Source organism: Psittacula echo (assembly GCF_963264785.1).
Source record: "Psittacula echo genome assembly, chromosome: 4".
NCBI classification, from domain to species: domain Eukaryota; kingdom Metazoa; phylum Chordata; class Aves; order Psittaciformes; family Psittacidae; genus Psittacula; species Psittacula echo.
This window is the reverse complement of record NC_137738.1, coordinates 98,716,215-98,787,998: the sequence shown is the minus strand read 5'-3', so window position 1 is coordinate 98,787,998 and position 71,784 is coordinate 98,716,215. Positions and strand designations below refer to the sequence as shown.

At 42.2% G+C, this 71,784-nt stretch overlaps 2 protein-coding genes across 2 annotated transcripts; both read left to right on the top strand.

Moving 5' to 3' along the window:
* Positions 1-42,059: 42,059 nt before the first annotated feature.
* Positions 42,060-55,751, top strand: LAPTM4A (lysosomal protein transmembrane 4 alpha). Its single transcript, XM_080615488.1, has 7 exons — positions 42,060-42,257; positions 50,008-50,128; positions 51,645-51,721; positions 51,841-51,963; positions 53,171-53,266; positions 54,369-54,467; positions 54,980-55,751. Exons 1-7 carry the CDS (start codon positions 42,159-42,161, stop codon positions 55,052-55,054), a joined length of 690 nt encoding a protein of 229 aa, XP_080471614.1. The 5' UTR covers positions 42,060-42,158; the 3' UTR covers positions 55,055-55,751.
* A 2,188-nt stretch (positions 55,752-57,939) lies between these two features.
* Positions 57,940-71,447, top strand: MATN3 (matrilin 3; the record flags this gene model as incomplete). The annotated part of the gene is made up of 7 exons (XM_080615933.1): positions 57,940-58,142; positions 59,601-60,170; positions 63,572-63,694; positions 64,481-64,603; positions 65,658-65,780; positions 66,594-66,716; positions 71,320-71,447. The coding sequence occupies exons 1-7, from the start codon at positions 57,998-58,000 to the stop codon at positions 71,445-71,447; spliced, it is 1,335 nt and encodes a 444-aa protein (XP_080472059.1). The 5' UTR covers positions 57,940-57,997.
* Positions 71,448-71,784: the final 337 nt, after the last annotated feature.

The window sequence follows — 71,784 nt, the reverse complement described above, 5'->3', positions numbered from 1 at the left end:
TTTCTCAGGAAGAACACAGCAGCTACGAGAAGGATATCTCTGTCAGAGAAAAACACCAAAATCAGTGGTGGGAAACTGAAAAGAGATAACATTAATTAAGCAACAAGATGTATTTTTTTCACGTGGAGGATGACTAAACATGAGAAGAAACCATTAAGGATATGGTGGATGCAGAAACATTTTCCAGACCTTCATGTCTCCAGATCAAAGTGAAAGATTGTCTTCAGACACAGAGCTGTGTGAGCATACATAGGGAAAACTCTGTGGCCTTTGAAACCTAGATCGCATGAGAATATGATATTGTCTGAACGCTGTAGCATAAGCCACGCTTATGGATACTTATACATTTTTGACAGTAAAGCCTCCCTGAGGGTAACGATCGCTTCCCTCGTGTGTGTCAGCTGCATCTTTCTGAGTGTTGTTTTCCATAGCAATAAACAGTGTGTCATCAGTAATCTAGTCTGTGTTCGCTGGGTCATGTGCCAGTCTGGAATAAAGCAAGAACAGACACTTATGTTCATTTTAGAAGACTTCCTTGTAGTCAACATTATCTTCAAAAAACGCACATGTGCTGCCAATCTCTGATGAAGAGACCTAGAAAGTTTTTAAAGCAAGAGCTTGAACTGCCTGTCAAAAGAAACAGAGAATCACCAGCTGATTTCACAGACAGATGGATCAGAGACACGGGCTGAACAACACTGAGAGCAAATATGCATGTAAGGAACATAGTAACAGTTCTGTGTTCTACTGCTAGACAAATCCATTTTTTAAATTGTATTAAATATTTATAATAGTGTGTTGTAGTTGCACTCAGCTTTTTCATAGAGGGGAAGGGAATAAACTCTCCTGCCAGATTCCCAGATCTCCACGGCTGGTGGGATGTGCAGAAAACCTACCAGTGCTGCTGTACATTCATGCAGCTCTGCACAGGGGAGGTGGATGCTAAGGGTGCAAGAGTGACCTGAGGCACTTAACAGCTTGTTTCTGAATTGTTTGTCAGGGATGCAAAACTCTTCTCCTTCAGGAAAGCCAACTATGCATATTTTTATGTCTGCTTCTGCTTTGCTTTCAAAGCCTTTGATTTTATCTTTAAACCAGTAGTGTTTACAGTTCTCAAGATGATCGTGTTCTGCTAAACAAGTTCCTTTGTCCCATGCTGTTGCTGACAAATCTGCTAGTGAAACAACTTTATTATTCAGTAACTTCAGTTTTGCCTCCAACTTTTTCGCTGTACTCATTGAACTGACATTGTTGCATTAATGCCTGCTATGGCTTTGTCTACCATGCATGTCATTGCTACAGCCAATTAAAAGCAGTTGCAGCCATGCTTAGTGCTGGCTTCCTCCTTCCTTTTGAAGCAGTTTTCTTTGTCTGGTCTTAATTAACGCATAAGCTGGGAAAGTGCCTTCTTTCCTCCTTTCCAGATGTTTTTGTTTCTTTGTTCTAATTTCACATTTTTGGCTGAATAGATGTTTCCAGTATGTTCTTTATGAAAATGAAAGGGAAATTGAAGCTTACACAACTTTTTATTAGTGAAAGAAACTCAGTCCATGGTTCTTATTTGACTGCATTACCATTGTGTGCTTATTTGACTCCATTTCTTCTCCCTATTCAGAAAAGCCAAGTAACATGATTAAAGTCCTTTTCCAACTCAAAGACTTTGACAGCAAACAAAGATGGATCACTTACCAGCCGAATGAATCATGTACAGGAAACCGAAGCAAGTGTTAAACATACTTACTAGGGGAATCAGTTAAGAATGGTATGCTGAAGATCTGCAGTTCATTAACACCAGTTCCATGTACTGAAACAAGAGATTGAAAAGCTATTAGATAATTAGTAAAAATCTATAAAGCTGCATTCCTCAAATCAGCCACAGATGCTGAAAGGAAATGCCAGACTGCCAGGCCAGACATCAACTTGTCAAGGAATTAATCATCTTGTTTAATGGCAAATACCTGGCCACGTGGGCAGCCGTGCAAAGAGCTGAATAGCCTGAACAGATGGAACACTCCTCTCTCATTACTGGTTGCTGTCATGCTTTGCCAGGCATGCAGCTATCATGCTTCTCAGTTTCCTCAACGACAGGCAAAGCAAGATCAGAAGTTTATCAGCTTCACGTGTGTTCACAGGAGGTAACTAATGCAAGAGGGACTCAGACAGGAGGAAAAATGGGAAAGGTTTGTGAATTACACAAATACGTTATGAATACATCTCCTGTACATCAGCAGATGAACATTGGGATTTGGAGCAAATGTCCCTTCAAGCCTATAAGTAACTAAGCCACAGGTTGCAAGATCATCTCAGCCTGTAAATTAGCTTCAGTACAGCTGAGCAAGAGGGTTGCAGCCAGAAGCAGGGCCTTGTGTCAGGACTCGGTATCTGGGGAACATGTCCTGGCTCTGCATTTCATTAGCCATGAATGCCTGAAATGGAGACCTGTGCTTTCATCTCTGCCCCATTGAACATTCTCTCACCTGCATCTGCACAATGCTCACCAGAAACAGCTCCAACAGAGAACTCAGAAACCAGCTAAAGAAAGAAGAGCTGCTCTATGTTGCTTAAACCAATGCAAAACCCCATTATTTTCTGTATACTTACCCGAAATTCCCATAGTCTCAGAGAGGGGAGGACACAGCCTTATAATGTTAAGAGCAGGGTCTGCTCTGAACAACGTGGTAAGCACCAATTTTTCCTAGCAGGGAAGACACAGCTCATTCTCTCCCCTTACTTGATACTGTCTGAGCAGCTGATAGAAACACAACTCATCTGCCTTGTTTCAGCTACAGTATTCTGAACTCCAGTTGAAGGAAGATGATTAAGGAGTATTAAATACTGCCAAGAGGTCTTCTCGCTGCCCTTCAAACATACTTTTGCTGAGGCAGTTTAAAAGTTTCCTCTTTACATCTCTGACTTGTTTGAACTCACTGTTTTTTCTATCACATCTGTTGCTGCTGATTAAACACGAGCAGTGTTGGTGTAAGGTACTTCCCTTAGCTTCCACGGGTGAATCCTTAAGTATACTGCTAATACATCAGGTCAAGAACTTACAATTTCTGTGAAATGCTATTAAAACAACTATTTTGTTGCTTACTTTCTTTTTCAGAAAACTTCAATTTTTCATAATTCAATACAAAAATAAAATGAAAGTTTATATTTTAATTTCAGCTAGAAAACTCTGGTTTGCTTCTACCATGAAAACAACCCAAAATGAGATTTTTGCCTCTTTTTTAAAAATCATGATCTCTTTTTGTCAAAATCAAACTGTTTTAATGAAACATTTAAACATTAATAAGACTGGATCTTGATCTATAACAAATAGATGGTTTCAATTCCTGGTTATTGGACTTTCTTCCTGAGTTCGAATGGAGAACAATTCCCATCAGACATCTGCAGTAAGTTTGTGTCACACATAAATAGAAAAATGTCTTCTCAATCTTGCAGTAAAATTTCAAGCTTTCCATGTAACGTCATCATGAAAATCCATGCTATTTTCATAGACCAACGCTGTAAGGGGTATGTAAGGAGTATGCTGTTAAATAAGCCCGTATTAACACTAGAAAAAGGTGTAATATGGTGATGGTTTTCTTCAAAAATAAATGCCATTACAGGTCAGCCACAGTAACTGCCTTTATTTTGTGGAGGAAAATAAAAAGAAATAGAAAGGAATGGTGCGAAGCAGTGATCTCATAGTCAATTAAGCAACACTGACTACTGAAATGTCTTTCAGCTTATGTTTCCCTGGGAAAAAGAAAAGCAAACTAATTTTGATGAGCTGAAAGTAGTGATATTTATTTATGATCCAAGGTATAGATTGCTTGTTTTTTAACAGCTCAGAGATGTATCTGCATTTTATGAGCCAAAAAATCAAGACAGGGAAAAAAAACTGTCAAATTGTTGTAAAACTAATCACATAACTGCCATTTTTTAACTTCAGAGGAAGCCTCCCATCTCTGATATTTGCACATAACTACCCAGGTATCAGCTTACGGCTCCAGATAGGTACAAGGCAGAGATATTCTCATAAGGAATCAGTATCAGGGCTAGGCACAGAAACACTGAAAATCCTGAGGTTTTAGAGCACAGGATTAGTCAGTGCTGAACTTTAGAAGATAGGCAGGACAAGATAGACAGAAAACAGATAATTTGTGGGATCCATGTTTAAAAGGAAGCTTACCATCCCAACAACAGCATTCAAAGTACCACCGTATCCCCATGGCCCTCTCCTGATTGTTAAAGACTTTTCACTCCCTCCACAAAACCTTCTCCCCATAAAGCCAATCAGCACATCATTTTATTAACAATCCTCCTGTATTTTGTCTGGAAATGTCTCAAGTGCTATGACACCTTATTGTCCTTTCAAAACCTAGACTTGTTCAGAATGAATTGGAATTAGGCCCAGGAATGATTAATCTTTCATTCCTGAAGAGGTGGTAATCCAGTGGAAGGATGGATAACAAGCCTTCCTCATTGCTGTCTCTGGCAAGGGTGTGTTTGGATTTGAGCTCCAGCGTCTGGATCCATGCCTGGAAGAAGAGTGGTCCCCACTGGGTGTGAAATAAAGCCAAGACAGATAAACACCATTTCCTTACCAACCCCTTCTTTGCACTGGGTTTACTACAAACATGTAGGCTTATTCTTTTTGTTCATAGTTTTATCAATTTTATGCTGTTGTGTTTAAATAAGCTTTACTTACTATCTTTGTAGTAATGCCCTGCTCACACCTGAGTTTGTGCCAGATATGAGCCATGACCACACTGACAGACACTTCTGCAAGAGGGGCTCCTTCCTTCCTTTCACTGCTATTCACTGCTTATTTCTCAGAGGTCTCCCCTCCAGACTGGCCAAGATGAAATACAACTTGTCATTTTACAATTAATTAATAAGTGACTTTGAAAAAATGCTTCGTGAGAGCATCACCTGCACTTATTCATCAGGTGGGTAGAGAAATTTTCCATCCAGCAAAGCCAAGAGGTCTGTGATTTGAGGCACTCTGCCTAGCGTTCTGCTAACGGTGACGAACGGTTATTTCTCCAAGGATCAGCGCTAGATGAGAACGCATCACACACTGCATTACATCGGCAGTTCCTGTAATCATCACAAGGATGCTGCTCGATGATGGCACGTTTGTAACGGCGCCTGAGATGTGCATTCCTAAAAACTCCTCTGTCTAGACTGGTGAATTTTGCGAAAATGCATCACTCGTGACCGCCCCTGTGCATCCCGACCCTCGGGACCTCCTCCCAAATGAACGCTGATGCCTGCGGCTCCGCTGCTTTGAACCGCATCGCCTTCGCGATTGCTTCTCCGCGTTCACTCGCCCATAGCAGAGATTCATCCCGAGCGCTCGCCCCCTCCTCCACTCCCCTCGGGCTCTGTCCCCCCCTCCCGCACCGCGCAACCGCCCTCACGGCCAAACCCTTCGCATCGAGACTCCCGTGAGCACAGCCTTGTCCGCGCCTCCGGTACCCCTCCTTCCGCCGCCGCACGCCGCGACCAGCGCAGCTCCAGCACCAACTTTCCTTGCGCGGCGGAGCGGAGCCCAGCATCCATTCCCCTCCCCAGCCCGGGGAGGGGCGGCCCGGGGTCGGCCATGCTGGGCCCGGCGGTGCGGCTGGCGCTGGGCGCGGGGGAGCTGGGGCTGCCGGCCCGGCTGCCGGCCCTGCTATGGCCCGCGGTACTGCTGGGGGCGGCGGCGGCCGCGCTCATCGTCCTGCGGGGGCTGCGACTGGGCCGAGCCGCGACGGGGCCCCGCCGCCTCCGCCGGGACAACGGGGGGGCGCGGGGGCAGGAGGATGAGGACGAGAATGGCTCCCGCCGGGGAGCCGGGGAGCTACCGGCGCGGCAGCCGGAGGAACAAAGGCACACGGCGCAGGTAAGAGCGGCTAGGGAGCTGCCGGACCGGAGGTGTCCCCGGGACGAGCATCCTTCCCTCTCTCCTCCCCAGCGTCTCCTCCTCCTGCCTGCCCTGCCCGCCACAGCACCGCCGGGCAGACAGGCGTGCGTCCCCTGCTCCCAGGGGCTACAGCTCGGGCAGCTGGTCCTGCCTAGAGATGCAGAGTCCCAAACTTCTTCGGGTGCTTTAGGGATAAGGGGACTAAGGGGGATAAGGGGGCTCAGCTTTCATCTCTGAGCCCTGTGGTGGTATCAGGGTTATAGTGTAAGGCAGCAGGTTGCTGGAGCACCTGGCCTGGCATTGCTGGAACTGGCTTTTCTTCCACCACTTTCTCTAGCACAGTAACTCCATATGGGCTTGATACTCTCTGCAGAGAATTAAGAAAACTCTGGTTAATGACCATCATGTTAAGGAGGATGAGAGTATAGTATCTTTGCTGTGGTGTTAATACAATGTGTTAATAATGTGTATTTACTCTGAATCAAAGCTTTGTTATTATTGCATTAATGTGATCTAGTAGCTGTGTGCCGATCACCATGGCCACCTTGTTGAATCTATGTTGTGAGTTTGATGTGATGCACACCAATGGAATTTCCATATGACATTGTCATGACTGTGTCACTTTGACTTTCTGTAAGCTGTCTGTAGTGGCAAATCTCAGTGCACAAAACAATTTCACCAAGGTATTGCAATATGGAAACAGGAGAACACACCGAATATAAGTATGTGCTTAATATTAATGCATCAAGCATTTCTGAACAATGTTGTTACTAGTATCTCCCAGGTCTCACTTCTGAGAAAGACATACAAAATGGATTTCTAGGTGGGCTATAAAATAAGCAGGTTTGTTCTTCATGAACACAAATGTATCAGGCTTTCCATCCTGACACTAGCTTTCAAGGGTTTATTATTTTGTCATGGAAGTTTTAAATTTTAGTTGAATTATAGTTATATTTTAATAAGGTATTCCATTTTAGGGTATTTTGTCTTTCATCAGTAAGAGCAGAATCTTGGCCTGACAGCATAGGTATCCCTGAATTAGTAAAAAACAATTAAATAAAACAGCAATCCAAACAGAATGGCCCATGCCAAGGAATGAAGAGGGATTTCAGTAACAATTCTATTATATCTTTATAATCATCAATACTAGATGACTTGATTTGGCTGCATGAGTTAGTCTTGCAGAGCCACCAGTCATTGGAGGCAGTGCAGGACAGAATGGGATGGACACCCCCACTGCTGTCAGAGACAGGCCTGGTGCTGTAACGGTGGCGGGGTTATTAGTTCAAGCTGAAGACATTGATTTGAACAGATATTTTCTGGTCAGAGATGCTGTAACTCACAGGCCTGAATAACAGAAACTAAAGAAAAGGAGGAAGAGAAAAACAGAAGGGATAAATTTGTTTACAGTTGTCCACAGCTTCTATCATTAATGTTGCTTGTCGTGGCACTGAGTGATTCCTATTCTTTAGGGGCCACATTTACACAGAGTGGCATCATCCTCTATATGAGACCTACTTATTATTCTGTAAGCGCAGAGGAGGCAAAATAATGGTCCTAAGGAGGTAGAGAATGAGAAGATGATGATCAAGAAAAATAACTTTAAAGATCCTAAAGAAAGATAACCTGGGGAAAACATCTTACATGCTGGAATGAAAAAATCAGGCTTGTCTTCCCATGGCAGTATCCTGCCCCTTCTCTTTTCTATTTGTCTCTTTTGTTTTTTTTTCCCTACCCCCTTCTCCACTGCTCCTTGTCATTTCCCATCATGTTATCTCTGTCTTTGGAACATCACATCCTTGAGGCAAAACCTTTATCTCCTTATGTAAGTGTAAAATGATGCATGCTACTTTGGCACTTAGCTGATGCAAGGATGCCAGAACAGCAGAATAACTTTAAAAAATTTGCATATGAAAATCTCTACCAAGGCAGCATCAGGGATGTAGAAAGTCTTACATCCATAGACGCAGCCAATGCTGTAAGCTGGGCTACGCAGTTATTACAGGGTGGGAGCCCCTCTTTGCTGTCTCTTGAGGTATGAGGCCAAGAGACGAATCGCCTCCAGTGCTCAGGTGTGTTGATACATCCCAGTAGCCAAACATCTGCATATCCTGGAGTGATGGATAAGTCAAGATCTTAATTAAAAGAAACTAGGCAGTTAATTATTTTTTCAGTTTGGGAATGCATGTTTGCCGGTGATTCCCAGCTGCTGCCCCATGGGTGGGCTGTGAGACTCCCGGGAATCTGCTCCTACAGGGCTGCAGTTCCTCTAATGTAGGACCGATCTCATTTCTTCTACCTGCCCCTATTCCTCTTAGCTATGTGCAGCCAGTGCCTGCTCAGGGTGCATTCACTGGAGGGTGCAGCTGACCTCAGCTCTCGGAGCTTCTTCCGAGGCTGAAGATCACAGCCACAGCCCAGCCCTGCCAGCCACCTCCATCCAATCCTGCCCAGGTCCAAGTCACTAAATGCAGCAATGCACAGCTATGTCAGTCTCTCCCAGTGCCAATGCTGCCAGCAGGCTTTCAAGCTTTTAATCTCACTACATGTTAACTTAATGCACATCTGCATATAGCTGACTAAGAGGATGATTACTCGTCTCAGAGCAGGCCGTTAAGACCCAGTCAGAATTGCTTTCACAGCCTATGTCAAAGAAGTCTGTTGAACAAACTGTTTAAATGGATGCACACAATAATAGAAGCACATTTTGAATGTGACCTTATGTGCACCAGACATAACAAGTTACATTCTGCCTGTTGTCACATACACACAAAATCTCTAGAAATGATGCTGGAGGGTGTTTAGTCTTTTTTAGGATAACCTTTTCCCTAATAAAGAGTCTTCTAGGAAATTGCTAAGATTTGCTGGAAGCCAACAGATGTGCGCAAGACTGCTGTTGAGTTTTGGGATTTATGTTTATTCAAAGTCTTCAGGTTGCTCTGGAATTTGATCATTTCCAAACAAGCTTTTTGCACAAATGCTGGGATATTACCTTCCTTAGGCAACTTATAAAAATATGTATTATCTGCTGCATCCAAAAAGAAAGGTTTCTGCTTTTCAGAAGTGTCTTTATAAACTGGAGATAACTTTTTGCCACTTGCAGGGATTGCTTAACAGGACCGGAACTACACAGACATATGCAGACAGACCTTTTTTCCTTCCCTTTCATGTTACACAGTATTCTTCATGCCAGTGCAACACAATTGCACAATTACTTTTGTATAGTTCTTTTGGATGAGAATTGATTTTGTAAGTATCTTGAAAGGTGTTGGAGTTGGGTAATTGCCTCCTCTAAAATGGAGCCTTGATCTCTTGTTGTAATGCTGCTCTAATTAATTAGAATACCAAAATCCCAGGAAACTGATTTCTTCATCCCTCCTTGCAAGAGTGGTTTTAATCCACTCACCCTGTGAATTCTCTTCTGCCTTTCCCCAGATGTCTCATTAGATGATAAGAGGAGCTGAGCTGAGGGAGGTACCTGTCAGCTCCCTGTATTTATGGGTGTTGTACATGGCCTCTTGTGTATCCTGGGCAGGCTGGCCAGCAGGAGGACATGTAACATAGGTAGCAGCATCTTACAGCTGCTTCTTTAATTTTCTCTTGGAATGGTCTTTGGATATGAATGGCTACAACTGCAGTTGTGGCTCCTGCTTCTTGCCACCAGCCTGTATTTGTTACCTGTTAGTGCTCAGGGGCTTCCTACAGGCAATTTCATCCCTGGGAATATGTGCAAAGGAACAGGTTTTCTGTGCTGATGGTGCAGATCCTTTTCTGCAAAGTTCTTTGAGCATGCATTTGATGGGAGCAGCTCCTCTTTCTTTCCCCCAGCAGGGGCCTTAAACAAAGGGGAAAGTTTCATGTATTTCCAGTGCATATTTCCCATATAACTGTCTATTCATTGTGTGTGTTTCCCATGTAATTTTCTATTTGAACAGACTCTTCTTTCCTACTGGGAATACGTTTGTCTGAAGTGATTTTGCCAGGGAACTTTGTATTAATGTATATATAATATATATATGAAATATATAATGTACATATGATAGCTATTAATAAGATTATTAATATTTACAATATTGACCACAAACCAAGATCCTGATCTCTTTTTTCTCCCCTTTGGAGGTACACGTGTAGCACTGTAAGCAAGCGTGGCCCAAAGATGTTCCTTTATGTTCTTCCGCCATGCATGAAGAGCCTCTCAGTTTCCTTTGCTAACAAACCCAATATGTTTTTGTGGGTTCCCATTGTCACCTTAGCAGAAATTGTCATTGTGTTATCCTTTCTTCAGCTATTAGGACTGAATGAATAATTTTCACAGAATCACAGAATGGTTTGGGTTGGAAGGAACCTTAAAGCTCATCCAGTTCCAACCCTCCTGCCTTGGGCAGGGACACCTTCCACTAGACCAGGCTGCTCAAAGCCCTATCCAACCTGGCATGGGGCAGCCACAGCTTCTCTTGGCAACCTGTGCCAGTGCCTCACCACCCTCACAGGCAATATTTTTTTCCTAATATCTAACCTAAATCTGCCCTCTTTCAGCTTAAAACTATTTCCCCTTTTCCTGTCACTGCATGCCCTTGTAAAAAGTCCCTCTCCAACTTTCTTTGAAGCTATGCCTTCATAGTCCTCCTGGTGGACTCTTGCTCTGCTTAAACCCCATCCCCTCTCTTCTGACGAATGCAGGCTTGTCCTTTCCCATTCACCTGGATTGCATTGGTTTAGGAAATACATCTCCCAGGCTGATAAGTGCATCGTCAGCACAGGACCGTGTGGCAAAGCCAGACTGGCCAGGATGCCTGCTTCCGTTTATGAAAATCTGATTCAGAATTAATGCAACTCAGTGTTCCTTTATTTCCCAACACTTTTGTCATGCAGATTGCTCATTGTCTGCTGATGGAGCAATACAAGCTGTTGGCTGGCCGCAGCGGTGCTCTGTTTTGCTTACCTTCTGTCTGAGCCTTTGTGTCTGTGTGCAGGGGAGAAAGCCCAACTTCAGAAAGCAAACACCAGACTGCAAGTGGTATTACAAATGTCCAAGTCATCCCTAGTGCAGGGAGCAAAGACCAGTTCTTCCAGAGGATGCTGAGAGAGGGGAAGGCTTCCTGCTCAGTTTTCAGCTTGTTGAAGGTCTACTGAGAAAGCTGAAGCGTGCAGTGTTATCTTGTTCAGTAGCAACGTAGTATATTTGAGGGAGGTTATTTATCACCCTGCTTAAAGGTTCTTTTCTTCTTTTCTTTCTCCTCCCCCCTTTTTGTTTTTTAACTTAGTGCATGTTGGTCTTGCTTTTCCTGTACCAGTGTAGCCTTTTGTCCTAAGCCCATCATTAATCTTGTGGTGTAACATAAAAGGAAAAAAAATATAGTTTTTGCACTGGAAATGAGCACTAGGAAACAATTTAATTGAAGTATTTCTTAAATCTGGAAATGGTTTTGTGTTCATAGACCCCCTGCCAGAATGGGGTAGTTTTGCTTCCTTTCATTTCCAGTGTCCAAGCCACTTAATTCGAGTTTTCTGAAAGTGGTAGCTGAAAACAAATTTCTGGATCTTTATTCATGTTCTTGAACAAATTCCCTGTTTTCCAATGTGTGAAGCATATAATAGCTCCCCTTGGGTCTCATACACTGAGTTTATTTTGTCCTAGTATCCCTCTACTGGGGAAAGCTTTGCATGCTTTCTTAAGGAAGGCAATTTTAAGCACATTCCCCATGTGCAACAAGGGGCAGTTAGTGAACTTGAAGCTAATGTTCACATTATTTTTAATTAATCCTGTAAGCAGTTGGTGGCACTGAGATTTGAGAGCAGCCTTCCTGATCTGATAGACACTTAACAGAGGTGTTTGGTTTTGTAAAAATAACTAGTCTCATGAAGCTATTGAAATGCATAAAGGTAAGTGTCTAAAGGTACGGGCTTTGAATACAGAGCTTATATGTTCATGATGAAACCCAGTATTTTTTAATATTTGAAGACCTGTCACTTTGTCTTTTTTCTTTGTGACTTTACGTAGAACTGCATTAACAGTGTAAAATAAATTAAATGCTAGCTCAAGAGAATAAAGGTTTCAGAGCAATCATTAGGAATATAACCTCAGGTTACACAGAAAGGAAAAAAAAGGCAGGGGGTGGGGGGGAAATCCTGTTCCACTGGGTCATGAGCAAATGTCCATGAACTAAAAATAATCTTCCTATTGTTCCACAGAATGTGAGTAGAAATGAATATTCTAAGTCCAAATCCACTAAAAGTCCTCATGCTGTTTCTCTGCATGTATTTAATGTATTTGGAATTGGATGGATTATTTTATACAGTCACTTAATGTGCTGGGTCTAGATGTGTTCTCCCTGTACAAACCTACATTTTTCATTAAGATAAATCTACCCTGACAAAAATTAATTTCTCCTTAATGAGTCTATTAGATTGTGCAATAAAATCATGAAAATTCCCTTTCCCTTTTCAGAATGGCCAAAAGGCATGGTAAAGAGGCATGACTAATCCTGCATCCTAAGGGCTTTGAAAGGGAAGAATGGGGTAGGATGAAGTTCCTCAGCCATACAGCCAGCTTACTGCCTGAAAAGGGGTTGGATAAAGGCAGGATTTAATACAAAAGGTCAGGCTAGAATAATACCTTTCCACTGAAAGGAAGCTGAACTTGGTAAAAATACTTGGTGATGAACGGAAAGGAGTTGCTGCTATTTCTGAAGGGTGGTGGAGAAGCAACGGATATTTCAGGTTTGAAAGAAGAGCATCACCAGAGTGGTGGGCTATTTGGTGATCATCAGTCAGTGGTGGTTTGATATTTTTCTTGCACTCAGCTGCTCATTAGGAAGGATGCAACAAGGTTCAGGAGTCCCAGGCAGGTACTTAGGGCTGAATAGCCAGTCAGTCATCGTGAAGACTCCTGGGATATAGTAAATACTGTCAACAGTCTATTTTTATCCTCTTAGTCAGTGGTGGAGAGAGAGAGGGATGTTTGCCTAGCAGATGAAATATCATTTAAGTAGCAAATGTTGTGCTTGTCTGGTAAAAGCATACAGCAGTCAGCCTGGCAAAGCATTAAAGTGATGCAATTTTTCCAGCTTCTTCTTTGCTGTCATTTATATGGAGAAAAGGTCCAGAAATGTGATCTTGCCCCACTGAGATGAGTCTGTCAGAGCAAATAGAGTTTACATCTTCCCTAATTCTCTGTTGCACTCAACATTTTCTCTCTGGAGCTTTCCCTGCCTCTGTGAGGGCTCTGTATAGCTCCCGGGCCGTGCTCACTTACAGCAGCCTGGGGGAGGAAGACAGTTGCATGTCCTTAATCTTGACACCTCCTGGTCTCTGCATGTAGTCCCTCATGCTTGCAGAAGCACCTTGACGTAAAGAGAGGCTAACAGGAGATCAGATGTCTCTTATCCTCTGTGTGTGTGTCTGAAAGAAGGCAAAACCCCATCCTTCTCTTTGCCTCATAAGTTGGCGCTGCTGTTTCTGTCGCTAGTGGCGGTCTTGCTGAAGGCGCCTTAATTTGGGAGGTGTATTTGTAAAGAATGGTAAAAGAAAATGGTGAAGATTTCATTATGGGAACAGGGAAATCACCAGAGTTTGTTGAGATTGAAAGGAACATTGTGCTTACATGTTGTGTGGCTTTCCCCAGTCATCCCTTCTTGTACTCATCCCATAAAATTCAGTTTTCCTGAAGTCCTGTGTCATATATTGAAAAGTTGCTGCCTCAACATTTTACATTGCATAGGAATTGTTGTTCACTGAAATATGATTGATTTGTATTTTCACATATTTAAGTGGACAGAAGCATATTCTGAGAAAGAAGGAATAGTGTAAGGTCAAGATCTGCCATATCTAAGTGATTCAAATTTTCACCAGAATTCCCGTGGGCTTGTATTTTATGTCTCATGTCCTGTATGAGAGGCTGCTTCCCTCCCTGCTGCAGGCAGAGTGGTATTTTTCCCTTGAGCAGAGCAGGATACAGAAAATGTTCTGTTTTGTAGTTGATTGTGTGGAGTGCCTCTAGTAAATGAACCTGAGAATCTCAGAAGAGAAATGACTGCTTGTGGAAAAAACCAAAGATGGCCTTGCTATCTATTAGAAAGTGTTGCTGGATTTTAACACAGAAGTCATTATTTTGCTAGTGAATGTTCAGAAGAACATAATTATAAACAATTATGTTGTTTACAGTTGACAGCTAAGGGAGATGAAAGAGATGAGGACAACTTGATTTAAGCTTATAATTCGACGATGGTGGTGTTACTGGTGTAATCAGGCAGGGATTTCAGCTCCTGCTACTGTGATATTTTACCAGAAGACCCAGAATCAGTGTTGTCTGTGTATTCACAGTGGTATGTTGCAAAGTCTGCAATTTTGGGTCTTCCTTTCTGAATAGTTGTGGTGCATCAGTTGAACACCATCCTGCTAGATCCATGCTATGCCCTTGTCCACCATGAGCTTGTAACTAACTGGTGTGGGTTCCCAAGCAAGCACCTCCAGGGACGAAGCATTTGCCAGCATACAGGTGCCTGTTGTGCTATCTTTAAGACACACTTCAAATCAGATCCTTCTGAGATTAGTGAAAAGATAGCTTCAAAATCTCCACAATACCAAAGAACTAAGCATTAACAGGCTAAAGGACTGCAGCCCCACTGGGTTTGCTGGGGATAGGCATGGCCAATCACCTACAGGATTTTATTTGCTGGTAACTAATCATCGCAAACATCAGCAGAGATTATTTTTTGATGTCTAAGAAATAACTGGTTCATCTCTTGGAAGAAGCTGTTTCAAGCCCTGATGATGGTGCAGGGTGCCTTTGGGATAACACATAAAAATATATTGCTTTGTGGAAAAGTTTCCTTGTGTCCCGTGTGGCTGTTTGAGAGCTGTAATCTCACCTGTCACAAGGTGGCTCTGAGCCTTTGCCTCTCACATCTGGGTCTCCTAAAGGGATGTGGCCATCCAGTGAGATATTAAAAGAAAAAGAATCAGGTGCTAGCTTCCCTAATTTACTGCACAGTGTTTGTGGAGCGTGCTGATCTCTATCTCTCTTTTCATTAATTTCACGTTATTTTTCAGCCCTGCAATGGCATCTGTGACAGTGTAGAGTGGGTACCGCTCCTCTGCAGCTGAATCAGAGCAGATTTCACCTTCTAGAGTGTGTGTGGCTAAACTCTGCCACAGCATCTTGGGGACAGAAATGACTTGTGAGGGTGGGGAGGAGGAGCAGATGGTGGAAAGCATCAGCAGTCTTCCCCAAAAGGACTGAGGGCACCTGAAGCCCCTTCATCAAAAACCTGTGAGAGGATGCCTCCTGATGCTGAGGGACAGCTCTGGGCTGCAGGCAGGGGTTTTGCTCCCTGCAGGGCTGTCTTCATCTACCAGGCATTGGGGCTCCCTGTCCTCCCGGCAAAGGTGGAGGATGGATCAGTGACAGCCTTGGTCAGGCTCCCTGCTGCAAGCTTTGGATTCAGCTTGGCAGTGCAATAAGTTTAATGGAACTGAAGGAAACCTAAGCAGCATTGAACACAGGTTGCATTGCATAAGAAGGGCAACCCAGGCAAGAAAGAGGAGTGCCATACATTCAGCAAAATACTCCTGTGTGTGTCAGGCAGAAAGAGGCACCTGTAAGAGGGAGGTCTGCTTTCTTTTGGATGCTGCTGCTTGTGTAGCATGCAGTGGCTCTTGCTAGCACAGCCCTTGCTGTCTCAGCTGCAGATTTACACCCTCCCCCCTTGCAGCTGGAGGTTGGTCACTGCCACTGAATCCTTAGACAGTCAAGACATTAATCAAACTGTAATGTGAAAAGTCCTTAAACTTTCATGGTTTGCTTCACAGGATCTAGGTAGGATGCAAGCTGTTCTTTTATTTGGTTAGATTTGGGCCACAAATTCTAGCCCAGATTTGTACTGGAAGTTATTTAGCTGTGTCTTTCAGCTTATCATACATAGCATGTGAAGGTATTGAAATAATTATATTTGTATGTATATTTACACATATACACACATGCACATATATAATCCATAATGCATTTTTTACTGTCTATCTTCTAGGTTCCAGTGAATGGTGAAATTATAACATCAGTCAACATCAAAGAGAAAAAGCTCGTCAAGGTACCAGCAAGAGTTTGGGAGTTTATATATTGTCTTTCAAGAGACTTGTTTTAAGAATATTTCCTATTTGGTAGTCCTTTGTAAAGATAATTTGTAAAGATAAGTTGTTGTGGCACTTAAGAGATGACTTAGGAACAGGAGACCAAGTAACTGGTACAGCCACACTGTGGTGCTTGTCACTGCCACCAAAAGTTGGATGGTCTCGTGGTCCATGCATGAGCTGCGATCTCCTGTATTTCAATTCCAGCTCTGACAGGGACGTTTCCTTGGGTCTGGGCAAGGGTTTTATCTTGGGCATTGAGCACTTGTACTGTCATGGAGGAAAGTGTCTGTGCTTTACAGGTACTTCCAAGTGAGGAGCAGCCCCCCACGCTGGGCAGGGAAGTGTGTTCCTCATAGGGGTATTCTGCCTTGGAAAAGTCAAGAACCACTGTGTTAAAGCTAGAATATTCAAAATTGAAGGCTTAAGGTTAGCTCTACTGCTTCATCAAGACATATGAAAATCGCCTCAGCCACTGCTGTGCCCTTTCAGATTAGTGTAAACTACAGATACCTTCATTTAAAAAAGTCTGTTCCATGGGGGCCTTTCTGGTTAAACATAGGCAGGGTCTTAACACTTGATTTCAGCATGGCTGGTTGTAAAGGGGGTAAATCATTTTAAGGTTTCCTCCTTTATAGGATGAAAATTAATTTTCAGGAATGATGAATGCAAATCTTATTATAGAGCAGGTACCTGAATTAAAATCTGAGCTTTCTAAACTAGCAGATTACACAAATTTTGTAGGCCAAAAGCTGCAGCATTCATTTGTTTGGAGTGTGCAAAAAAATCTGCTCAGGAAGACTTTTGCACCTCCCTAAAGATTCCAGTGACAACTGCTCTCCCTCTGAGTACCACTGTGTGGTCTCTGTTTCAAAACTATGACCCTGACTCTTTTTTCCTTCATGATGAAATGTAACAAATACCTGGTTTATCTTTCTGGTTTATCTCCTTTATACTGTAGCCTAAGAAGAAGAGGAAAGCTCAGTGCTCAGATAGAAAGGTGCCAAAAGACCTGCTTTCTGTGGAAAAAGACAAACTGCAAGAGGAGGAAGGTAATAAAAGATCTGGTACTTCTGTTATCTGATTTATATTCCCAAATAATAACACGGGATGAAATATTTCGAAAGGGAAGTCTTCTCTACTATTCTACTATTCTGCATTATTGGGGAAAAAATGCCAGTTTGAGAGGTAATTATATCTATTAAGGACAGATTAGGTAGGGCTTTGAGCAACCTGGTCTAGTGGAAGGTGTCCCTGCCCATGGCAGGGGATTGGAAGTAGATGAGCTTTAAGGTCCTTTCCAACCCAAACTATTCTATGATACAATTCCATGATCTGCTCCTTACTACGTGTAACTAGGACAGGGATCATGTGTTTTCCTGTAAGGACTTCTCAGGTTCTTACCACATTCACAGGGATGGCAAATCTGCAGATGAGGAAGCATCTCTGAAGTGGCCAGAGGTCCACTGAGTAGCAGAGTTCTGTCTTCATTCTCTTACTTAATTCTGTGGCCTCTGCCATGCTGACACACAGCTGAAGCTGTGGTCTTCCCAGGCAATGTTTTGTGGCGCCCATGATGGAAGCTGGTAAAGGCACTGGAGTAATATACAGCCAATTTCTAGCATGCCCATGAAACAAAGTCAAGATCTTTGCTTGCAAGCAAATCTGCAAAGAAATTTGGCAGGGACTAGCAAAGCTTGGGCAGCTAGAATTTCACTGGAAAATACATTGCATCCCATGAGCCCCTCTCTGTCTCCACCCATCAAGGGTCATACTGGAAAAAAGAAACTCTAAGCTTTTCTGGGCTTAAAAGATTATAATGTTTTTCATGGGGGGGTGAGAGCAAAAGAGAAGCCCTCATTGCTGTTGGACCAGAGTCCTCCCTGTGGGCCCTTATGCCTGGAGCAGAGTGCCTACAAGGCTGCCTGAAGAAAATCGGAAGCAGCAAAGCCTTTTCTTCAAATGGATGTTTAGTTTTGAACAGATGAGCCAGCTGAACTGTTTCACATGTTATTTGGGGGTACTTTGGAGAAAAAAGAGTTAGTCTCGACAAAATCCAGAGACTATGTTTTTCCTGTTATTAACCATTTGTGCCAGTCCCTCTACTGACTTCTTGGGTCATCGAGAGCATGGATGGAGGCAGAACCTGGCCCATTCAGTATGAATGAATATGTGTTGAAATCAGCTGTGTGACAGAGGGTCCCCACATCGCAGAACAAGTCTGAGGCTATGTTCAGGGCTAAAGAAAGCCAGTAAATTGAAGCCTTATTTGAAGATTAAGATTTTCTCTGCTGTCAGATGTACAAGGCAGTGGATGCTCTGCTGTGACATCTCCCCTAAGGGAACGGGGTGTCATGACAGGCTGACAGAAAGGACTGAAGAATGTGTGCAGTTACATGAGTCAGCACATATGACAGACAGGTTTGTGATGGGGATTTGTTATGTAACTGGTTTCTGCAGAGACAGCAAAAGCTGCAGTCGGGGAAGATGCTGCATGAGGCCATGCCAGCACTCGCTGCCCTGATGCCACTTTTACAGCTGGTATCAGAAACTACCAAATAGCTGTTTACCTTCATGCTAAGCAATAAAGGCAGTAAAAGAAGTTTCTTGTTTGCTTAAAAATGAACTTTGCACTGTGTTGTAGGAGTTTGGCAGACCAAGATCAGCAGCCGAGAAAAGAGACACTTAAGGAAGGAAAGGCTGAAACAAAAAGGTAAATGTACAGGCTCAGTTTATACATCTGCCCTGGCTGAGCTGGTCGCCCCTTCTCACTTTCCAACATCCTTCTTTTCTCTATTCGTCATTCGGCAGCAAAATCTTCACACTCATGTAGGCTCTTAACTTAGGAAAAAGCAGCTTTGGGAGCTCTTACTTGGGAGCTTCTATTTTACTCCAGGCTTTCATTAAAACACATAGTATTACCCATAGGACTTTGAAAGCAAATGTCTGTTAGATCTGAGATCTGCTAAAGGCTTGGTGTAATGTGGATTACTTACTCCCACCTGACTTGAGAGAAGTTTTCTGATAGTGGATGTATAAAAACCTGTGTAATTTGCTCAATTCCAAACAGGTTCTTTAATCCAGACCTGCATAAACAGCTATAAAAGGGGGATAAAATTAAACAAAGCTTTGTGCTCACTCCACGTTTTTCTTCTGTGGATTTTAAAATGTCTGCCATGTACTTGTGCCTATATACATGTCTACTAATTATGTTGTCATTAATGTTATAACATATTAATGTTATGTTTATATATGAAAGCAGGTCATGGAATGAAGGTATTTGGAAATATTTTAATTATCTGTGGTTAAATGATCAATATAATAGTGAAACCTGTAAGTTGAATATATTAAAGTAATTTATAAGCTAAGATAGAAGTTTGAAATTGGGAGACATAGCTGGATAAATATGGGTGTTTGTGCACTGTCTGTAATAAGACTGTCTTGAAGTGCTCTCAGGTAATCTACTAAAATTGAAGGGCAAGTGAACAGCAAATTTTAATCTAAAAATATACAGACATTTTGGAACCACTTTATCATTTGGATTATATAAAGTTAAACATTGAGTTTAGATTTTTAACTCTTGGATTATCAAGAGTTGAGTTAAATATCTGCATGACAGCCTCTAAGGGCTTACGGTGTTGAGGTCTCTACTTGCTCTCCAGCAAAATAGATGGGTCTGTATTTGCTTTTCTTCGTGCAGGTTGGCCTGTTGGCATTGGTGGTTCCAGCTGCATATGCAGAAGGTTAACACATGGTTTAACAATAAGATCTATCAGGTGTTAAGTGCTTTGCTGACCCAAGGGAAGAGAGCTCAGCTGACCACATTGCAGTTGAAGCACCAGAAGTCCTTGGTGCAGTCCTGGAGCCTGGGTTGTGCAGCAAGCTGAACCAGGTCATTGTGGTGGTCCTGTTTAGTATGGATATTTACAGAGAAATGGGATCTCCTAGGAGAAATCCGTAACCCTGTCAAGTGCTGATTGCTGCTTCCTAGTAGGGAAGAAGCATCAACATTAAGGTGTGTGAAGGTGGGGTTAATGACAGCAGTGGTCCCCTCCTCACCAAAGCCCCAGTAAAACACTTTGCTATTGTGAAGGCTGGAGTCATAAAGTGCATTAGGAACCCTTTAGAATGAAAGATGTTGAAGATATTTGTAATTATTTATAAATATCCATGTGCCTGGTGCTGATTTCTGTAGCAGCCTTGAATTACCAACATCTAAAAGGTTTGCTTTCTTTTTCCTTGGAGGTCCTGCTGTTCCCTTTCTCTCCCTCTATTGCTCTTGGTCCTCAGCTGGACTCTGGAGGCATTGAGCCACCCTTGCAGTTAGGAAGGGATGCCCAAGGCCTCCATAGTGCAGCATCATCTCCTGTGGAATTCATTGCTGGATTGCATGGTGCCTTCCTTCTCACATGGTCTTTGTATCTGCTGTTTCAGTGTCCCCTCCCAGGGGCTCTGCTTTACTGTCATTGTATCTGTGAATAATTTCAGTGGGAATATAGCTATTACTTCTGATGGGTTTAGATTGGGCATTGCTCTGTTGTTTCCCCTGTACAAACTCTTCACTGTAATTAAAAATAATGATGACCCTGTGATAATGTTTATTCCCAAGAAGACCCCAGCAGAGCATCTCTGGGTAGCTTGGTGGTTGAGCAAGCCTTTGACTGGGATGAGAAGAGAGCGCTGTGGCCACTCACAGAGGACACCAGTGGTGGTGGAAAAGGTGCTCTCATTGCCAAGTCAGAATCTGGGACTGCACTGAAGGCATCAGGAGCCATACAGGAAGAATCGTTTCTCTCCCTGGCAGAAGAGGATGTTTTCTCCAATGTAGGTGAGTGTTGACTGTCAAGCCTTGCAGAGGGAAAGCTTCATGTCCCGCACAGTACAGCTTCACCAACATTCATCCTGCACACCTGCAACATTGTCCAACCCTTTAAACCCTGCTACTTGTTGTTTGTTTTCCAGCAATAATAATTCCTTTCTTTGTGGCAGGAGTTTTTTGTGTTGCAGGCTACCTGTTGGGTACAACTTCTTTTCTACCCACAGGTATGCAGTGTTTTGTTCCTTTGGAGACAAAGCCTTTCCTTTCCTTTTCAAGGATGCTCACACATGGTCAGTTCGGCTTCAGGGTATATTTGCAGCATGGATCAAAGCAGCATGAGTCAGGGTATTCCTATATCAGTTTGGGTATTTGACAGTTGGAAGTAGGCTGTTCCTGTCAGTGCTGTGCTGTACCTACATAGTTTGCCCAGCTTCCCAGCTGATTCACCCCTTGTTCTTGTCCAAACAAGGTCATTTAGAGCAACTTTGGCTCTCAGTTGTGCTGTTGGGACATTCTCTATGTAACATAAACTGGAGGCGGAAACTGCGTTTCTATAACCTCAGACACCTTTAAAGCAGTGAAGGGGTGGACTGCCAGGCCATTAGGCTAACGGTGAGAGAAGCTGATATCAGCTCTTTCACTGGTATTTGATGACTTTTCGTTTCCATCATAGAATCATAGAATAGTTAGGGTTGGAAAGGACCTTAAGATCATCTAGTTCCAACTGCCCTGCCATGGGCAGAGACTCCTCACACTAGACCACTTCACCCAAGGCTCTGTCCAACCTTGCATTAAACAGTGCCACGGATGAAGCATTTTTATAGCAAAGTTATATTTCAAAATGTATTTCTGTTGTGGGTGATACTGTAAATTTTAGGGCAAACCCAATAATCAATAATGAGGAGGTAATTGGACCATTATATCTTTATATCTCTCTTCCTGACTTCTTGGTGGGGTGGGAGAGTTACAAGTTAAAAGTTAAAGTTGTTAATACTACTTTTCAGTTAATTTTAGAAAGCATTTGATTTTCACTACAATCTCAATGATTAATCAGTCCTGATGACTGGATTGATTGGTATATAAGGCCATACAATGAATCACCTTCAATATCAGTAGTCCAGTACTCTGGTGATTCAGCAAATGGTTTTAGATTGCCCTTACATGAGTTAAATGAGTTGCTTTCTCTGCTAGAGTCCTTTTTTTTCTTTTCTTTGCAAAGTGTACGGTTGATGCAGGGAGAATGTTAGTACCATTTTTTATTCTAATGCTTTCAAAGGGCCAAATTCCAAGCTGATATGTCATGACAGCTTCTGCCACTTAGGTGTAAAGGGGACAGGCATCAGTTCAGATGAATGAGGACTTTGATTAAATCCAGAAAAGTGCCATGCTGGTGTGATGCACAGTTTGAAGGGCCGAGAATGTGTACATGGTGACTGGGCTGAACTCTTTCTGTCTGTGAAAGATAATTTCTCCTTGCTTGATTCTTCTCCAGCAACAGTAGTGACTGCAGGCTTGGGATGGAGTGAACAGGGAAGGGCTGTAATGAGATTGGGAGTGTCAGGTAGGAACTACAGTTGCCAGCTGTGAATGTGACATCGCATTTTTGGTTACTGTTTGTTTGCTTTCTAAATGCAGGAACATGGGATATTGCAGAAGTAAAATCCTGTCCTGTGACCTTTGGGACATTATCAGACCTGTCCGGGGAGTTAGGTGAGTGCTCTCTCTCTGGACTTCCATGTGAATTCTTCTATCGCTTTCTTAGACGCTTGGCCTAAAGTACTCTCATTGCTCACATACGGATCTTCTCCCTTGGAGCAACATTTCATTAGACACTCTCCCACGTAAAGCTTGCTTCCATCTGCAATCCAGCACACCAGCATTTGAAGAAGTGACATCAGAATGTTTTACTTGGCACTTTCCAAACTCATGTCTCATCTTGGAATAAATGAAAAAAAAAAAAAAAAATATTGCCAGCAAATTCTCCCTGTTACATCTGCTCACATGGGCGGTTTCTGTTGTGTTCTGATGACCAGCAAATTCAGAGAATTCAGACCAAAGTGGGGAGCAGATGCCCAGGTTGGAGAGGTCCCGTTCGAGCCTGCCTAGCCAGAAGCTTCCTGGCCAGCACACCGAAGGTTTTCCAGCTTAAGCATCTCCACACATGGCCTTGAGAAGGATGGAACCTCCTGGTTTTGCATTAAGTTGAGCCTTGTTCCTGGCTTTCACTTTGCCTCTCTGCAACTTTTTGAGACACTAAAGGCAAGCAGAGATACACATAGATAGACATCTGTGCACAGAACAGCATGTGTGGTGTAAGCCAGAATGCTGAAATTAATTTCTAAAGCCAGAAATGGTAATCAATATTCATGCCATATTTAATATTCTATTTTCCAACACTGCATCAGTGGAATGAAGCAGTTCCTAACGTGCAAGTACTCAACAGGGAGAACATTAACATTGTTAACATTTGCATTTATGCAGAAAAAAATCAAGCCAATACAGTACAATACAGATTCAAGGAAGTTGTTTAGGTGAAAGGAAGAAAGGAAAGATCAGATATGTGAAAAAAAAATAAAATCTGGTGTATAAAAGAACTGAAGAAAATGCTAGTTATGTACAGGGCTTAGAAAGGGGCTAAAGGGAGGCATGTGAATCCTACTGGTTGCTTTAGTTGTTCGAAATAATAATAAAAAAACTTTAACTCTTCTTTTTCCTCCAGGAGCTCTCTCTCATCTGTGTTCTTTCTTGGAGTAATTCATATGGTAATTATGGATTTCTGTTAGAATGAGCAGAAGCCGCCTCACTGAAGGTGGTGAGAGTTGGAGCTGGAAACACTGGATGCGGCTTTTTTTCTGCAGGAGCTGTAGCTCCCTTCTTATGTCCCCAGGAACGATGTGTCAGAAGTTTGCATCTCCAAATACTGTATTTTTAGTAACTTATGCACGTAGTGTCCTCTTCCAACCTTTGTTAATAAATCCACTGTGATGAGCAGCACATATTAGTGTGGGGTTTAAATTATGTAACGTCCAGGCATCGTGACATAGCGAGCAGATAAAGGCATAATTAATTGGTTCTAATGATGTGAATATACCTATGTGATTATCTTTTAGGTTAGAGGGGGGGTTGCTTGGTTTTATTTTTTAAAAAGATGCCTTCCTGTATGCAGATCATGTGAAGAATAAATCATCCGAGGCCAGTCCTTCCAGATGCTGTTGGCACACCAGCTCGACTTTCCTCCCCACAGACGATGCATGGCAGGGGCAGGGTATGTCCTTTTGCTCTCTTTCTATTGAAAGACAAGTGTACCAATGCTGACACCCTTTTCAGTCTGTTCCCTAAGCCTCAAAAATAAGGGTCCACTTCCCATGTGGCTCATCCGCACAAAGGCTGGTAGGGGTAAGGAAGAAATTCAGCTTGGGTCTGGTTTTGGGCAGATGCCCAGAGCAGCTGTGAGCTCTGCCAGAGCAGCAGGTGCCCTGCATGGGATCTTTGAGAAGCATGAGAACATGCAGTTTATTTATGTTTTTACTTAGAAAGTGACAAAAGGGATACAGTACATACAGTTTTGGTCAGTGCATTCATACTGCTGTGCAAAGTGTAATTAGACATTGTGGGTAGCAAGACCAGATGTAGAGAGGCTGTCTGAACGCTTCTGTAGCCTGGTGTCCTCTCTCCAGCAGTTGCACATAGTAGTTAAGGGCAGATAAGCACAGGAACAGGGCAAGCACAAGACAATCCCTCTCCACACCCAGCTGAGAGTGGGTCAGGGACTCCCTGAGCCAGAGGCAACAGTGTGGTCTCTGCGCTTCAAAACCCCATGTGTTAGCAGTCATAGCAGATTATTAAATTTGTGCAATGAATGCAAAGTTGGGTTTGGTTTTCATAACTGGAGCATTGTGTTTGTTGCCCTCCCATTGCTGGGTGGGGAAGGTGGAGCTGGATGGCTCCTTTCCAGGCAAGCCCCTGGCCTGAGCTCTGAAGGGTGGCCAAGGAAGAGCTGCAGGGAGGACAGGGCACTGCTAGAGCATGGGGTACCTCTGCCAAAACTGAAAGTCTCCTCTGTAATACCCAGAACCCACATGCAGAATCCAGCTCCAGTGGACTCTGACAATGAGCATTGCAGTCTTTTTATGACTGCTTGCTTTTTTGTTACTTTTAAAATCTGCTTGATAGGCCAGCATGGGTCCTGAGTGGCTGGAATAATTTGGCATGAACAGTGTGGGTATTATATGGCCTTTTCTCTTGACCTTTTGATCAGGATTGAAGTATCTATTTATACTCCTGCTGCTGGGAGGCTTTTACCCTGCTCTTGCAGGAATGATGACTGATGAGCTGAGCAGACCCCTTCTTGCTCTGCTAGCTGCTCTGATTACCTTAACTTCAGGAGAGCCCAGACTGGTTGAATGCATTGAGGAGAACAGACTGTGGTCATCACACTCCTCTGCCCAGCAGTAACTGAGACTTTGAAGCAGACACATCAGTTTGGCCATCAGAGGATTTTGTAACTAGCATAGTTTGCTTAAAAAAAATAAACCCCCAATCCTAAGCATTCCCTTCCCTTAGTGATGTGTTTGTTCACCACCACGTTGCTGCTGGGCACTGTGTAACTTCTGAGGCCAGGCTCGCATGCACAGGAAGGAGGGAGGCAACGCAGGTAGCTCTTCAGCAGCCTTTCCTTGCGTTGCATTTAGCACACGTCACACTTGGTGCTCTTGGGATTCGATCTGCAGTTGCAAAGCCAGGCAGAGCTCCACTTTTTCAATGCCCCATCTAGGAGCAGAACAGATAGGGGCAAGTACAGCAGCTTGCTCTTGCAAACATTGGAGCAGAAGGGTTTTGATTGAAAGCAGAAATGGAAGGGTTCCTGCTCGCCCTACAGCTTGTTTCTTAGTAGTAGTATTATTTTTCCTTTAAATCTTTAGCCTTGATATTGATGCAGAGGGGAGTGTCACAAACATGTATTCCCTGAATTTAGATGAGGTAACGGTTGGCAGTGAGGCCTGCGCTGCAGGCAAAATGAGCTCTTTGACAGTTAGACAAGGCCTGTTAGTGCTTGCAGGCCTCTGAACTGAAAAAAAATAAAAGCCATTCATAACCTGAATATGAGCTGGGGTCATTTTATCAAATCCAGATCAGTACATTTAATGAGTCTCTTTGTTCTGTGCCAGGCTCATGGAGCAGCCTGGGCCGGCCCCCTGCTCCTCATTGGGATATCTTTTTGTGAAGTACCAGTAATAATAACACCCTAACCAACAAAAGGTTTGAGGCTTACATGTTGTTGCCACTGAAAGTGTATGTACACGGAGAGAGGGAGTTAGCAGTTAGGGAACTGAGGTCACTGTGTTTAAAAGACTGACAAATCAGACTTATTTCAGGATTACACACTGCTAGGGTGATGTTCATTAATGATACACGCTGCTGATAGTTAATTCTTAATCATTACCACATCTGGAGTGCTGTGCCCATTTCTGGGCTCTCCAGTACAAGATGGGCATGGACATACTGGAGTAGGTCCAGCAGAGTCTGTCATGTGTATGAACACCTGATGGGGTGGTTGCCTCTGACAAGAAGCACAGGAAATTCCACTTACACATGAGAAAATGATGGTGGTTTTTTTTTTTTATGGTGAGAGTATTCAGGCAGCAGAACAAATTGCCCAGAAAGGTTGTGGAGTCTCCACCCTTGGAGATATTAAGATCCTGGTGGCTACACCCCTGAGCAACCTGCTGTAGCTGAGCCTGCAGTGAGCAGCAGGGTGGAATCTCCAGAGGTCCCTTCCAACCTCACCAATTCTGTAATACTTGTTCTGTCATCAGTCATTGTCTCTGTGTATTCAAAAAATTAGTCCTTAGTAATCTAAGCCATTAAGTATGGGTGTTGAGTGTCTTGGAGCTGAAGCCACATGGCCAGCACTGATGATTGCAGCCCCAGCAGGAAATTGAAGTGGTCAGCACTCTTCCATGTGGGAAGGGGGCCCCAAAATGGGCAACTTACTTCAGTCAGTTTTCCTTGCTCGTCATTATTATTTGCATACTTTTCATCCCTGCCACGAAGACGAAAGAAAGTGGGGTGAATCTCTTCTGCTTCTGGCATAATTCACTTTCTTCTTGAGCCCGGGAACTGCTCTGGTTTTGTCAGGCACCTTTCTTGCTTGTTCTGCAGGGTTGTTCTGGATCCTCCTGCTCTTCCTCCTGTGCTTTACCTCAACAGCTTTACTGCTTGCATATGTTTCCCAATACGGCCTTTGTGCACCTGTACCACAGGTCTGCTGCTGCCGCTTTGGTGACATTGATGTACTTACGCTTGCCTGTCTCACAAAATACATTATAGGCCACAGATGGGTTTGCTGTTACAAAATGTGTAACCTGGACAGAGTGGCTGGCTGGGCTGTTGTAGAGCACCTGTTTCAGGTTCTAAGGCAAGCACATAATGATTTTATCCCATCTTTCTGCTTCAGAGTGCAGTGGACCTGTGCTTTGGCAACAGCACAAGGCAGTCTCAGAAGTCCCATGTTCTGCTTTGCAAATGCAGCATCTCACGACAATGAAGGTTGTCTTTTAACCTGTGATTTGGCATCTTCCCAATGAATCCTTCTTTATTGCCAAGGCAGATTTTGCCTGGAACCCTCAGAAAGCCCCATTGTCTCCTGACTCCCCTCCTTCTTCTGTCCCAGAGTTAAAATGAATTTTAATTTCTTTGTTTCATGGGAATAAGCAGCTTCTTTCAATTAAAAGAGGACTTTACTCTGGGATTTACTTGGTATTTTTTGCATCTACTGAATTATGCTAGAGGAAGGTGCCAAATGAGGGACTTCTACACCCGGCTGAAACTGAAACAGGGTAGATTTAGATTAGATATGAGGAAGGTACTCCTTACTGTGAGGGTGTGAAGCACTGGAACAAGCTGCTCAAGGAAGCTGTGGATGCCCCATGCCTGGAAGTGTTCAAGGCCAGGCTGGACGGGGCTTTGAGCAACCTAGTCTAGTGGAACGTGTCCCTGCCCGTGGCAGAGGGTTGGAACTGGATGCTCTTTAAGGTTCCTTCCAACCCAAATCATGATTCTATGATTTTCCAACTAGATTCTTGCTTGCCACCCATCTTAGTCCACTGGCAGCTCCACCCAGACAAAGCTGTACTTTCCTGTTCGCCTTCCACTAGACTAGGTTGCTCAAAGCCCTGTCCAGCCTGGCCTTGAGCACTGCTTTGTAAAAATGAACAGCAGGAATTATCAAGACATCGGTCTATAGGTACACTGGAAGATACCACTTGTGTGAGTGCTAAACCCACCAGGAGAACAGGAGTACTTGTTGCTGCACGGCATGTTCCTTTTTGTGTTTGGTTTTCTCCTACTGGAGGAATTACCGACCAGCTTTAGCCTGTGAGAGAATTTATGACCCATGGAAAAGTAGTTGCTGATTTAAAAATATTAGAGACTATTAAAAGTTTAAAAACATTCCAGGAGATGTCAGCATAGAAAGGAAATATGCTACACGAGAGGAGAGATTTTAAACCACAGGCAGAGTGTGCACTGCACAGGCTAAGGAGCTGGGACTTGCTGTGTCCTCCCTCCGATGTACCTTGTGGCACAGTTAATGGGCTGGGGACTGCAGGTTGCTATTGCCTTCATCCATGACAGCTAAATTCTCCAGAGTTCTGAGCCAAACCCTCAGGTTACCTAACTGCTGAGAAGCAGAAGGAGCTTTTTGGTGCTGGTATCCCATGCTACAGCTTACACAAACTGTTCTTCAGACATCTAACTCATTCATGTATATTGTGCATCTTTCAAATCTAGATGCATTCATTTGCCTAAAATACTTAGACTGTAATTTTATTGAGGAATGTGTTCAAAAATACTTGCTCCTATTTTGTTGAAGAAGGAAAAGAAATACTGTCTATGTATGGATTTTAAACTGAGAAACTTGAGCAATGTCTAGAATCATGTTTATGACATTTGGCAGCAAACTGGACAGAGCAACTTTTTGGAAACAATTTTCTTCTATCCTCCCCAGCATGCTTTTGGTTTTGGCCTTGCTTCAACGAGAAGTTTTTCCATGCAGCTTGCAATTCTTTTATTTTTAACAGACGTGACCAGCTAAGAGTTGTTATTATTATATGTTGTGTTTTCAAAATCTTTTTGCCTGTTAGGATAAGACTTAAGGTTGTTGCACTCAAACCATTAAAAAATGATCAAGTAGTCCTTTCAATATCTTATGCTGATTTATCTGTTTTTTTGCAACTCATTCAGTTTGGGCAAAGGAATTAGACTGGTCTGTTCTGCCTTCTTGCCTGAGTATCATTTGCCAGTGCTGTATGGAGAGGCAGCTCAGGGCTTGTGGCCAGATTTTCAAAGGCACCAGATGCTGGCAGATAGAGAAACCTAAAAGATTTTCAAAAGTTTTTTTCCTATCCCTTCTGAAATGATAAGAATTGATGCAGGGTAGGTGTTACCTATTTAATGCATATTTACAGTTGCATGTATGCCATGATGTGCCTTTCTGGCCATTCAAGAAAAGAAAATAAACAGGAAGATTAAGTCAAGAATGCACTTGGTTCTATTTTTGATAGGAAAGAAAACACCAATGAGAGCATTAACAAATGCATAAATCCTTTGCTAATATTACTCTTCCATACAAATAACTGCGCTGAGGATGGTGTGTTGCAGTGAATGGAAGAGCCTGCTGTGTCTGCCAGTGTTTCTGGATATGCCTGAATCCTTCTCCATGAAATAAAGAAAATGCTGACAAGCCATGCTATTGGTATTGTAAAGCTTGTTTTCTTGAAGTGCAGGATGGAAGCACTTTTGTTCCTGTATGTATTTTTCTGTCCTCCTTTAATTTTCCTCCTGTCCTGAAGAGTGCAGTCACTAATTGTCAATCAGCAGTCAGTTACAGTTTTCAAAATAAATTGAAGACTCATGTGCGTACATGCACACCCAGACAGCCCATTGGCAAGCAGGAAGATGAGAGATCTCTACAGCATTTGTGTTACTAGTGTGAGCCTGGGAACTAGCATGGATTTGAACATAATTAATTTGTATGCTTGTCCTAACAGATGATCCTTCAGCAATTGACCTAGACTCTGACTGGAAGGCTCCCTTGGAGGAGTGGGGAAACTGGACAGGAGATGAAGAGCATCAGACAGGGGATGAGAAGGAGAAGGTGAGACAGTGTTGCTGCTAACTATTCTATGATTCTATGACCAAGGGAGAGCTGCTCCATTTGGATCACTTTCAGCCAGACCAGGGTGTCCAAACCTGCCCCAAAGCTGGGCTCCTCCGGTTGTGGGGGCCTTCCCACAGTGGGAGAAGGCACTTGGCATGGTCACTCCCCTGACCTGTCTGAGGGAGCTGGAGCTTGGGACACACTTGCAGGACGTGTGAGTTGGTTTGTTCTGGGAGTTCATCATGTGGTGGCACTGCTGCCCTGAGCAGCAAACATCAGGTGCTTGCCACCCTGTGTGAATGAACTCTTTCTACTGCCACTGACCTTCCTGAATACCTGGGACTTAAAAGAGCTGCAGAGTCCACAGCTGGCACCAGCCTTCACATCATCACAAGCAGCTGGGATGTATTTACTTAAGTGAGAGAGTTTGCTGACAGTGATGCAGTTGTGGTGAGGTAGAAGAGAAGACTTGCTGTTTGACTTGCTTTGTAGAAGCGAGGGCAATGACCCTCTTTGACAGCAGTGAGAAGAGCATACTGAGCTTTTTGCAAAGTGCTGTCTTAAGCTGAGGCGTGTACTTTACCCAGGCAGATGCCCTGCTCGTACACTGTCAGCACATGCTCCTGGAGGTAATCAGTTTTACTGAAAAAAATGAATCAGCAGCTCCATACCTCCTCTCATAAAAACCCTAATGCTTTCAGGATTTGCTAAAAGGTGAAGCAGGCATTCATTTCTGCCTTTCTGGACTCAAAAGCAAAATGCAACAGAAGAAGAAAATGGAAGTGAAGAAAGCAAAGGGTGGAGCAGGACTGAGGCTTGTGAGTATTTTGTATTCCCAGAGTAGTGTCTGTTTTTCCAAGAACAGAGGGGGGTGTCTTCTCCTTTAGGATGATGTGATCTAAGGGGGTTTGTCTTCCTCTCCATCTTCTAACTTCCTCTCTTTCTTCTCCCTGCCCTCTTATAAAAGAAGGGTGAGCACAGTGACCAGTGGGTTTTTGCAATATAGTATTCCCCAACACATTTACAAAATAGTTTGATTTTGCAATGCAGAGAGGAACAGATGCTTTTAATCATGGAAGAAGAAATGCATTCTCAGGAAAATGCACTTCAGGTTTAGTGTACAGCTGGGCTGTGTTTTATCTGTGGTGGAAGATCACCTGAAGATACTAACAGTAATGCAAATGTGGTTTCTAAAAGCCAGTGAAGATAGAGCAAGACCAGTGTTATACCAGTAAAACACTTACTGAGAGCACAACACAGACAGGCTGTGGAAAATGTCAGCTTGTTTGGAATGGGAGGTACAAAGGAACAGATTGTTGACTGGGTTGTGGACCAGTCCTTGGCGGTGATGTCCTTGCTGTTCAGTGATATTGGGAACCCCCCATAATGTCCTAATTGTTTTTCATTCACTTGTCACTGAATGTGGCTCTGGACTTGCATGGCTGTGTAATATCATTTGTCTTCCCCTCACACCTACTGTGGTCTTTCCTGATCCTCAGAACAGTTCTGCTCCCTTGAACTCTTGATGCTCTCATTTTAAGAGAGACACTTCTAACTGACTCACTGACCACAGTCCATGTGGTCATTACAGCAACCCACCAGTTACCAGAGTGGCTGCTGGGCCACTCTCTCTCTTGCACATCCAATTAGTTGCTTTAGCTTTGTATGTACCTGAATGAATAATCTTAATAATGCTGTTCAGACTCCTCAGGACAGCACCGTTTCTTCTGGCATGTTTATGATGGGCCAGAGGGAGCTCATGTTGCATGTCAGTCCCAAATGCTGGTATCTGCAGCTGTGCAAGCTCATCCTTTGTGATAAACATAAAGAAATGAAATTACATATGAAGCCACATATACAAAGTTGCTCATCACACACCCTGTGCTACCTCTGTGAACTGGTCATTTAGCAGTCACTGAGCACATCTTAGTCTTCAGTCTCACTATACAGTTACAGTACATTCCCCTCAATATATCTTGCTGTACTTCTATTCACTGGGGGACACAAGGAGAAAGATAGTAATGAAAGACAATTTCAACACTTTAATCCCTTCTAAAACAAACAAAGTAGGTAGATGACATGCCAGAATATTCTAATAATTTATAAACTAATTTGTCCTGCAGTTTCTTCAAATACCCTAATTCCCTCTGATAATGACATTTTCTCTCATATTTTGTACTTGCATATACTTCGTTTAACTCATATGCTTAGTGAAGCATATTGTTTCAATTAAGCCCCAGCAAGGTTTGGAAACAAGAATGGAAGAAGGCCCAAGGGACTTTCTATCCAGAAAACATAGCAGTGATGCAGTCTGTGCTTCCTTCAGAAACTCCTTGGATGTTGCTAATAATTCACCCAGTAATGGTAAGTGATTATTTTTTGAACATCCGATGAATTTTGGTTTCAGAATAATGCATAATCTGAGGAGTGTTCACAAACGCATTTTTAAGAGGATATGTAAAACATGTCTTTAGCTGTGTCATTTCTTAGAGAGGCTCTGTAAAACTTTGAGGTTTTTCTGTGACAGATACATATTCCTGCTCCTGTTAGAGTTAATAAGCAAAACTACTATTGCATTTAGTATTTTGCACAGTGCTTTTAAATGTGAAATGGAAGCAGATGTGTGTGTGAGTGAGTCAGAGCCTGCTAAAAACATACACAGCCCTCCCCATGACTTTGGATTACACTTGAAAATAGGTGGCCCTTGTAAAACATACCTGAGAACCCCAAAATACCCATTTCAGGTGAAAACCCATCAGTGTCCAGGGACGTGATTGTATGTAGAAGATTTGTGCACTGGCCCCATTGTTTGTATGGCAGGTGTACCTGGGAAAAAGGAGAGGAGGAAGAGGAAGAAAATGAAGAAAGAGACTTGAAGGAGCTGCGCAGCTGCCAGAGTGACAACACAGTGGGGCAGGCAAGCCAATGAGCTGCAAGGATTCTGCTTTCTGTGATGCTGCACTGAGTCCAAAGCAAAGAGAGGCTCTAGGAGACCTCCCAGGGAGAGAAAGAGGAGAAGAGGAGCAGTGAGCCAGAGAGCGTGAGTGTGTGAGAGAACGGAGAGAATGAGCACACTGTGCACAGGAGGTGGCATTGGAACAGAGTAGCTGTTCGTTACAACTGCTGCCCTTGGTTAAAAGCTGTTGAATGGGGTTTGACTGGCTGCATTAAGTCCTTTCATTTTTTCACTGTCATGTTGTTTGTCAACTTGTAATGTTATATGCCACTGTAGAAATAGTCAGGACGCTCCTGACTGTGATTGTACTTTGGTCCCATGGTGGATCCACCAGCTAGTCTGGTCTCCTCTGGCTTTTTTGCAGAGGTGCTCATTGACAGGCTAGTAATATACAGAAGGAGCCATTGGTCAGAGACAAAGGGAGAATACAAGGATCATTCTTAAACCTCCTAAATCTTTTTAAACCTTGTTGGCTGCTGTTATCTGACTACTGCCTCATACCTTGACGTATTTATACTTTTCACGCTACATCAGGCTAACTTGTTCTACAAGGGAAAATTTCTAAAGGAGGTTTTAAAATTATTTGGAAAGATGATCTAAATCCTTTATTTCTCCTCAGGTTTCATGGTGGGCTAAAGTTTAAAGTCTGTGTGTCCAAAGCATGTTGCATTTGTACTTAGAGTAGACTGAAGTAACTTTCAAAAATAATTTTTCTTAATCTGATGTCTGAAGGTTTTTATAATTGTTAAATATTCCAATATAAATGAAATTTGTGAATGAAATTTTTTAAAATGTCATTTTAGTATTTATTGAAGAGTGTGTATTTCTTGTTGTCAGAGGGCTTATGGTATGGAGGAGGGAATGTGTTACAATTGAATACTGAGGTTTACAAACAGCTCAGAGCTGTCACCACTAAAAGCTGAAGCCCTTTATCTCTAGAGGAGCTGTGGTTTTACTGGCAGCTGTGAGGGTTCCGTCAGAGGGTCCTGAGACTCTGCCTCCACCTGACCCATCCTAGAAGTGCTGCCCTGAACGGTGAGGTAGTGATTGCCAAATCTCCATCTGCACTGGACTTTGTGCCTTTGGAGATTGTGTGGGAAGATTACATTGGTAACGTGTTAAATGTATGCAAGTTTGTAAGCATCGGGCTGATGCGCTGAAACTCATTTCACATGGGACACCGAGTAACTAGGGCTGATAATGGCTTTACCCTGCCACAGCAGTACTCCTGATTGCATCACTGGGCTGGAAGAAAGCTATGTGCTTCTGCCAGTGCAGCCACCCAGTCCCTGATGCCGGCTTGTCTCAGCTTTACTTGCAGTTCTATGCTATTACCTGACAGCCTTCATCTGCATAGCTGTCAAAGCTGCTGTATCCTTCAGAGAAGCAATTAATTGCAGCAATGTATTTGTGTTTGGAGTTTAACTACTATATGTTCTCTTGTGCTGTGACTGTTTGGGTAGTTATCAGTACAGTGTGTCCTGAAAATTCAGCACAGCAGGATTGTTTCAGACAGGCAGGTGAAGGGTACTCGTAACTGCTACCACTTAGCAGCCCACTATCTAGAATCTGCATGTCTCGGTGTTTGTGTCTCAGTGTACGCAAAATATAGGCAGTTTATGAGTGGACTGAATAGACCGAAGAGCTTTTATCTGGAAAGTAACTGGTTTGGAGCAGATGCATAACAAGAAAATACATGGTGTCACTGGAGAAACAAGTACAGCAAGTTCAAGGATTTAGAAGAGTATGTGGGTAATGACTAAAGTTCTGCTGTGTCTGAAGCCAATGGAAAACATTCATTCATTGACCTCATTGGGGCCAGGATGTTGCTCAAGGTCCTTGTTTAACATTGAAGATAACCTCTGTCATCAAAAAAAAAAAAAAAAAGGAAGAATGAAGGGATAAAGAGAGGCTTCAGGTTTCTTCTGTATTTTTCCTCTGTATCTGCTTGCAAACTTTTGATATCTGTGTAATTATTTTTTATTTCAAATATTCATTGTTTTAATAATAAATATCAAAACTTTTGCCCAAAGCCCAGTATTCAAGAGCAGTATTATTTAATTAGTTTGTATGTGTGCGAGTAAGAGCATGTGGTTTTGGCTAAAACCATTTAATTTTCAAGCTTTTTTGGTGTACTGGAAATGTTTTTTAATATATTTACTTCATCTGAACCCTTTTATGTTTAGGAAATCCTCATGAGGTTCTTCTGTTGTTGGGATAAAAGAGCAATCAAGACCTGTAACACTGACAAATTGACTGTGGTGCTGATGACAAGCAGCAGCAAATTATATTACCCAGTTTTTCTGACAAATTCATCAGTACCACTCTTACTGACATCAGTGGTAGCAGGAGAGCTGTATTTTTCTTCTGCCTCCACTGTTTCACAGATGGGAAGTCATCACTGTAATACAGATGGTCTCAGTAGTTTATAGCAGCACATGATTTAATAATACATACTAACGTAAGCAAAGAAAATACATTCCTTCAACTGAATACTTGATTGTAGTTGATCGTAGGCTTTCGTAAGTGATGGCAAACCTCTCTTCAGGGAAAGTTTGGTGTCTGTGTTGTTTTTGTGATTCATGTGCAGTATTAGTACCATTGCTGAGAGTAGTCAGGAAGGCATTTGGGTACTGTTTGATACATACCTGAAGCCTTTCTGCACCACATCCCCCAGATCTGCTGCTACATGGGCTCCCAGGGATGGGCAAGTGTGCTGAGGGTCTGGTTCCTCAGTGAGAGGACTGACTTTAAAAAAACAACCAAATCAAATCACAAAGCACTCAGCAACTGCTGTTAACTTCCACTTTTTCATTTCCTAGTCCTCAGAGGCTGAAAAACCATAGCTCAGCTTAACAAATGGTCTTTGCAGATGGCCAGCACCTTTGAAATCCAGACTGTTGAGTCCCTTAGGAAATTCCCCTTCCTTTCAACACTGCATGTTCAGGCTGCTCCCTGGTTTCTATGCTTTTAAGACATGTTTCCTCTTCTCCTCTGTGGGAATTAACTGTTCTGCGCAGATCAACAGCCTGCTATGCTGCTTCTGGCACTGGGAGTGTTAAATGAATGTGCCAGATATGCTCATTCTCCTGGTCTCTGATCTTCACCAGCTAAAGACCAGCATAAATCCTCAGACAGGAGATTCAGCATTCCTCCAAGAAGTTGGAGCATTGCTTGTGCTATAGCCGAATGTTTTTATCCTCTGTGTAACTTATACCCTAAAATAGTAAGTCTAGAGTAGCCTCTCTTTGGTCATTCATCAATCCGCTGTGGTCTAATTGCCAGTTCATGGACCAGATCCAGCTGGCTACCCCTTCTTTTTCCCTAAGCAATTTATTAATTGCTTGAGTAGCATATGCCTTGGGAACACCCAAAAGCTCTTCCTGCACCTGCAGACAACCCAGTGGCTAGAAACCAAGCCTCTGGTGCAGCCACAGTGTAGGAGGTGGGATGAAGCATGGCTGAGAAAAATCTATGATCTGGTTAGGAGCAAGCAATTAATTGTTACAGCAGCAGCTGCAAGTAATGAAATACTGCTTTAAGTTTCAACTTTCTCTTAAACTCAGTCTGCTCTATTTTTGTAATGATGCTCCTTCTTGTGGGAAGCCTTTTCAAAGCAGAGGATTGGCTACATCCCTAATAATAGGGCCATATCCGTGAGCAATGGGTCTGTGAATATTTCAGGGATTAAGATGTGGTTGATGCTGTAATTGATGAACTCCTGACCTACAAAGCTGTGTTTACTCATAGGCAGACTGCAGGATGCAGAGGCTGGAGATTTGCTTCACACTTAAACTGTGGTATAATACCATCAGGGTTAAGTGGGGCAACGGCAGAGAGGAATTTTGTCTGTTGTTCCATAATTATCTGTAAATGATCATTGTAATTGTCTGTAATTATCAAGTTTCCACCCAATCTGCAGATCAGTGGCACAGCTGACATATCTGCAGGTAGACATGCTAATTGCTTGGCAGAAAGTAACACAGACCTGCTTCATAATACTGAACGTTTTCTAAGGGTAGCTGACTGCTTGTGAGAAGAGGGGGTTTTTAAGTGATCGGCTGCAAAGATGAGGTGTCGTCCTTCTTCTGTGATGGTACTGAACCAGACCCAAGGGTCTTTTCAAGGCAAATTGAACTTTCCAGTATGGGCCATACCTGGCAGCATTCAGCTCCACAGATGTTCTCATCTGCAAAGGAAGCGTCCTCCTGTACTGGAAGGACAGTGTAGTATATTGGTCTCAGAAACAAACTCCCTGTGTTTTCTTGGGAAAAAGCTACTCAAACAGTAATTGACCCTGGTATTGTCCCATCAAGAGTGTATTACAAATGTGGTGAACTTTATTTCCTGTCAAACTTTGATTGCCTCTTTGCATGCACTATTTTCCTTTAGTGGTGGAAGCAAGTTACAGAGATGTGATACATGACTTTATCAAGCACTTCTGGCAGCATCAGCTGCCTGCCGCTGTGTTCCTCATGGAAACCTTTGCCCACATCCCAAACTGTAAACCCATTCGAAGAGCCAACGTGTAAAGAAATAACAATCACCTGGAGGTAACTCTTTCTACTTCACTGAGCAGGTGGCGTCCAGGTCCTCAGGCTCCTCCTTGTTCATCATGCCAAGATTCAGGGAGAGGCAAGTCTGGGCTGAGAGCTGGAAGGGGAGACTGCCAGGAAGTCCACTGCTCACTTTTCATCATGTGAAAGTACTGAGATATCTGAAATTGCAAGTACCATTTTAGATTACATTATTTTTAGACATTTTTATAGCTCCTCAGCTGCATGAAGGCTGCTATAAATGAACCACAGCTCTTTCAGTTTAGTAGATTTTGATTCTCTCGATGAATACAAGAATTTTTGTTCAATGTTTGATATTCAGAAAAGCTGAGCGAACAGCAAGTAACCCAGAAACACAGTCTTGTGCTAATAGAAGTTTTACGTCATGCTGTCATATTTTAGCTCCTTTTCCTAACCCTCACTTTCTGATCCATCTGTTACGAGTTAAAAGGTCTGGAACTGAGTTAAATTGACTCTTGCTGGTAAAGGATAATTCACATTATTAACAGTGTTCAACTACAACGAAAACTACAGAAGCCTGGACCATTACATTAGGAACCCCAAAGTGATTTTGATTAATTCAATAAACAAAAGTAAAAGCCAATAACCACAAAACTCCATGTGATACATTCTTGTTACTTTCTTATCTCTTGCAATAAACTACTGAATCTTTGAATTAGCTTGTTTTCTTCTAGCAGAATCCATCTTGGAGAAAAAGCCTGTTGAAATTTGTTAATGCTGAATTCAGGATCATTAGAATTTCACTGTGTGAGTCACCAACAGGAAAGTTTCCCTCCTGACTAATTTATTTCTGAGGGGTTTTTTTTCCTTTTTTGATACATTAACGCTTTGCTTTTACTCTAATACATTCTTATATTTTTTAAGGAAGCAAAATGCTAATCCATGGTCTCAGACCAGATATTTTTCACATTTTCTGCACCAGTGCTATTGATTTTTCTAAATCCTGTTGTATGGATCCAGTGTTATGTACTACAGTTATCTATGTAAAGACAGTAGTTTCTCTGTGATGTTGAAAAAACTTGCTTTTTAATTTAAAAATGGTTGTTCAGTGCAGAAAATAACTGAGTCTGAGAGCCAAGTCACCTATCCTCTTTTTTTTTTTTTTTTTTTTTTTAAATTATTACATTATTTTATAGAGTAGCAGAAACATGCCTAGAGAAAAGTTAGGGGGGAAAATAGAAGTAGCTTGTTACTGTGCTAATAGTCAAGCGCCTTCCATTTGGGATAGAAAAGCTCCACATGTCCTGCACTCTACCTTTTATTCCCTGGCAAAGAAGCCATATGACAGGAGATGTATGATGTTCCTATTGCATTCGCTAGCCTTCGTGGTGCTGGTCAAATCAGTTCAGCTCACCGTGCCTCAGTGTCCCCAGTTCCAAACAGGACAAGATTTTAATTATAAAATGGTATCGACTCTGCCTGTGGAGGTTATGTATGATTATCAGCTCATGGTCTGTAGGTTTCCCCTCACACACATACACACACACAGAGAGCAAATGCTGAAGCAGAGTAACACCTCATCTTTCATAAGCAACCTGGCAAGAGTTCAGTGCACGCAGAGAAGTAATGATTACAGCATAAGTCTAAACCAACATCTTTTAGCCAAGGATAGACTGAAGAATGGAACAAAAGGGAGAGATTGGGGAATTACAAAAATCAGCATACAACAGTCTTAGTGCTGTGTTGTTCTGACATCTTGCAGGTTTTGAACTCAGCTTTTTGAAGCAGCTGAAGTAGAATGGATCCTGGCATCTCATTTGCCCGATCCTAACTGTTCTGCTGTCACATGTATTATTTTAAAATATTATTATTAAAAACTAATGTGTTTGGTAGAAGATTGCCAGGCCCTCTCAAGACAAAAGTTCAAATCTCCTGTCTAGACATGGATTTTGAAAGACCTAACTAGTTTAGCTAATGAGGAACACCGTGATATCAAAACTCATTCCCTCCCTACCTGCTGAAAGGGAAGGAGTTAAGTGCGTTGCTGGTAAAGGAATCTGAATAATTCTTTTGTAGCTGATTCTCACTTGCAGAATGTGTAGGGCTTTCTGCTCTCACTGTTGTGGAAGTGGATGATTTGGTCCTGCAATGCCAAGGTCGCTCTGCTATCTGGGAAGGAAAGTTTATCATCAGTACTTGCTGTTTCTCTGAGATTTTGCTCTGGCTGCCATGTCCATTAGTGGAGTCCTTCAGAATTTTTAAAACATTTAGCCGCACGAATCCTCTCTGAACTAGGAAAAATGACAGAATTAAGGCTCAGAGAAGGAGGTTTCTTGCCTGAGGTCATCTGGGCTGTCTGTGGCGTGGAAGAACTGGAGTCTTTCACAGAGGGTAGGACTAAAATCATTAGCCTATTCTCTCTTATCCAAAGTACAGGAAACAAGGAAGTCATTCTCAAAATACTTTTTCTTTTTTTTTTTTTTTTTTTTTGAGGGTGGAGAAAGTGGAGGGTGGTTTTTGTTTTTTTCTATGCACACTCAGTATTTCGACATCAGTCTTATCTTGCTGTGGAAAGCTGCTTTATGATGTTAAATGACATTCATATTATTCTTCCCAGTGTCTTTTGTTGTCTACAGGGTATAACAAGCAGTGAAGCTCAAGGAAATCACATCAATTTTTATTCTGAGCCTGGCTGACAGAGATATGAACACTTAATTAAGAGTTCTTTCATCTCATGAAAATAGCCCTGAAGATCTGAACCTGACATGAGAGCTGCCAGCGATGCTAGTCAAGGCAAAGCGTCCAGCTGCAAGATCTTCATGGGAACAATTGCCCTTGCAAACCATTTCACTTGTGAATGGAATCTAGGTGTTTCCAAGTGGATGCCCAAACTCAAGCAAGAGGCTACTGCTTTCTCTTAGCTGGTCCTAAGGATTCCTGTTTCACACAGGGACCGATCAACAGGAGGGAGAGCTGCTCAGCTTTGCAGGAACAATGTAATCAGTTCAGACGTACAGTTGGCTTTGGCTTCCCAAGTGCCATCTGTGAGAAAACTGATTTATTAAATGACTGGTTACAACAAAATGCACAGTCCTTTTCTATTTATTTACATGCACGCATGTGTATTGATTAAAATCAGTCTGGTTTTGCTACATTAAATCAGTGTTGATAATTAAGCATCTGTGCACAGGGCTTAGAACATTAGGAGCATTAAAGAAATAAACAATAGTTTATAATAGGATCATTACAGCAGTCTTAGCAACACTTACAACATGTTTATTCAAAAACGAAATATGCCCTAAGGAAGAAAAATACCAATTATGGAACATAGGGGATTTAAAATAAAAAGGTCAGTTTTAAAGCCTTTTAAGTAAATAAAGACAAACAACTCAGCAACAGCTCATGTTTTAAAAAAATAGTCTAAAAATAGACTAGCTAAAACAATAAAATGTGTTAATTGTAGGATCTGAAATATATCAAAAGAACAAGTACTGTCACCCTCATTACCTTCTCATTGTTCATAGTGACAAAACTCAGTATTAATACTGAAAATGACATACATCTTTGTGTATATATGCACAGCAAATACTTACTGTTCTATAAGTGTTGGTTGTACAAGGCCAAGAAGGAAATAATTGCAGCTGCACCAGGGTCAAAATAAACTGTGTGCGTATCTGGATCAACAGCCCAGGTCTGCAAAAACCATCAGCTGCCCCTGAGTTGGGGGAAGTTTATAGGTTCTGCTCCACGTGGGAACAGGTGACCTGGTGTCCAAGTGGTGGAGCAACCGCTTACCCCATACACATATAAAGGCTGCACATCAATTTATACACATTGTTTCTAATTAACACGGGTATCTGGCAGCACCTGCAGTTTTCAGTGGGACTAATGTGCTATTATTATTCCCACTCATCTACAGGGACTTTGACTCACAAAAAGTAAAGCAACTCTGTAGGCTAAAACTCCTATTTACTCATTTATCACATATCCTCTTAGCATGTAACACAAAGTATTAATAATTTAATCCAAGAAATTAAAGCAAAAGAACAAACAGTTTAAACGAATTAAACCCTGTACAGTACTGGCTGGACTTCGGCCAAAGTCATGGAATGTCGGTAGCATCTCAAAGCAAGCCACTTCGGGCTCTACTAAAGGAGACAACTCCTTCAGTTTTTCATGAAGGGGCTGTCGCTGGGCAACACAATCTTCCCCTTAGGGCTTTGACTGCCTACTCGGAGGCCACAACCTCCTCTTTGTCCCGGCCAGCCTTCACTGACACTGCACGAGGAAGCACCGGAGCTGTGCCCCAGCAGAACCCGCAGGGGAACCAGGGGTCAAGAGAGATCCGCCGTCAGTATCAGCCTAAAACGAGAGGAAAGAAACTGACCCCCTACATGATGAGCACAAACCACCTCACCGCTGCGGGTGAGCGATACGGCATCGCTCCCAGCAGTGCTCTGATTGGCCTGCGGCTCCGCCAGTCTCCTGTTGCTACGGCAACGCGTAAGCCCTCCCGCAGGCACTCCCCGCGCGGCGACTGATTGGTCAGAGCGGCGGTGACGCGAGCGCGGGCGTTTGATGGTTCTCATCTGGAGGGGAAGTGGCTGGAGAGGGTGAGTCGTAGGCTTGCAGGCAGGACGGAAGTTGGCGGCGTTGTTGTTGCTGCTGCCGCCGCCGCCATCGCCATGACTTTCAAGCGGAGCCGGGACCGCTTCTACAGTACTCGCTGTTGCGGCTGCTGCCATGTGCGCACTGGCACCATCATCCTGGGCACCTGGTACATGGTGAGAGCCCGGCGCGGAGGGCACGGCGCCGCTGAGGGGGTGGTCATGAGGGGGGGAGGTAGATGGGTGTGCAGCGCGCATGCGTGGAGCTGGGCCTTTGCCCAGCCTTGGTGGGCGGGTGGGGGCAGCGCGCAAGCGTCCGGGCGGGGGTCTTGAGTGGGCTGGGGCGTGGCCGTGGTGGGGTCATGAAGGGGTTGTGGGGGTGGGCACAGCGGAGCTTCTTCTCTCCTCACTGGAGCAGTTGTCCCCACTCGGGATTTTGCTGTGTCGTGCCACTGTCAAGACTGTGCCTTGTGCTGCTCCCGGCGGGAGAAGCTTCACGGGTTTCCTGCAGTCATCCGTGTGCTTCGGGCCCCTCTTCCTTCCCGGGGTGTGTTTCGGGCTTTCCTAACATAGTTGTTCTCTAGCGGCCTTATCTGTGGTGGCTAGGGAAAGAAAATGAAGTGGAAGTTCGGGGTATCTTAATGTGGCTCTCTGAGGGGTTTTGTTACTATTACTTTTCTTGGATTGGAGAGATAAGGGCTCCTTATGTTTCAAGCAGTCCTGAACGTATCCTTGGTAAGAGAGGAGATGCTTGGGGAGACTGGAATTTGGGTATGTCAGGGAAGTTGTGGCTGCCTTGTCCCTGGAAGAGTTGAAGGCCAGGCTGGACGGGGCTTTGAGCAACTTGGTCCAGTACAAGGTGTCCTTGCCTGTGACAGGGGGAATGGAACTAGGTGAGTTTTGAGGCCCCTTCCAACCCAAACATCCTGTGTTTTTATGATTCTAAGATGTGGTTCCCCTGAGTAGTGTTTAACCTACTGAGTGAGAGGAAGGTGAAGGTCTTCAAAATGAGCATGGCTTCCACTTGTTGAAAAGCTTTCCACAAAGCTTTTCAACAAGTTCCAGTTCTTTGGTACTCTCTACTCTCAACACAGAGGGGTGATACAAACAGATTTGGTTTCCAAAACACCTCTTGTTTTCTGAGTGGTGGGTACTTTTTCTGGGAGAGTGCTGTGGTGGTGGAGCTGAAATGTTAAAGGGATATTTTTGCAGTAGAGTGAAATACTGTTTTCACAATAGTACCAGCAAGTTAAGGCATGGAGTGTTAACTTCCCTTAGTTTTCTTAAAGGTGAACTGAGTTCCTCTTCACTGAAGTCATTTCCTCATTTTTCCTTCCCCTTACCCTCATGGGCTGTAAAAAATGTGAGGATAGTTTGAAAAAGTTACATCATGCCTTTTCTGTTCTCCTGAAGCTATAACCAAAGCCTGTATTCTCCTTTATCAATCCCCAGATTGTAGAAATAAGAGGATGCTGAATTTTCATGCCTTGCTGTAAAGGAGCCATGTACAGAAATCGCTTTTACAGGCAGTGTGGGGGTTTGAAGTTTGCAAAGTTTATGGTTTGTCTTCAGTAAATACATGGGTAGAGTCTTTTGTTTTTCTTTTCCATCTTGGTAGTTCCACTGATAAAAAAAAAAATAAATATTACAGGCAAACAGTAAAATGGCAGGAGAGTGGAATGGAAGAAAAAGCAAGGTGGGTGGTGGGAAGTGTACCAGAACACTAGGAAAGGGTTTTTTGGGGGTTTGTTTTGGTGTTGTTTTTTTGTTTGGTTTTTGTTGATTTTTTGGGGGGGGTTTGTTTGGTTTTGTTTTTGTTTGGGATATTTTGGGCAGCTTTTTTATTTTTGTTTCTTTTCTCCTTTTTCAAAAGGAAATTGAAAAAGAAGAGTTGTGGTCTTGATTAAGTTCTGTTTTTAGTTCATGTAAAATAGAAAAGTAAGGTCTGTTGCAGTACTGAACAGCAGACTTGTTCTGGAAACCTGCAGACCCTCCAGAAGTTTTACTCTGTGCTGGTGGAAGAGATCAAGAATATGCTTCTGGTACCTCAAGTAAAAGCATAAATTGTTAACAGCGAAGAGGCGCTCATTCTTGTTACAAAACAAAAACACCCTGCTGCCTTCTCTACTTTAGTTTTCTGCTTGCAGGAGTATCCAGAAACCCAGGAACTTAGTGGAATGGTGGGCAGGGATGTATTTTCTATGGCCACAGACCCAGTAGTACTTAAAGCTTTTACCTCTCTTGCTGTGCTGCTTTTTCATCTTGTTGCTTGGATGCAGTACCTCTCCCTCCTGCCTGAGTCTCTGCAAGTATTTGTAGTACTTATGCACTGACAGTGGAAAGCATGTGGGTCATCGATGAGGCTGATGGCTTCAGAGCTGGAGTAGTGTGTGAGACCAAATGTTGCTTTGTTCTCTTGTAACTGCAACAGATTCAGGCTACTAGAAGGGAAGAATATAGTGAGTTCAGGGCAGCAGTGTGCATGTGAAGTACTTCACAGCTGTGCTTTTTCTATAAACTGTATCACCTTAACTATGTATTGAAAATATTTACCCATTTCTTCTCAGCTGTCAGCTGGGAAAATGTGGTAACTCTTAAGTCTGTTAGCTGTTTGAGCTGAAATAAGTAAGGTCTTACCATGAAGCCTTAGGTGGTCTTGCCTAATGCTTTAAATCAGAATTCAACTGTAATTCATACCTTTTGAAGGCTAAGTATGATTTGGAGAGTGGTAATTAAACTTACTTTTCTGCTGACAAAAAAAAAAAAAAAGAAATTAAATGGCCTAGGGCATGTTAAGGTAGTTAATGCAGTGTTTAGTGTCACTAACTTCAGTCTTTCAGATACTAGCTTGTGATAAGTATGTCTAAATTAATTTGTTAGTGCTTGAAAGTTGTAGTGGGACAAATAGTAGTAACTCTTTTAGGGTGGGATTTTTTGGTTATTCAGGGGGGGTTTTTAGTTTATTTTTTGTTTGTTCTGCAAGGGAGGTAGCTTTTTGGTGGGGGAGAATGCTCAGTTCAACAATAGCTTTGTGTTACTGAAAATCTTGGTGAGCTTTTATTTACTGGATAGACTATGCTGTTGTGCTGAGCAGTCCTGAAGGAATTTGATACCAGACACAAAATGGAGTCGCGTAGCAGTCTACTCCAGATCTTTTTAGTAAGATAAGAGTTTTAGCTACTTAATACATGTGTGTTATTCTTATGTAACAGTTTCTTTAGGCATTTTCCTATTCTTTGCTTATTTGTGTACTTACAAGCCTTCCATCTAATTAACTTTTCTCCTCGCTAACCCAATTATATCACTGTCCTTATTGTGTACTTTAGTGAGTCTAGAGAGAGCAAAGACGTTATAAAATGTCTGCTGTTGATGCTGTGTGGTCAAACTGTGTCCTTTAAGCACGCTTTGGTCTAGGTGCTGTTGTTTCTGATAAACACGTAAAGCTGTATGTGCAAAAAGATGAATTAAGAATGTTTCTAGCATACTCGTACTTAAGTTCCTGTGTTAATATAGTTTGGTTTACTCTGTGTCGTGGTTTAAGCCCAGGCCGTAAGTCAGCCATGCAGTCCTCTCACTCACTCCTCCCCTTTCTTCCCCCCCACCTCCTGGGGGAATGGTGAGGAGAATCAAAAGAGTGTGACTCCCATGGGTTGAGATAAGAACAGCCCAGTAACTAAGGTATAACACAAACCCACTACTGCTACCACCAATAATAATAATGATAAGGGAAATAACAAGGGAAGAGAATACAATACCCCCTGTCGATACCCAGCCGGACCGAGCAGTGAACCAGCCCTTCTGGGTAACTCTCAGTTACATCCTGGGCATGACATGCTGTGGTATGGAATACCTCTTTGGCTAGTTTGGGTCAGGTGTCCTGTCTCTGCTTCCTCTCAGCTTCCCCTCCTCCCTGGCAGACCATGAGACTCACAAAGTCCTTGGTCAGGCTAAACATTTGAGCAATAACTAAAAACATTGGTGTCATCAGTGCTGTTCCCAGGCCGAAAGTCAAAAACTGCACTAGCTACTAAGAAGGATTAAAAATGACTGCTATTGCTGAACGCAGGACACTCTGCAACACCCACTACTGTCCTGTGTAGGAAGGAAAAAGAAACCTCCTATTCCTAGCCCCATAATTGCAAATGTGTTGCTTTGGAGTTTGTTTCTTCCTGTAAACTTTCTTCTTAGGCACAGTGTTTTCCAGAAACTGGAAGCATGACCACTGTGCTGGCAAAAATCAGATCAGAGTTCAGTAAACACTCCAAAAGTACTAGCATTGTTTTGGAGGGAGTGGCTGTTTCATTCTGGCAGCAAACTCCAGCGATGGAATCAAAATGATGCAATTGCTACTGGTTAGCAGGAGGGTGAGGAGGATCTCGAGTCATTTGTTCACTGAACAGGATCACCAGAAATGAAGAAGTGTAACTGGTCCCAGCCTAATCTTGAAATGCTAGAAGGTCTGAAGCACCCCATTTAAAATTATTTTTATTATTTCAGTATAGTTAAAAACCAAAACAAAAGCCCCATCTTTCTTTGTTTCTTCAGAAGCATGTTTAAGGAAAAACACAAGGAAAGTCAGAGATGAGAAAGATGAGAAGGTGGGAGTAGCGCAAGGCAATTTTCTTCTTTCTCGCTCATAAAAGGGAATAAGCAAATTACAAGTTGAATTCTTGTTTATGTCCAAGACTTTTAGTTACTTGCAGTGCTTGAGGAAACCTGGACTTTGTGCTTAGGTCTCCAAAGAGACAAAGCACTTGCATAATTGGGTTTTAAATGTATACCATGGAGATACAGCTCACTGATTGAAAAGATAATGCTTATTACAGTCCCACAGCCATTTGAGTTCTGATCATATGGGGAGCTAATATTTCTGTTACCAGTTTATAACAAAAAGCTGACTTTCTACTTTAATACCAGATACTGTATTTTTTAATTTTGATATAAGCTACATGAAACTTTGAGATCAGTTATCCCAATTATAACAGCAAAATACATTTCTTAAATTACTACAAAATTAAATTTTTTCATCTTAGTGGAGTCATCTTTTGAATAAGAATTTGAACATCCATTTTGTGCTTCATTTTTCTTATTTTTTTTTAACTTTCTAACAAAAAAGACTAGGTTGGAGACTGCTGGGTCTCCTGAGTTACCACCTCAGAATGGGGCGCTGTCCACCAAGTTGGATTTGTCAGCTCTTAAGGGGATGGTGTTTATAATCTTCAGCTTACACTGATGCTTACCTATGCTGTGAGTTTTCTGACTTCCCCATGTACGCCATTTGTGAACGTATATTTTATTCACAGTGAGTATGTTCGTTGAAGCTCTGACGATGTCTTGCAATTTGAACCATACTCTTGCTGCTAGTCACACTGACTATCAAGTTGAAACCAGCATTGTGGTCTTGCTGTTAAATCAAGCTTCTGTGAAAGAAGAATGCTGGTGGTTAAAATGCAGGTTCTGGCTTTGAGCTTAAAAGGACTACTAATTTTAAGTTGTAGTTACTCTTAGTTGAAATCCATATATTGAATATGATGAATTGCTCAGTGCTGTGATGTGATTCACAAATAGTAGTAATGGAGTCCTGGAAACCCTGGGGTGTTTATTGGCAGAGCTTTGGGTTTCCTGTTGTTTTTAAGTTACTATTTTTATTCTCTGTCACTGATTGATCCTAATAGATTGGATTTTGAATGACTCTTTAATTTTCTATTTTCCTTTATGCCATTTCAGGTTGAGAAAATAAAGTAATACTTAAAACTGCACTCTGTAACTAGTGAAAATTGCAAAGGACTTCAGTATGCTAAATTAAGACCATGGATAGGATGAAAATAGGATAAAAAAGTGACAGACGCAGGATCAGTCTCACCATTCCAAGGCATTCAGGTTCTTCAGTACTTCTCTATTAATTCAAGTGCTGCTTGCTCTTTGCCTTGAGGCAGACTGCCTATCATGGCAGTAAAACTTGGTATTTAACTAATAATTGAATTTCATCCTGAACTTTTATCACTGTTTCAATTATAATTTTGACTGTGTATAAATAATAAATGAATGTGCCTCTTTGTGTTTTATGAAGTAGAAGTCAGTGCTTCAACTGCCAGAGATCTTAATCTTGACATAGGCTTTTTAAAACAGGTATAGAGCAGGAAGTTACTTCCTAAAGTGTAGGTCAGTACCGCTGGTTTACTTTGAGAGGAGGAAATAGAAGCCTTGAAAAAATACCTTGAGAGCAGAAAGCTAGAGCAGAGAAGGATGAAATGGTAATAGAGAATGTAGTATTCTATACATTTGAATAATGGGGAAGCAAAATACAAGATTTAGACAAGTGGCAGATGAACAACTTGACAGTAAGCCCTGAAGGAAGTGTGTTGTGAGGGGGAAAAATATGCTTGTTTCAAGGCTAAAGATGTTGGTGTCTAAACTTAGTTCTTCACTGGTAGCTGTACTAGTTACCATATTTTTATGTTCCAAGGCATAAAATGGAGGATACAAGTGGCTGAAAGTAGCTGGAATTTCTAATAAGTTTGTATAATACATGATGACATGGTAGCATTTCTACAGCTTTGATTTCACTGAAAGGTTGTTCTTGGCAAAAAGAGTAAGCAAGCTTTTTGCCATGATAGCTCTAAACCTTGGGGGTGGGAGGGAGCAGAAGACACACAAAACACTAAAACTAAACCAGACAACAAAATCCTGTTAAAAAAGGCGGGGAAAATAAACCCAAAAAACAAAACCTGGTAGCAACAGTGAGTTAATGGTAGGAACTGTAAGTCTTAAAAGCTAAAATTCCTTTTAAATCGTCGAAAGCTTTTTTTACCTTACTGAAAACTTTCTTAACTGTGCATAGCCACTACTGCTATCATTAACTCCTGGAACAAAGCCAGTGTAAGAAGAACTATCTGGCAGATATGTAAGTTGTAAGAAACTACAAACCAGCTTGGTTGTTTTCTCTTGAGGCTAATTGTAAAAGATCCTGCTGGCTGTGCCTGCGCTGAATACTGATCGGCAGCTTCAAAATGCCACCATTACACTTCTTTTTGTTACGCAACCTTTGGCATGTCTCTCCACATACTAGTAACAGAAACTGTGCCCTGTAAGTCTTGAATAGATTATAAATACTGTGAAGGCATGGGGGTGTTTTGTTTTGTTTCTTTTTTTTTTTTTTTCCGCTCTCTCCAGAATCTTAAGCTACTTTTGGTTCTCTTGAGTTTACTAGTATTGAAAGCATTTCTGGTATGTAACAAAATGTGAGGGGAGAGACATCTATACGTGCATTCACTCCTTGTTGTATTAAACTATCATTTCTTGGGAGAAACCAAGAAGCAAGCTACATTTGATCAGAGCTGTAGTGGAAGTTTTTCTTCATGCTGTCAGTATTTACTGTGTGATGCTTACACATTGCCTCATTCCGCCTTCCCCCCCAGTGCTGTCTGAGAGAAGGGTACAGAACCCTATTTGTGCATTGAGTTAACTCTGCTTTTCAATTTGTTGTAGAAAGCAGAAACGCTTTCCAAATGTTCCTTGTTGCATCTGTTTTCTTCTTGGCCTTTTCAACTGTGTCCAGTTTTCTAGTTCACGGATCTCTGCATTCATCATGCAGCATCATTTAAACTATATCATTTGCTCTCTACAAACTCTATCCATCCTGTTTATTTGCAAAGTTGTTTAGTTGTGATTCATTAAAATTAGCAAGTGTTCAGTGCTCTTCTGGTTGTTTTGATAGTAGTTTAACTAAACCATCTTGAAACTTTATTGTAAATTCAGTTCTGTGTTGGGTGGTTTTGTTCTTTTTTTTTTTTTTTTTTTCCTCCCCACATACAGGTAAAGCAAAGAGATTCTTTCTAACTAAAATGAAAGTTTTGTTAGTGTGTCTTTGAGAAGCTCATAGCTGTTGCAGTGTAAATAACCTTTAGGTAACTGTGATCCTTCTCAGGTGGTGAACTTGCTGATGGGCATCTTGCTGACGGTAGAGGTGACTCATCCAAATACAGTGCCAACTGTTGATATCCACTATGAAGTCATCGGAAATTACTATGCTTCTGAGAGAATGGCTGGTAGGTGTACAACTCTGTTGTCTGATTAGAAATAAAGCATGCAGTATCGTGGTGTATTTGCCTTACACTAGACGTGTAATGTATGCATACAGCTTTTTAATATGGTTGTCTTGTTGTCTGAAGTTCTTTTTAATTATTCTGGGATTGAGTTGTTCTACAAGACTCTTTTGAGGGTTTGAGAGTTCTGTTTTATAGTCTTCATGATAATTATTCATGGTCTGGCTTGAGGAACTCTCACTTCTGACCTGTGACTGTATCTCACTTTTGCTAGTAATGAAATGAAAGTGGAAAAGGGCCAAACACCTCTGCCAAGATTTCAAATGAAATTAAAGCAGATACATGTAAGATGTCACATGTTCATTAATGAGTGTTGGTGTTCTTAGTAGCCTAAAGCTTATATGACTGAAATACTTTAGTGTAAAATGGCTATCATGTGCTTTTGACTCTAGGATTCTTGTTTCCCATGTTAGGATGTAGGCCAGAGGGTTTTGTATGCATGAAGGGATATTGCAATTTTGATTGTGCCATGTGGATATTGTGAGTAACAGTACTTGCTGCTTATTGCTCAGTACTTAGGGTTTCCTGATCAATGCAGTGTATTTTGGTGATGGGAGAACCTCCTTTTTGATGCCATCTGTGTGTGTAGATATTATCTTGTACTGAATTGGGTAAATGAGCGCTTCTGCATTGTATCTTCTCAAATCAGTTGCAGACTAGAAAGTTATGATTCTGAGATCATCTCTTTCAAGTATGGGAACCACAACAGTTTGGCTTCAGCATTGCTAAAAACATTAACTTACCATATCTATAGACTCTCAAACTGGTTTCTTTCTCTGTGTTTAAAAATGTAAACTGTGCTTGCTGTATGAGAGTGAGTATAATCTAACTTGTGGAAAGCAGCTGTGCTTCTGTCATCAGTAATTGTGATGCACAGGGAGAATTTTTATCATTCAGTTTCCCTGAGTGTCCTGGATTCTGCTACCACTTGGCTTCGTTCAACTGCTTTTTCTTGTAAATAATAGGATACCTTCCACACAGTGATTTCCTGTTTTCCTTATTGTTACTGAAGGAACAGTGCTACTCCTGCTGACAATGACTGAATTATATAATCAAACAATTTTAAAGTGTAAAGGTTGATACTGGGCTGGCTTTACTTAAAATTCTTTCCAGTTGTAAAGATAATCACCCACATAATTTTAGCAGTGACGTATACTGCAAATCAGCATCTTTATGTTGCATTACTATCAGTATATGTCAGGCTTCTAACTTGTGTATCTGGGCTTTGTTCAGGCTGTTGATTAAGGCAGAGGGATTTTTACAAATGCTTTCTTTTTTTCTTGAACCAGGTCTTCTCCCATTGAGAAAGGTGAGACTTACTTGGTTCTGCTGCTGCTCGTTTGCACAAATGTAACTGTTGGGAGCAGAACTTAGTGATGGATAGAGCTCAGGCATCTGTCAGATGCAGTGTGAAAGCTACAGGAAATGACTGATGATTATTGTTTTTCTTTTAATGCAGAAAATGCCTGTGTTCTGTTTGCAATCTCCCTCCTTATGTTCACAATCAGTGCAATGATGGTGTATGGTGCAATCGCTGTAAGTATGTTTATAGCCCCTGGTTTAAAACTTGCTACTTGAATTTTTAACTGAGTATCTTCCAGGGTGCCACTTTTTTCTTTTCTTTTTTTTTTTTTTTTTTTCCCCTGGCTTCATAGCATCGTGTAGGCTGGCTCATCCCCTTCTTCTGTTACCAACTCTTTGACTTTGTGCTCAGCTGTCTGGTTGCCATCAGTTCTCTAACCTACCTGCCCAGAATCAAGGATTACTTGGATCAGTTGGTAAGTGTTTGTTCAGCTTCAGTTGATACTTTACATTTGAAATTAAACTTTGGTTTAATTGTGTGACTGAGGTATAGTTAATTTCCTGTGCCTAAGAACAAGGAATTCAGACTACAGCGGCCACAGGGGATGAGTGCTAGGGTGGTTATGAGAAGGAGACCTTAACAGAGGTGGAAGTGCTAAAGGTGTCATTGTTCCCTAGAAGGAAAGCCAGTGAGAGTAAAGAAAGAATTTTGATGGGAATTGTTGGTTTAAACTGTCTTCCCTGCATTTGTACTCAAAACAATAATGTTTGTGACCCTTTAAGCAGTGTGGTTCTTCCGTAGGTTTTCTCCTGCAGATTGAAAATGTGTTGATGTTTATTTGGTGGGGAAAGCAAAGAAAAGCATAGATAAGGATAGATATAGGATATAGGTTAAGGATAGATACAGGATTCTACACAATTATGGGATGGAATCTGAGATTCTGAGGGTTCGTTTTTACGTTCTGCATGGCTCTTCTTATTTTGCAACAATATCTTCTAAGGAAACTGTAACAGAGTTTTCATTAACACTGCCTGTGTTTTAACTGTAAGAAGACTCAATGGGTAGAATACACTGAGTTAATGGGGGTTACAAGTTCTTTCTGGATGGTGTTTAGAGTTGTTCAAGTAGATGTTAAAAACAATTCTTTTTAAAACAGATTAAAAAAATTGTATTGCAGAGAGGCTTTGTTACTGTGGTCAGGGAAACAGAAGAGTGAAACAAGTTCTTTGTTTTAGCTCTTCTGAAGCTTGGGCAAATTTTTGCATTCTGCTTTGCACACATGTAACTTACTGTTGGACTGGAGGTAATCAACATGTCAGTCATTAAAGACTTGTAGAGGACCAGTTGCAAATGTTGTGCTACAGCTATTAAAAAGGAAATTTCATGGATATTTGTATCAGCGTGAGGTTGAGGAAGTGAGTAGGGGTGTGGTACAAGGCTGCTGCATAGGTAGCCCTTCTCTGAAGTGACCTGTTCTTGCAGGACAGGCAGTATGAATACTGTGCTTCATGGGAGGATAAAGAAGAAACTAGTGAGAAACAGAGCTCTTTGTTTATGGGAGAGTAGTTTATGCAAGAGTTTGATTGCATTTTGTGTGAAGTTTGGATGTTCTGTCATATTTGTTACTATGCAGTGTTCATGCTTATCTGTTCCCTTTCTCTCCCTTACTTCTTTTTGACTAGCCGGATTTCCCTTACAAAGACGATCTTCTTGCCTTGGACTCCAGCTGTCTCTTGTTTATTGTTTTGGTGGTCTTTGCTTTATTTATCATCTTAAAGGTAAGTTAAAACTTAACTAGGTGTCTGTTCCATGAGTTACTACATACAGATGTTATCAGTCTGAATTAATTCCCAGCGCTTGATGTTGTCACTCACTGTGCCTAACAAACAGGGGTGAATGTTTTGGAAGGAAGGCAGTGGAAGGAGGAAATGCATAGGTTAATTCAGAGCTGCATCTTTCTATCTACTGAAGGGTGATATTACCAGTTATTTTCTTATTGAAAATCTAAATACAGAGGCATTTGTTTGAATTACAAAAACTGTTGTGCTGACAAAGCAGGGTAGAGAAATGAGTTGGTAATATACATTGGCCATGATAATATTCCTTTATTGCATTCATATTGTATTTAATAAAAATTGAAGTAATAAAAAAGAATTTTCCTAATCCTCTGTACTTTTTCCAAGAGGAATGTCTCACTGGGGGAGTGGAAGCCTAATATGGTAGATTTTTGTAGTTATTAGAAAATTCAGTACCTTGTGTATAACCACATGCTAGCCTGACAATGAATAATTGAGAGATTAATGTTATACAGATGATAATAATAAAAAATGTAATAATCTACACAACATGACAGGATGTCTTTCTGCAGCAGTTAATGTGGACTGAAAGTCCAGGCTACTCTGCTCTGTCATCTTCTTGCCTTTCCCGGTTGTGTGTTTGCGCCCTCTTTTTCTCACTAGTAGTTGGACAAATAGCAATGTTATCTCAGGGATGAGTAGGATTGTGCTGGGCTGTCTTCCTCCTCCTCCTCCTCCTCCGCATCTTCCTCCTGGCAAGTTTGGAGTGATATCCACGGAAGCACAAGCCAGTCGAGGATTAGTTCAACTAGCACAGCTGAGGTAGATAGATTAGCTGAATGGATCTGTGAATTTTTTTTGCTAAAACCTGTGGCTCATGATCTGAGCCATTGTGATAGCAGAAGCTAAATGGGGAACAACTTAGGTATGTGGCTACATCTGGGAAATGGCAACTGTGCTTTGGGGATGTGTTGACTAAGTTGATTTATGCTCCTTTTTGTCATATGAATGTAAGCCAGCATCTAATTTCTGAATCAGTTTATTTGTATGAGGTCTTTAAAAAGAGAAATCTCTCTTCTTTTAGGCATATCTAATTAACTGTGTATGGAACTGCTATAAATACATCAACAACAGAAATTTGCCAGAGATAGCTGTGTACCCGGCTTTTGAAGCTCCTCCACAGGTAAAACCTCTTTTTTTGAGGTAAAAGGAACCTGTATCGTTTCATTTTGAAGTAGAAAAACCACTGTATCATGTATGTTTACAACCCTTGTCCGGCTTTCTAGACTAGAAAGATGAAAAAAAGTTCAAGCAGCTGATGTTATGGTGGGTTATTTTTTAGTTACAATCTTAAAGTGCATAAAGTAGGAGGCTTTATAGAGGGGAGTCTTTGAATATTCTTGTAGTGCAGCTTTCTGATGGCACCAGTCAAATTCTTCATTGCTGCTTTGCAAAACCAAGAGGTGGTGGGGTGGAATGGATGACCTTGGGTTAGGTTCAGCAGAGCAGTAAACACCATAGCACCTTCTTCCACTTCATCACTGTCTTACTAGAAACAGCAGCAAGTTCTTCTTAAACATTTACCTGCAACAGAGGGTTAAGTTGCAGATGTGGCACCAACGCTTTTGTTGTTTTGGGGTTCGGTTTTTTTTCCTAAACCTCTACATTAATCTCTTCAAAATGTCTTCTCCTCAGTATGTTCTGCCCACCTATGAAATGGCAGTGAAGATGCCTGAGAAGGAACCTCCACCTCCCTACATACCTGCCTGAAGCAATTCTTACGTTGATTAACATCTGTACCAGCTTCCTGGGGGTTTTGTCTTTTAATCTTGCAAAACTGCTTAAGTAATAGAAATATTCAGGTCTTTAGGAGCAAACTGTTCTGTTTAAACTGTTTGATACAAACTTTACTAAGCGAAACACATCTGAGAGTGATTTTGTTTGCTTTAATTTTTGTTCTCCTTAATGCTCTTAAACATTTTATTGCCTTAGGGCGTTATACTGCAAGAACTTATGCATGTGACTAACTTGTGGCTTTTAATAATACCAACTGAGCCAATCTGCGATTGAAGTTAGCTACAATTATAAGTGTCTGCAGGATCTTGCCCTTAATTTATATTAATTTTTTTGTAAAGTAGGTCATAAAGACAATCTGGTCGTGCAGCAATATGACAGTTTGCCTTTATCCAGTTTCTGGAGGGGGACAGGGTTTGAATGTGGTATATATGTGACTTCTTTTACTTTGCACTTTCCTTATATGTTATCTTACCTTCATTGTGTTTTGGTTATCCCATGTCTTGAAACATAGTAGTTTTCAGGAAGAAGTGAGGGTGGCACAGGATGTCTATTACCATGTGCTGCAAATGCAAGAAAAATAAATAGAAATGTGAAGATGATTGCATGCTTCTACTCTTACATGTATTTTCCTCTTTGTGATAAAGGATACTTAAATAAATCTTTTACAAAACATTTACCAGTAGCCTCACTTGGTCTGTTTGTTGGGTTTGGGGTTTAAGTGTTTCAGTGTGCTGCAAATGGTCCCACATACATGCAGCTTCATGTTCATGAGCTTCCTACAGGTTCTTGAGTGGCTGATCTCTTCTTCAGCAGATGTCTTCCTGTGGATGGAGAATGGGGATTCCCTTTGAGGTATTATATTCAATTTGCAGCCTTTGCAGGTCATGTACTCAATTGTCTTCTTGTCTGGTTGCTACTTACACATAAGCTGGGAAAAGGGAATTGTCCTGGAATCTTCAGGCTCTCAGGGCAAATTTGATGTCTGATGAGCTCAGGCATTAAGAACAGGACAGACACCCAGAGGGACTACAATGTGGTTTACACTGGAAAATGTCCTAAGTTATTGAATGGATGTTCTAGAAAAAAGAAACAACAAACTCAACTGAACAACTTTCTACTCTTCCTTCTCCGTAGTGAGAGGTAAAAGATAACTTGGTGATCTGCTAATTTAGCTGAACTAAAAAATGGCTTTCTACACTGGAAGATAAAAGGGATCTGGGATCAAACTCTGAAAAAAAAGGATGCAAATTTCTACAGCACAAAGATTGTTGGTTATTCCAGCCTGTTCAAGTATGTCTCCTTCCTGTTCTCTTAACATGTCTGTAAGTTCTCTCTGGCCTTACTATGCCATCAGTAATAGTTTCCTGAGTTTTCCATTACGTAAGTTTTCCTTTTACATCTGTGACAGCACCTTAGACCATGGTGGTCCAAGGCTGTTCTGCTGCTGCTCTGGCACCACTTGCCCTTCCCATCACCCTGCATACCCGCCTCTGTTGGCAGAGGTGCTCAGCGTCCAGGTTTCAAAGGCACTGCATTGAGGCTTATGAAAGGACTCCATAACCAGGGACTCTGCTGGCCAAGCACCTTAACTCGGGGGGGGAGGGGGGCTGAAACACCGTCTGAAACTGAAGTGGTATAAGAAATGGAGCTGGAACTGCTGGGGTCGTGTGTGGTACTCGTGTACCCATCTCAGTGTACATTGTGGCCACAATCCATCTGCATCAGGGAGACTCCCTGTGTGTTGCAGAATGAAGCTGAAGCTTTGCACTGTCCTTGGTTGGCTGACTGACCCTGACTGGGCAGCAGAGGAACTTCGATGGGTTGGGTAAGAGCAGAGCCTGATGTGGGCACTGAGGCTTCCCGAAATGCAGCTGGGTGATGATGTGAGTGAGCAGTATTTGGCAGCGGCAGACACTACCTGAAGTTTCTGTGGGGAGTGTGTATGCATGTGCTGTTGCTCAGAGCTGCAGCTCCCTCCAGGAGATGAAAGCTGGTTTACTCCACCAGACCGTGTTCTGTGGCTTTCTGTGTGAAGGGGCAGCCACAGCTTCTCCAGGCAACCTGTGCCAGTGTCTCACTAACCTCATAGTGAAGAACTTCCTAATGTAATCTTAATCTACTCTCTGTCATGTTAAAGACATTCCACTTTGTCCTATTCCTGCATGTCCTTGTAAAAAGTCCCGCTGCAGCTTTCTTGTTGGCCCCTTTAATGTCTCCCCAGAGCCTTCTCTTCTCCAGGCTGAACAAGCCCAACTCTCAGCCTGTCTTCATAAGAGAGGTGTTCAGGCCTCAGAGCATCTTTGGGGTTCCTGTTCCTCTTACAGAGGTTAAGGGCAAAATGATCGCCCTGTGTCAACTGTGGGTCAGCAAAGGTGTCTTCTAAAAGACTGTGCTGCAGATTGTAGTGGATTTGTGTCCTAAATCGTGCTTTCACTTACAGCTTGGTGCAGCTTCCCACAGGAACTGGCAGGATTTGCAGCACCAGGGACTAGACAAAGTTCCCTAGGTTAGGTCTGACAACAGGGGAGGCGGTTTATTGTATCTCGGTGATCACGCTGTGAGCTTTTTCTCCCATTCTTTGCAAATACTGGCCAGGAGTTAAAGCCTTGAAACCAGAAGTGCAAAGTTGGCAGATCCTGATCGAATGATTCCAGCGCTGGGAGAAAGGCTGCGGTTCTGGTTGAGCTTCCGCTGCTCCCAGTTTTGAAGCCTGTCCTCGCCCTGGCACTAGCTACCAAAGCCGAGCTCCGACCCTTCTAGCCCTTCCTTCCCTCCCGGGGCGGGGCGGGGAACCGAGGGCAGCACCCCCGGGCGGGACGGAGGGGACAGCCCTCGGTCCCATCCCATCCTGTGGCCCCTACTGCCGCTGGCAGCTTTAAAGGCGGCTGGGCGGGCGGTGCCGGCGGCGGCGGCACCATGCGGCGGGCGCTCGGCATCCTCGGCTGCTGCCTGGCGCTGCTGCTGCTGCCGCAGCTGCTGCCCGCGGCGCGGGCCTCCCCGCACCGCCTGCGCCTGCAGCCGCGCCCCCCCGGGAACCGCTCCGGTGACCTCGCCGCCGCAGGTACCGGCCCAGCCCGGGGGTGATCCCGCCGCTCGCTCCCTGCCTTGCTCCCTCCTGCACTCGCCGCTCTCCAGCGCTCCGGTGCAGCCCGCGCTGCTTCTGTTCCCTGTGCCTTTCGTGCTGAGCTGCTCAAAGCTTTGCCGGGAACCTGCGCCCCAGGGACACCTCGCTGTAGCTGCAGTGGTCCGAGGACCGCTCGCTTGCAGGGACAAGTGCCAACTGCTTTTTCTCGCGCAAAACTGGCCTTGCTAATCTCTAAACCCGACATAGCTCTTCCCTACCTGGGTTCACGTCTTGAAACGTCTTTATTTCAGAGTCACGGAAAAGATTTTGGGTTTTTTTTCCCCTTAATCTAAAATGTAATTTTTTTCTGCCTACAAGCCTTGTATTTGGTCTTTTTTTTTTTTTTTTTTTTTTAAGGACATGAGTTATGAGTCTTTTTCTTCCATGTCTTGAGCTACATGTGCATGTGCAAACATTTCTTCATTTTCTCAGCTTCCCAGAGGGCACAAAGCCATTCTTCTAAATCATTATGCAAAAAACTGAGTTGTGGAATGCGTGTAGAGTCGTCTGTAATACACCTGGAGGGCATCCTAGCTCCATCCAGTCCATTACTCTGTCCAAAGGCAAAATCAACTCTGCTGCTGTGTTTCCTGATAGAAGTAAGCTGTACCTGCACAATTTGATTTTTTTTCCTTCCTTTTTCACGAGAGAAAAAAAGTTTTTTATGCATTGGAAGAAAAGTTTTGGCTTTTCTGTTTCTGTGTAGATTTGTATGTCAATGAGGAATTTTGGAAGCTAGAAATCTGTGTAAATGTTTGGTTTTACATGTAAAATTACTTCAAAAGTAATTTCATTTCTTTCTCTCCTCTTATAAAGAGGCCCTTTATATATAACTTCTAAAGAAGCCCTTATCACAGCACCATTTGCATCTTTTTCCTGTTGGCCTTTATTTCTTCTTCTTGTGTACTTTGGATTGTGAATTACAAACAAGAAATAATTCCTAGTAAGCAATCTGTATTGTTAGGACCTGTTCATGATGTAATCTAGCCTGTTGTTTTACCATTTTATTTCTGTAACATATACAAATGGAATTCAGGCTTTATCTTTATGAAAATAAAAAGTAAGTACATTTATATGTGATTGCTAAATTTCGGCATTGGCTGTTACATGTGAACACAACCATTTGTTTCAAGGATAGTTAGACATCTTGTGAGCTCAAATGTGGACCTATCAGTTAGTGCTTAGAAAAATTCAGTTATTGATTACTTGTCAAAATTAACACTTAAGAATTTCTAATGTGTTGCTCACTATAATTTTAAGCTTTTTAGGAAAGAATGAAAGGTGCCAACATCTATCTGGTAGGAGCAGTTTGCCACGACAGCTCTCATTGCCCAAGGGGGAGAGCTCTGGTCCTGTGTAGGAGATGACTGAAACGTTTCCCTTCCCTCTCGACAGATGCTGCCTGCAAGAACCAGCCCCTTGATCTCGTCTTCATCGTAGACAGCTCCCGCAGTGTCCGACCTGAAGAGTTTGAGAAAGTGAAAATCTTCTTGTCAAAAATGATTGATACTCTGGATGTTGGTGAAAGAGCAACTCGTGTGGCAGTCATGAATTATGCCAGCACTGTTAAGGTAGAGTTCCCCCTCCAGACCTACTTTGATAAAGCATCAATGAAAGAGGCTATATCGCACATGGAGCCCTTGTCTGCTGGCACAATGACTGGCCTTGCCATCCAAACTGCCATGGATGAAGTCCTGACGGAGGAAATGGGCACCCGGCCAGCAAGCTTCAATATCCCCAAGGTGATCATTGTTGTGACAGATGGACGGCCACAAGACCAGGTTCAAGATGTGGCAGCAAGAGCCCGGACCACTGGCATTGAGATCTATGCAATTGGGGTAGACCGAGCAGACATGCAGTCTCTGAGGATAATGGCCAGTGAACCACTGGATGAACATGTGTTCTATGTGGAGACCTACGGTGTGATCGAAAAGCTGACATCCCAGTTCAGAGAGACTCTCTGTGGTAAGGTGGTCAGTCCAAGAGGGTGGTCTAATTTGGCTCCTTTTGGCTTCTACTGTGGTCCTACTCCCTAAGAAAGCAGTATTTCTTTCTCAGAAGTGTTATGCATTTTCCATCTATTGAACAAACAAGCCAACCCTTTTATTCAGTGGAGGCCAAGTAATGACCTTTAATTTTGAGTGGTGACCTTACCATGCAAGTTACAGATCTGATTTCAGTGGACCTTTTTTGTTACTAGTTGATCTGATTTAGTGCAAGAGAAAGCACATCAATCTGGCCGGGATTTGGCTACGTATTTTTACTGACTTACTGAGAGCCCACACTGGAGCTGTGCAGTCTGCTCATGTCTTTTCTCATCTCACTGGGAAGCAAGTAAGGTGGGAGTGTGGTGCTGAAGGGTTTCTTATAGTGTCAGAGTAAGAAAATCAGTGTAGCAGGTGAGCCACCACACTAGCTGGAGAAATTTGGTGCAGGATGAAGTGCCCAGACAAAAAAGCAGGTCATCTCAGGATGGGCTTTCACTCTGCAGGCATTGCTGGGCTTTTCCAGTGAGCCAGACTTGGACCTTTCTCTGTTTCTCTGCAACTTGATTTAGACAGAGAACTGTGGGACAGATTGAATTAGCTTAGCTTTTTCAGGGCTGGTCTTGGAAAAATGCTGGATGTCTATTTGGTTCGTGCTAGGACTCCACTTATGATCTTAGGCCAGTGTGGGTTGTTATTCTCATTTACAGAAGAAACAGGTCATGTATCTGGAGTATTTAGAACTTCCTATAGATAGCTATGACACAGCCCTACTCGCAAAAATCAAATTACAACATTTTAACAGTTAAAAAGTCGTATGAAGTAGATTTTTCTAGTAGATTTCTAAGGAAATTTCTTGTAAAACGAGTCTCCATCAAGTAACGGCTAAAATCGGGTGCAAAGAACATTATAAGAAAATTAAAATAACAGCCATTGCCTCAGGAACTTGGTTGGCAATGTCTGACTTTGTTATTTCAGAGCCTTACTGAAAATTACCACCACACCTCTTGAATACATTTAGGGTGAATAGATGTCTTTTTCTAGGCATGAAATAAATGTGTAGAACTATCTGCAGGCAGGACACTTTGCCCAATAATTAACATAGGAAAAGCCTTGAGGTTTGGCTTGACATCATGTTGGGTTGCTGGCGTGACCAGACCCTCTCTCTGGTAGCTGGAAGGGTACAAGTGCCCATCTAGCTGGACAGGTATGTATGCTGTGAACATAGCACTAATTCTCCACTTATGTTCTTGCCAAAGCAAGTCCTTTTATAGCACCATAGAAAAATCTCTTGTTCTTAAGAGTAAACTCACTGTTTATTGTGCCAAAGTATAGAAATTATGGTCTTACTAGGCTGGAGGATAAACCAAGGAGAGCTCACACATACACACTTCCAGTGTAACTCTAAGTTACCTGAGTGCAGTTAGCTAGAATCTGTGGGATTCATGAACATGAACAGGGTAAAAGGAATCGTTTTTAAAAAGGTTCCTACAAACCAAATGAATCTAAAAGGGTCTTGTAAGACTTTGTGGGTAAACTGGGTCTTTTCCAGCTCCAGGCTGCTTTTGCGTCAGAAATCGAGCCCCACCAGTGACAATTAGGATTTTCTTTGCTTTGGCCAAGGCAAATAAATTTGTTTGTAGGGTGAATCAAAACCAGTGAAACCAATGCTCAGGGGCAAAATGGTTGGCTAACATCAAGTTCTTGATACACTGAAAGCATCGTTCAACATGAGACCATCCTAGAAGTGGAAAATCTTAGTCTTGAATCTGTGTCCAAGTCAGTGGAGGCTAGACTTTCCTACCACAAAAATCTGACCATTTGAGTCTGAGCTTCTCAGTTATGTTTGAAAATATCACCCACAGATTTTGTTCATAAGTCATGGAGATGAATTCTCCTATTCCCAAGGTTGTAGCATAATGAAAAGATGCTGGATTGGTTTCAGATTTGTTTTCACAAAAAAAAAAAAGACCTTATGAGCCTTATTAGGGGACATCAAAATTTTCCATTTTTTAGAAAAAGGGAAGTCTTGCCTTGCATTCAGAAATACATGAGAAGATTCAAGCACTCTGTGTTCTCATTTCTTATCTCACCACTATAGCTTTCCAGTTTGATTTTACCAGTAGTCCATAGCAACATTGTAAGAGAGTATTTAGGTTTCCTTTACAGTCTGTGGGGAGAAACAGAGGCACCAAAGAAGTGGCAGATCCAAAGCTAGATATACTTGAGAAAAACTAATCAGTAATTAATAAGTTATTTGGTTAGACCAGCTGTAAAGGAAAAGACTGTCAACACATATAGTGCATTGCAGAGATGGCCTAGCATTACCACAGTTGTGTCATGTGTCCTGTCACTACAGCACACATGGATCAGCTGTCATCCATCACACTGCTTCTCCTATCACTGTTTGCTGTTTCCTCAGTCTGATGAGGCAGATGGCCTTACTGTTTGCTGAGGAACTGGCTGGTCCTCAAAAATTCAATCTCATTTTGTAGTTTGCAGTTTCAGCTTCTCAGTTCTATGAGGTTTGGACATTATTTCTGTACTGTCCTTCAATTCAGAGATCCATGTGCCTGTAAAGCTACCTTACTGTAGAAACTTTCCTCCATGTCTTCTTTTGGTCTTGACTTTTTAATCTGATGGGTCAGGGCAACTGCAGCCCTCACACCCCCATCTTGCAATGGTGGATTTTTTTGCTGGCTGATACATCTGGATTATCATGACACAGACACATTTTTTATCCCTGAGAAGACAGTGTGTTACCCTAGCACCTCTGAGTCATTTTTCTTGTCCTCCTGGTCCTGAAGTTCTTTCTGTTGCTATTTTATTTTATTTTTTTATTTTATTGTATTGTATTATATTTTATTTTATTATTTTCTGTTGCATTTCAGTTTGCATGGGAGTTTTTTACAGTGCAGCAGGAATTAATAAATCAGGTTGTATGCCAGTGAGCAGAAGTTAGTAAGTTGCCAGACAGTGACATATATTTTGGGATTATTTCAGCTGCTTGCCTGTAATAGAAAGGGACTAGATAAAAAAGGCCAGGTCTTTTTCATTGCTGAGTTCTCATTTCCAGTGTTATGTTACAAAATTCTTAAAATCTCTCCCTATTGCACCCTTTTCAATCCATCCTCGCTGCCACCTCAGGTGTTGTGTTATTTCAATGCAGTTGTTCCAGTGTCAGTCACGACCTCTTTCTTCTGGCTATAGAATGATGCAAAAGATGCCTGTAACTTTCTGTGACAGTGGCACAGCACTGACATTTACTGCTAATAATCCTGCAAACAGTGCAAGATGTACTTTTGTAAGCATAAATTATTCATGACTGTTTCTTTCCTTTGGGATAACTGAAATTCCTTTTTCTGTAAATACCCTTTGTAGCTGCAAATATGTGTGCACTTGGAGCCCATGACTGTGAGCAGATCTGTGAGAGCAATAGTGGATCCTACCTTTGTGGTTGCTATGAAGGCTACGCTCTGAATCCAGATAAGAGAACCTGCTCAGGTATTTGTCGTGGAATGAACTCAGTTGGAGATCAATGTGATCAGACATAGCCATTTATTATAGAAAACTAACTCTTTATATACTATTTCTTAAAGTTGTTTACACTAACTTGGCCCATTGTGATTGGATACTTATCTTTAAGGCCCTTAACAACATATAATTGGTTAAGCACAGGTGTGAGAACCTGACCTTCAAAGTTTTCCAACAGTCCTCAATTTAGCAACTCAGTAAATTCCAGCTCCTTCTTATCTTGCCGGGATTCTTACTCCCAGTGCCTCACTACCATCCTCCTTCACCTTTTGTTGTCCCTTAGTTCATGTCAAACTCCACGTAGGCACTTGCTGATCTGGGTGCATGGCCGTTCTTTGCCAGAAAGTCATCCACAGGTATTACTCCTTCAGTAAATATGCTCAACTAGAAAAATACCACTTTTTAACACCATAATGGGATTTGAGAAGCTACTCGTGTATTTGTGTTAAAATTGTGAACATCTGTATCTTAAACAATAAATAAAACTTTACTGCAAGTAATGGTGAGAAATAGTTTGATTCTATCACCATCCTTGTTATCTGTATGCCTACAGATACATTCGTTAGGGCCAGATAACAAAACGAAGTCTTCAGATGTAGACACTGTATAGATATTTTCTCCTACCAGTTACTCTAATTCTTTCAACTACTATTGCAATTTCTGAGCTGATTCCAAATCTATCTGATAATGTGAATATGCACTCCATCTTAAACTGCTTTTTATTAACAATTACTTGTTTTAACATGTGTTTTGCAGCTGTGGACACATGTGCACCTGGAAGGCATGATTGTGATCAGATCTGTGTGAGAAACAATGGATCCTATGTCTGTAACTGCTATGAGGGCTACACCCTGAATTCAGATAGGAAGACTTGTTCATGTAAGAGTTAAAGGCTACTTTAATATATGAAATTCATGGAGACATGGACATGTTTTCTGTGAGTTACCCTCATTGTTTCTAGTTGAAAAATTGCTTACAGACATCAACTCTTAAAATGAGAGTTGACCTGGAGTCTTTCCCCTTGGTTCCAATAACAGCAGCATTGCATTTTTCTTTAAATGCATTGATTAAAAAAATGCAATGTGGCACTTACCTACCATTTTATGGTCTTCATAGTACTTCATAAACTTAGTCCCTGAGAGAGAATGAACCTACTTGGAGATGCCCTCCAGCACTGTGTCCCCACTGGAGAGTGAGTGCCACAGGTCCCTAGAGAACTTAGAGCCTGATGATTTTCCCATGTCCTCCCCATCTTTGCTGTTGAAACATAGGGGTTTTTACAGCTTGCCACTTCTGCTCCCAAAATTGCGTAGGGTTCTGCTATACAGCAACCCTGGTCTTACACCGACAGCAGCTTCTTCCTTTTCTACTCCTTGAATTGGCACTCTGAAAAAAATAGTTTATTATAAAAACTTTTTTCTCTCCAAATACTTCTCTTTGTTGTTTATTTTAATCCAGAAGTTTTGAGCAGCACCAGCCTTAGGGCAGCTATTTTATAACTGGTAAGTGCATCCCTCCCTTTGAGAGCACATAAGCATTCTTCCCACTTAAGTTTTCATTCTTATTATTTGTGAAGAGAGAACATAATCTTCTTGTAGTCCTGCTTATTTGTGCATTTGTTTTCTTCTCAGTATGGTGTTTTAGCTTCATCCTTACTGGGCATATTCAGTATTGTTATAATTGCTTGTGAAAATCAGACTTGCATGAGATGTGGTGTAGTAATGTCTTGCAGTCCTGATATCTGCCTCCTGCATTAAATAATTAGTAACTGAATTTAGTTGTCTGCAGCATAATATAATAATGTAGTGGGGTGCTGGTTGAATCCTAATTAGAATACTGATTAAATTGTATTTATGAATGTTGAAGCATTTAAAATGCTTGAGTGTCTGGGAGGGATTAATAGGTTTCTTTTCTAAAACATGGTTCATTACAGCCACGGACATGTGTGCACCTGGAAGGCATGACTGTGCACAGGTGTGTTTGAATAATGATGGATCCTACAGCTGTGACTGCTATGAAGGATACACTCTGAATGCAGACAAGAAGACTTGCTCAGGTGAGACCTGATTAGGGAAATACTGTGTTCAGCTAAAAGCAAATAGCTCTTAAAAAACAGGTTAATTTGTGTTATTTCTCTGATAAATTATTCAGGAGTTTCTCATCCATACAGATCTTTGTGATGTAACAAAAATACTCTAGGTCCAGGAGGGGTCTTCACTTTTCTTTTTTTAATTTTTCTTTCCCTTCGTTCTTTCTTTCCATCATTTTTTCTTTCCTTGTGCCTTACTGGACCTCCTTACTGCAAAGATATCCAAATACAGGAACTCCCTCTCAACTTGCCCCTTCAGAGCTGACGTGTTAAATTTGGCAGAAATCATCAGCCTCACACATAAGGTGCCCACTTTGTAACTGGCAGTGGGTGCCAAGTCTCTTTTTATTCAGCAGCCATGTATACTCTTCTGTTTATGATGTTTTCACTCTGTAAAACAGTGTCTTACTCAACCCAATTAGAGCTGAAATAATGCCAAATAATTTCTTAAATACAGTTATTTCTTCTCTGAAATTCCTTTGGATAATTACTTTGCAAGTGGATCAATGCAAATTCAATTCCTTTTGCAATCTGTTATAACTGCAAAATAGTGTTGCCAATATTCCAAAAATTGTATTAATTTTATGATGCTGACTGCCAGATGGAAACACTCTTTGTTTTCCCTGCTATGGCTAATAGTGTGCTGACATGCAATAAAAACATCCTGGTTTGATTCTAAATGAAGATATGTTTGCAAAAGTGAACTACTAACACCAGTTTAAAAGTCTGAAGATTTGGGTATTGACTAATATTCTTCTCTTCTCATGTTGTCTTCCTTAGCTGTGGACATGTGTGAACCTGGAAGGCATGACTGTGAGCAGGTCTGTGTGAGACACGATCTATCCTATACTTGTGACTGCTACCAAGGCTACACCCTGAACCCAGACAAGAAGACTTGCTCAAGTAAGAGCAGATTGCTGTTCTATATACCCCCATACCCTCCCCAGCTCAGTACATGTATTGAAGTAGAGTCATAGAATAGTTAGGGTTGGAAAGGACCTTAAGATCATCAAGTTTCAACTCCCCTGCCATGGGCAGGGACACCTCACACTAAACCATGTCACCCAAGGCTCTGTCCAACCTGGCCTTGAACACCGCCAAGGATGGAGCATTCACAGCTTCCTTGGGCAACCCATTCCAGTGCCTCAGCACCCTCACAGTAAAGAATTTCTTCCTTATATCCAATCTAAACTTCCCCTGTTTAGGTTTGAACCCGTTACCTCTTGTCCTATCATTACAGTAGCTAATGAAGAGTCCCTCCCCAGCATCCTTGTAGGCCCCCTTCAGATACTGGAAGGCTGCTACGAGGTTTCCACGCAGCCTTCTCTTCTGCAGGCTGAACAGGCCCAACTTTCTCAGCCTGTCTCCATACGGGAGGTGCTCCAGGCACCACAAGGTCATCCTCGTGGCCCTCCTCTGGACTTGTTCCAACAGTTCCATGTCCTTTTTATGTTGAGGACACCAGAACTGCACACAATACTCCAAGTGAGGTCTCACGAGAGCAGAGTAGAGGGGCAGGATCACCTCCTTCGACCTGCTGGTCACGCTCCTTTTGATGTAGCCCAGGATACGGTTGGCTTTCTGGGCTGTGAGTGCACACTGCTGGCTCATGTTCATTTTCTCATCAACCAACACCCCCAAGTCCTTCTCTGCAGGGCTGCTCTCAATCTCTTCTCTGCCCAACCTGTAGCTGTGCCTGGGATTGCTCCAACCCAGGTGTAGGACCTTGCACTTGGCATGGTTAAACTTCATAAGGTTGGCATCTGCCCACCTCACAAGCGTGTCAAGATCCCTCTGGATGGCATTCCTTCCCTCCAGCGTATCAACCGAACCACGCAGCTTGGTGTCATCGGCAAACTTGCTGAGGGTGCACTCAATCCCACTGTCCATGTCACCGACAAAGATGTTGAACAAGACCGGTCCCAACACTGATACCTGAGGGACACCACTCATTACTGGTCTCCAGCCGGGCATTGAGCCATTGACCACAACTCTTTGCGTGCGGCCATCCAGCCAGTTCTTTATCCACCCAGTGGTCCACCTATCAAATTGATGTCTCTCCAATTTAGAGACAAGGATGTCGTGTGGGACAGTGTCGAATGCTTTGCACAAGTCCAGGTAGATGACGTCAGCTGCTCTGCCCCTGTCCATCAGTTCCATAGCCCCATCATAGAAGGCCACCAAATTGGTCAGGCAGGATTTCCCCTCAGTGAAGCCATGCTGGCTGTCACCAACCACCTCCTTGTTTTTCATGTGCCTTAGCATGTCTTCCTGGAGAATCTGCTCCAAGAGTTTGCCAGGCACAGAGGTCAGACTGACTGGTCTGTAATTCCCTGGGTCATCCATTTTCCCCTTCTTGAAAATGGGGGTTATATTTCCCTTTTTCCAGTCATCGGGAACTTCACCTGACTGCCATGATTTTTCAAATATGATGGCCAGTGGCTTAGCAACTTCATTCACCAGCTCCTTCAGGACCCGCGGATGGATTTCATGAGGTCCCATGGACTTGTGTACATTCAGGTTCTTAAGATGGTCTCGAACCACATCCAATCCTACAGTGGGCCCAAGGTCTTCATTCTCACAGTCCCAGCTGTCATTAGAAGGGCTGGATCTGTCTAACAAATTTTCACATGCATTCACATGTTATAAGACAGCTCTATGTCACTCTGCCTTTACCACTTTGAGCAACATTCAGAGATATAAAGCACTTTATATGTAACAGTGCTAGTAACTGCTTACCATTTATTTGGCCTTTATCATCTTAAAACTAAAGCCTTCACTCTCTCTGTATATAAAATATGCAATATTCAGTGAGCCTGGAACTGAGACATAATTAAAGAGAGAAGAGTTGGTGTTAGTCACACAGTAAAACACTTTGCAGTATTGTGAATCTGTGTACCACCATGCAGGAGACAGTTTGATGTGGTGTCCTCCCCTCCCAACTGAATTTCATGTTGCTGTTTGTTTCTTTAGCTTCTCAGGGACTTTGTGTCATAGTAAATATGCAATCATTTTAGAAGGGTTTTTTTCTTCCTCTCCTGGTCTCCTGACTAGAGCTACTGTGTACTGGAAACTCGTCCTATCATGCCTTTGGAGGTGGTCTAGCACTTCACATCTGGTGAGGCCAGGCAGCTGCGGTCTGAGTGAGCACAGATTGTACAAAGTAATCATAGTCAGACTGGAAGGGACCTCAAGAGGTACCTAGTATGATTTCTGGTTCAGAGCAGGAATAACTTGCCATTACATCACGTGGCTAAGAGCCCCATGTAAGAGCAAAGTTATAAAATAGGTGGATATAGCCAAATGTCATCTGTAAATATAGTAATTTTTAATAGGTCTGAACTTAAACAGTGTAACAGTATGCTTAAACAGTAAAATGCAGTAGAAAAACATAAATCTAGCATGTTTGGTATGACTTGTTGAGCATCCCAGTGGCAATAGGGGTGTCCAAGATTTTGAATATCAAATACTGGAAGACTCTACATTTCACAGAAGGACTGTAGAAGACTTCAGGGTACTCTTGGGCACTTGCCAAGGTTAGCTGGAAAAGTAATTTTGTTAAAATGGACATAATCCAAGGAGGATCTGGATCTGGATCTGTACCTGTTGTTGGAGAATTTCATTGCAAACATAAAAAAAACCCTGGCAGTTGGTTAGAAACCAGCCACGTTGGTGTGGTATTTTGAACTGGCCTTCCTCCAGCTGACTCGTGAACAGCTCTTCTTTGTACACTGACCATAAAGCCTGTGAAACGTTTCAAAGAAGGGAGCTGAACAAATACCAGTTCAGTGGAATCAAGGAGACACCAGTTTCAACATTGGCTCTAAGACAAAGTAATTTCTCCACTGCTAGAAATGAATCTGTTCATAGACTTTGCGGTTTCCCTGCAAAATGGAACTATCAATGGCATGGTTGAGAAACAAAAAAAGAACCCAAAATTCAGAAAAAAAAAAAAAGAAGAGAAATTGTATCCAAGTATAATATTTCTATTGTTTTACTGTTATAATGCTCACCTTATTTGTTTGGCATTTATCAGCTATGCATTTATATAACTACAGAAAAAATTACTGAATAATCTGCTGTTATCGCCTTTGGAGGCAATGTAGAAAAAAAGCATGTATAAGAGACAGATGTTACATGCAGGTACTACCTCTTGATAACTTGTTGAAAGGGTATTTCATACTTGTGGGCCCTCTTTTAGGAAGGCTCTACCTTTGGAAGCTTATTATTCTGGTCTCAGATGTAGATGGTAATCTTACTACAGAACTTGTGCTTCTGTAGCTGTTGACATGTTTGTTATAAGCCTGCAGCAAGTGGTAGAGCTTAACTTCTATTTTCTTAGTAGAGTAGGTGAGGTTAAATTACCTTTCACATAGCTAAGAAATCACATTATACCACAACGAAATTATCATCTCTGAGCCCTTTGTGATCATCCCTGGTCTTGTGGCGGATTATGGTGAAAAAGGAATTCTTCAGGACAGCTGAGGATAGTCCTCTGTAAGTCTGGAAGACTGAGGGCAAGACCTAGGAACAGATTCAATGGAACCACTGTGATGTAGGGCAATACTTGCTTTCTCTTGCTTTACAGACTGATGACTTCTCTGTCATACTATCTGGCTCCTCAATTAATACTGCTGTGCCTTTCTACTAGATTTTAAATTCATTTGGGCCTATTTGAATGGGTTGTTCCCTCTATCCATATTCATGTGACATTGGAATGTTCGTGCCTCTTGAATCAAAAATTATACTCCCTATGCATGTATATTGCCAACATTACAAACCAGTAGTACTTGTGGGGTGATACACATTGTATCTATGATACACATTGATAATCTAGCTGAACTCTATTGCTTAGTATTTTAAATGAATGCATGTGTTCCTGCTTTCATTTATGTATTATTTACCAGTGGTAAATTACATTCTTCTTATTTCTTCCCAAACTGAGACTTCAGTATCTAAATTCCATCTACATCTAAGAAACTGATGGAAACTGACTAATCTCTGACGCTGACTGACTCTTTATGTGGTTAAAATCACTATGTGCCTTCCTGTTTGGCTTGCAAAACTCCTGGAGGCTTTAGACTAATGCATTCCCAGGAGTGCTGTTTGGCAATGATTGGTACCCCAAATGCCATTACAGTCCAGCTTTGACAGGGCAGCAACCTTGACTTTGTATAGATTTAGATTCTATTTAGATACGTTTAGATATAAGTAAGAAATTCTTCACTGTGAAGGTGGTGAGACACTGGCACAGGTTGCCCAGAGAAGCTATGGCTGCCCCATCCCTGGCAGTGTTCAAGGCCAGGGGCTTTGAGGAACATGGTCTAGAGGAATTTGTGTCTCCACGCCAGCCTTCGTCCCTCCTTCTCAACTGCCCTGGGTTTCAGTGCTTGCTGTAGTCTCACAGCATGAGGTCTCAACTCCCATTGCAGAATCAAGTGTTTTCCCTCGGATTTAAGTGTTTGATAATTGTCATAAATATTGTAAATGCTGTTTTCTTTCTTAGGAGCCATAACAAGCAGTCTTGTAACTACTGAAGAGTCCTGTAAGTGTGAAGCCATAGCTGCCCTGCAGGACTCAGTCACCTCACGCCTTGAAGCTCTGTCTACAAAATATATCCTTTTTCTTATATGATCTTCTGCATTCAGCTATTTCCTAGTATTTTAGAGGTACCTGTTTTGATATAAGCTGTGGAATGAAAATGCCTTAACACAGAAAGTATTTTCATGGTGATTTTAGAAATATTATGGAGCAAAATCTCATTTATTTCAAATATTACTATGTTTTCACATTTTATTGAAGGGCTTTAGTACCAAGATAAAGATAAAATACATATACCCACATCCCCTAGGTTATATATGCTATGTTGAACTGCTTTATTCATAATTTTTCCAGATGACTTTTACTGCTACAGCAAATGCTCAGTTTTGATCCCTCCTATTATGTCCCAGATTTTCAAGACAACTTCACG

Bases quoted from the DNA above. Each gene is read 5' to 3' on its own strand.
- LAPTM4A (XM_080615488.1), top strand. From the start codon at position 42,159: ATGACTTTCAAGCGGAGCCGGGACCGCTTCTACAGTACTCGCTGTTGC. The intron at 42,258-50,007 runs GTGAGAGCCCGG...GATCCTTCTCAG, and splicing joins TCCTGGGCACCTGGTACATG to GTGGTGAACTTGCTGATGGG. The intron at 51,722-51,840 runs GTAAGTATGTTT...CTGGCTTCATAG, and splicing joins TGGTGTATGGTGCAATCGCT to CATCGTGTAGGCTGGCTCAT.